At 54.5% G+C, this 68973-nt stretch overlaps 2 protein-coding genes across 4 annotated transcripts; both read left to right on the top strand.

Moving 5' to 3' along the window:
* Nucleotides 1–13934: 13934 nt before the first annotated feature.
* On the top strand, nucleotides 13935–39909 carry HIF3A (hypoxia inducible factor 3 subunit alpha). 2 transcript variants are annotated; one of them, XM_021681175.2, is made up of 15 exons: nucleotides 13935–13960; nucleotides 18854–19044; nucleotides 19879–20024; nucleotides 21643–21727; nucleotides 22010–22122; nucleotides 22262–22470; nucleotides 24097–24203; nucleotides 24416–24563; nucleotides 28158–28276; nucleotides 29517–29707; nucleotides 30653–30757; nucleotides 34660–34931; nucleotides 35756–35873; nucleotides 37449–37530; nucleotides 39812–39909. In XM_021681175.2, the coding sequence occupies exons 1-15, from the start codon at nucleotides 13935–13937 to the stop codon at nucleotides 39907–39909; spliced, it is 2010 nt and encodes a 669-aa protein (XP_021536850.1). The 2 variants fall into 2 exon arrangements, with proteins under 2 accessions (XP_021536850.1, XP_021536851.1); XM_021681176.2 differs by lacking the exons at nucleotides 13935–13960; nucleotides 19879–20024 and having other exon boundaries at nucleotides 18877–19044.
* A 5365-nt stretch (nucleotides 39910–45274) lies between these two features.
* Nucleotides 45275–67306, top strand: PPP5C (protein phosphatase 5 catalytic subunit). 2 transcript variants are annotated; one of them, XM_021681177.1, is made up of 13 exons: nucleotides 45275–45491; nucleotides 51479–51720; nucleotides 58391–58538; nucleotides 59262–59383; nucleotides 61718–61783; nucleotides 62121–62219; nucleotides 63053–63158; nucleotides 63945–64087; nucleotides 64241–64328; nucleotides 65162–65202; nucleotides 65293–65471; nucleotides 66530–66611; nucleotides 66789–67306. In XM_021681177.1, exons 1-13 carry the CDS (start codon nucleotides 45371–45373, stop codon nucleotides 66849–66851), a joined length of 1500 nt encoding a protein of 499 aa, XP_021536852.1. In that variant the 5' UTR covers nucleotides 45275–45370; the 3' UTR covers nucleotides 66852–67306. The 2 variants fall into 2 exon arrangements, with proteins under 2 accessions (XP_021536852.1, XP_044767393.1); XM_044911458.1 differs by lacking the exon at nucleotides 61718–61783.
* The last annotated feature ends 1667 nt before the right edge of the window (nucleotides 67307–68973 follow it).

The following is a 68973-nucleotide window of genomic DNA, read 5'->3' as shown; positions in this document are numbered from 1 at the left end:
GGATGGGGGTTGGGAGATACTCTTCTTTCCTCTGAGACCCTGAGCATCCTGAGGAGAGAGACAGAATCCCCAACAACTGGGTACGTGGCGTTGACCAGGGCAGCCCTAGTCCTTGTCCTCATAGAGCTCTAGGACCAGTACAGATGAATCAACTAGTCCCCAAACAGTGACAACCAGAGGGGTGAGGGCTGGGATGGGGGACAAGAGGGCAGCTGGTTGTGGAGCTTTTTATTTGAGGGTCTAGTGTCTCCTGTTGGGAGGCTGGACAACTCCTGCCCAGGAATCTTATATTGGTGTGGGACAGATGACACACAGGCGCCCATGTGTGCAAAATAAAGTTTATCGTGCACACAGACAGCAACAGGAACCCTCTGTAAGGAGCAGGGCTCATGAGAGGTCTGGAGGGAAGGCCACGTGAGATGAGGTGAAGGGTGGCTTTGGTCTTTGGGGCTGGGACTTGGGGTCAGTGAGGGTTCCTGGATGTGGGATGGGTTTATGTGGTTGGAAGTTGCTGTTGGTACCAAGGGAGGGAGCATGTTGGCTCTCCTATAGGCCTGCCCATGTGCAGCAGAAGTGGGAGAATGGGGGGCTGAAGCTGTCAGGATCTAACATCAAAAATGGAGTCCTCCCCTTTATTACGTGGAGGTGGATGGTACTACCTGCAAATGGTTGGGTGGCTGAGTCCTGACTGAACTGTTAGAGGGTGCCATAGCCTGAGGACACACCCATGTGGTCGGGTGGGTGAGGGGTGTCTTCCAGACCCATTGCTGATCCTCCAACTGGAGAAGCAGAGGGTCCCCAGGTGTGGGCCTGGGTCTCAGACCTCAGGCCACAGGCAAGCAGGAGAGAGAGAAACCTTTTCTCTCCAAGACCCTGATTTTCTGGGATACCGACTTTGAGGTGGGGAGACATCTCTGTGTGAACCACTTGGCGGAAGCCCTAAGAGGGAGCCAGCCTGGTTGGGAGCTAATACAGAACATAATATGGCAGCCAGAGTGGATTCAGCCAGAGGAGCATCCGCTGGAGCAGCACGGACATCCCGCTGAGCTTGGTGCCCTGGAGGCCGCCTTGAAATGGGCTGCGATTATAGCCAGTGGACCCTTCTTCATACCAGCCTCTTACACTGACTGCCTCCAGCAACCTGGACCCTAACTTAGGGCCAGAGGAGGACAGCCACTCAGAGAACAACAGGAAAGTTACTGTCCTTGTAGGAACCAGGGCAAACTCAGTGGACCCTCCTCCTGGGTCCACTGTCCTGTCAGTGCTGTATTCTCTAGGAGGCCCCTGCTGGAGACCAGGTATCTCTGGAGTTGGGCAGGCCAAGTCTCATGCAGGAAAGCCTTAACCAGATCAGCTCTGAGGCCTTGTGTCTCCCAGAGTTTCCTGATGCACTCGGAGGAAAGTGAGGCCACCATCGACAAGAGGGGCCCCAGGGCAAAGGTGAGGAAGTCCCGCCCCTTGTAGCCCAAGTGCTAGAAGCCTCTAGTACTGAGGCCTCCCTGGAGCCCAGAGCCCTGAATTGCCTGGTGAGAGTGAAGGCTTGGCCCACCCCAGGCAGTGACCTGTCACCTCACTGTCCCTGACCTTCTCCATCCAATGAGACTCCAGCTCAGAGGGTATGTCCTCTCTACCATCCGAGTGTGGCATACCTGGAGCAGCCTAGGGGAGCCTCACCTCTCTGTGCAATTCCAGCCTTGCTGTGCCCTCCCCTCCCCCAGCAGTAGGGTGAACAGGGCCAGAACTAGAGCTGGGACCCACGTGCCTCTGGGCCTGCCCCCACCCACCCCCCGTCTCTTCCAGCGTCTGTCTGAGCTGCCACTCCTTCTCCTTCAGGCCCTTGGTCTCCCTCCCAGGCCTCCGCTCCTGGTTCCTTAGACCCTGGCCTGTGGCTCTCACTTATCACAGTGCAAGAAGAGCTCATCAGAGTATCCCAGGCCCACCCAGAGATAGAGCCATGAGGTCCTAGTGGACAGTGAGGGTTCCCGAGGGAGGAGGGACACACAGGTGATTCTCCCTGACAGGTTCAAAGTTTCTAACAGCTGCCTCCCTCTTGAGTTCTTTAAACCAGGCTATTCTGTGCTGACCCGTTCCAAAGGCAAGAGCAAGGAGTCCAGTGGGGTGTTTTGTGGTGGACAGGCCGAGAGAAAGAAAGGCCTGGGCAAGATGAGGGTGGAAAGAGATTTGAGCGGCGAAAGAGGTGGAGGAGAAGTCACAAGTACACATAAGTAGGAGAGGTGCCCTTGTTTCCAGCAGTAACACGCCAGGGATTCAGAGGTCAGGTGATGAGGCATGACACTGGCCACTTACCCTCGAATGGCTCAGGAAACAAAAGTGAGGTAATAATATTTATTCACAGGAGATGTGAGGATCGAGTTTGGTGATGTGAAATAGCTTGTAATAGTCCCTGGCACATCATCTTTCAACAAATCGATAATTAAAATGTAAAATCAGGGGCGCCTGGCTGGCTCAGTCAATAGAGCATGCGATTCTTGACCTCAGGGTTGTGAGTTCCGCACACTGGATGTAGCGATTCCTTAAAATAAAATCTTTAAGGGCGCCTGGGTGGCTCAGTTGGTTAAGCGACTGCCTTCGGCTCAGGTCATGATCCTGGAGTCCCTGGATCGAGTCCCGTGTCAGGCTCCCTGCTCAGCGGGGAATCTGCTTCTCCCTCTCCCGCTCCCCCCTCTTGTGCTCTTTCTCTCTCTCACTCTCTCTCTCAAATAAATAAATAAAATCTTTAAAAAAAATAAATAAATAAAATCTTTAAAAAATGTAAAATCAAGCCACTAAAAATATTTAATCGATGTGGCCTTTTTTTGTTGCTATTTCTACACACACACACACACACCCTTCAGGTGTAGCAGTGTGTAGATCGTCACATCCACCCTAATTTCTACCACTAGAGGGCACCTCAGGTTAGGTTAGGGCTTGACTGGTTTTTAGTTTAGATAGACCAGAGGTTCTGAACTCCTTTATATTCTTTTTTTTTTTTAAGATTTTATTTATTTATTTGAGAGAGAGAGGGAGAGAGAGAGAGAGCGAGAGCATGAGAGGGGGAGGGTCAGAGGGAGAAGCAGACTCCCTGCCGAGCAGAGAGCCCGATGCGGGCCTCGATCCCAGGACTCCAGGATCATGACCTGAGCCGAAGGCAGTCGCTTAACCAACTGAGCCACCCAGGCACCCAGAACTCCTTTATATTCTTAAAAATTATTGAGGACCCCCAAAGTTATGCAGGTTGTATACAGGGTGGTGTACGGGTAAACCAGCTGTCTGAAGGAAAAGTAACCCCGTGATGTGGTGTTTCCCCAGTGTAAATACTCCCACCATGGCCCACTGCAAGCTACCGACATTCTAACAACTGGCTCACGTGATCCCGAAAATTTAACAGTTGGGTCTGCGGGTCAGTAGGGGCTGGCATTAGCATGCCACTGGATGGCTAGCTGTATTTACGTTACATGAATTTAAACAAGGTTTTTAAAGATCTACTTATTCATTTTGAAATAGCAATAATAAATCCATTACATTACTGTCAGAGCAATGACATCATCACATATCACATAGCCTCTGAGAAACCTCCCTGTGCTCTGGGGAAAACAATACGCAAATAACATCTTAGAATTATTATGAGAATAGTTTTGACCTTGAGGATCCCATGGATGGATCTTAGAGACCGCCAGGGGTCTGCAGACCATACTTTGGGAACCACTGGCTTAGAACTTCAGTTCTCAACTCCATTCAATCCAGTACCCTTCTTTAAAAAAAACAGATATTTTAGGAGCGCTTGGGTGATTCAGTCGGTTAAGTGTCTGCCTTTGGCTCAGGTCGTGATCCCAGGGTCCTGAGATCGAGCCCCGCATTGGGCTCCTTGCTCAGCAAGGAGCCTGCTTCTCCCTCTGCCTGCCGCTCCCCCTGCTTGTGCTCTCTCTCTGTCAAATAAATAAAATCTTAGAAAAAATAAAAATAGATATTTTATAATATCCTTTTATTATCGTGAAATGAAATCCGTACACAGCCCACCTTACCCATGCATATGATCTCTAACTAAAATTCATTGGGATATATTGTCTGTAATATAGAGAAGAAGCAAAGGAAAAATACAATCTTCTGTCCTTCACCAGACACATGTGTTTAAGGATCGAGGAGGTGGTTAGATTTTAGAAGGGCGGCGTACATACACAGTGCCTAGGCTCTAACAGCCCAGCTGGGGTCAGGGTGGCTCCTGGATTCAAGCTCTTCAGTATTTCGGCAGGGAAATGTGGCTCTTCACCTCAAAGTGGGATGTATACAGATTACCAAGAAGAGCCTGTGTCAGGTCAGGCTTTGTCATCAAATTAGACAACAGTCTTTCCTTTTTCAGAGGTATTTGGATTGTGGAATCATGAGTGGCTGATGGAGAGCCTGTAATTTATAAGGAATAGGAAGTGCTCCATTAGCTCAATGCTCACAGACGTAACAGAGCCAGCTGTCCCTGCTTTTGGTGAATTACACGTTTAGATTTCGGGTGAATAAGACAAGAGTCAGTGAGGGGCGCCTGCGTGGCTCAGCCGTTAAGCGTCTGCCTTCGGCTCAGGTCATGATCCCAGGCTCCTGGGATCAAGACCCGCATCGGGCTCCCTGCTCCACAGGAAGCCTGCTTCTCCCTCTCCCACTCCCCCTGCTTGTGTTCCCCCTCTCACTGTGTCTCTCTCTGTCAAATAAATAAATAAAATCTTTAAAAAAAAAAAAAGACAAGAGTCACTGAAATGTCTATTTTATTTATCGTTGACATGTTGGAATAAGGGCTAAGCAAGAACGTTGATCTGTCCATGTGGACTACAGGAGAAGTCAAAGCAGAGTGGCCAGCTAGATTGTCTGGGGTTCAAATACCACGATGAGGGGAGACATCGATGATCGGATTCTTTGAAATGGCGAACGCTCCCAATACCAGCTTCTGCCCCAAACAGGGTATGATCTTCCCTTGATTCACATGGACTTGCTCTTCTGGAAAATTCAGAGCAGATGAAAATAGTGCAAAATTCTTGCTGTTTAGATATATAATGGGAGCCGCTGTAGCCTCTGACAGGAACAGATTCCTCCTGCACAAGCAGACTCCAGCAGGACCCAGGAAACCCCACCTCGTCAGGGCTGCCCAAGGCATCACAAGAGGCCTAGGGTCCCTGATCCCAGCCACCAGTTGCCAGAAACCTTAGGTTTACATACACCTCCTGGGGGCGCCCTGGCTCCTGAGGCTGCTCGCTGAGCTCTGAAAGGTGTGAGCAGGTGAGGTGGGGGGATCAGGGCTCTTGGGGGGGGGAACTCCCTGGCCCCGCAGAGTCTAGTGAGAGATTCTCTTGCAGGGGGCGCCAGGGCGCTGAGGAAGTGAGCAGGAGGGGAGGGCGGGGACTTGGGCCACAGCGTCCATCCATCATCCCAGTGTCCCGGGCACTTACCTGTACCAACACAAACATACACATCAGCATCTGTACAGGGAACTGTGACATGCGTGTGACCATAGACGTGAATGTGAGCTTTCGCCTGTTTTCTGGATGACAGGTACCCTTATTTGCAGAACCCAGATATGCACTGGTGCTAACATGCATCCACGTGCCAACATCGACAGGCATGCTAGTAGTCAAGGTGTGCCAAAGGCTAAGACACAGAGCTCAATCTTGAGCTACAACACGCGTATGTGTCAGAATCCACGGCGGTTGATACGGACGTGTGTTAACGGCAGCCTGTTTTGTGACACCTACATGTGTGATGTCAACACGCACGTGACATGTTTGCATGTGGACACGTGGGTCGCGAAAGTGCCTGTCTGAGCCTTTTCCATCCACCCTTCAGGCTGGAGCCCCTTGCCCAGCAGGGGCAGTTCTGGTGAAATCCTGTGTCCTCTCCATCGGGCGGAGAATAGATGAATCATAAATGCCTGAATGAATGAGCAAGCGAATGAATGAGCAAGTGAATGGCACCTGATACTTGAGCTTACCACGTGTGGGGCACTGTGCTAAGCACACACATGCCTGCTCTCATTAAACCCACATCACAGTCTCTGAGACATAGGGACTATTATATCTTCACCCTGCAGATGAGGAAAACTGAGTCATCAAAATACTATGTAACTTTGGGGCGCCTGGGTGGCTCAGTAGGGTAAGCGGCCAGATCTTGATTTCAGCTCAGGTTATGGTCTCAGTGTTGTGAGATCGAGCCCCACGCCGGGCTCCACTGGGCATGGAGCCTGCTTGGGATTCTCTCTCCCTTTCCCTCTGCTCCTCCCCTCTCGCTCTCTCTTTCTCTTTCTCTCTCTCTCAAAAAAAAGGGAGTGCCTGGGTGGCTCAGTCGGTTAAGCGTCTGTCTTCAGCTCAGGTCATGATCTCAGGGTCCTGGGATCGAGCCCCACGTCAGGCTCTCTGCTCAGCGGGGAGTCTGCCTCTCCCTCTCTCTCTGATCCTCCTCCACTTGTGCTCTATCTCTCTCTGTCTGTCTCAAATAAATAAATAAAATCTTTAAAAAAAAATTGGCAGACCCTGGATTTGACCCAGGCCTCATAAACTCCAGACTGAGTGTGCTTAACCACTGGCCTGTTCCGATCCCCTCCCCCAATTCTTGGGATCCACTGCCATCCTTCTAAGGCAGGCACTCGGCAAGCTAGAAGAACAGAAGGCAGCCTTCTATCATCAATTCAGAGAAGAAAAGAGGTAGACACAGTTTAATCCCAATTTAATTCAGGAACTCCTGATCCTGCGTGGGGGGGGGGGGCGGTGCCTAGTGGACAATTAACTTACAAGCAGAAGAAGGGGGTCCTTCTCTCTCCCCCATCATCATGGATCCATAGCCCTTATGTTAGTGAGGATGTGGACGTATCAGAACCCTTGTTCATTGCTAGTGGGAATATAAAGTGGCACAGCCGCTGTGGAAAACAGTTTGGCAGTTCCTCCAAAAGTTAGAAATAGCAGCAATTCCACCTTCCAGGCATGTACCCCCAAAGAACCGAAAACAGGCGTTCAAGCAAATACTTGTCCGTGAACGTTCACCATGGCGTCATTCATAAGGACCACAAGATAGAAGCAAACCCAAATGTCTATCAGCTGATGAATGGATCAGCAACATGTGAAACAGCCAAACAATGGCATAACGCAGTAACACCCATGCAAAGCAATGAAGTCGTGATACCCGCGACACCGTGCATTACTGCCGGAACCTTACAAACGCTGTGCTCGGTGAAAGAAGCCAGACACAAAAGGCCACATAGTGTGCGTGCGACTCCATTTATATGAGATGCCTAAAATACGTAAATCCACAGAGACGAAGAGTAGGGTGGTGGTGGCCAGGGGCTGGAGGGGGCAGGGCTGAGAGGGACAGGTTTTCTTTTGGGCAGATGAAAGTGTTTTGGGACTGCATACAGGTGACGAGTGCACAGCATCATGAACGTACTCAATGTCGCTGAATTATACACTTTAAAATGGTTCATTTTATGGTATGTGAATTTCACCTCAATAAAAAAAGATAAAGAGCGAGCTACCTCTGGGGCGCCTGCGTGGCTCAGTCAGTTGAGTGTCCGGCTCTTGGTTTTGGCTTAGATCGTGATCTCAGGGTCGTGATCTCAGGGTCGTGGGGGGCTCTGCGCTCAGCGGGGAGTCTGCTTGAGATTCTCTCCCTCTGCCCCTCCCCCCACTCCCTCGTGCTCTCCCTCTCTCTTTCTAAAATAAATAAATAAATCATGGGGTGCCTGGGTGGCTCAGTTGTTGGGTGTCTGCCTTCGGCTCAGGTCATGATCCCGGGGTCCTGGGATCGAGCCCCACATCGGGCTCCCTGCTCAGCTGGGGGCCTGCTTCTCCCTCTCCCACTCCCCCTGCTTGTGTTCCCGCTCTAGCTGTCTCTCTCTCTCTGTGTCAAATAAATAAAATCTTTAAAAAATAAATAAATAGGGCGCCTGGGTGGCTCAGTTGGTTGGGCGACTGCCTTCGGCTCAGGTCATGATCCTGGAGTCCCAGGATCGAGTCCCGCATCGGGCTCCCTGCTTGGCAGGGAGTCTGCTTCTGCCTCTGACCCTCCCGACCCTCCCCCCTCTCATGTGCTCTCTCTCTCTCAGTCTCTCTCTCTCAAATAAATAAATAAAATCTTAAAATAAATAAATAAATAAATCTTAAAAAAAAAAAAAAAAGAAAAGAAGGAGCTACCCCAGAAACTAAAAATAAAAAATTCAGTTCCTCGGTCACACTGCGTACATTTCAAGGGCTCAGTAGTCACATGGGGCCAGTGGCTACCATACTGGATGGCACAGACAGAGAACATTTCCATCATCGTGGGAAGTTCTACTGGACAGTGCTGGTCTAGGGTTTCCCGCACTCTCCATCTGGCTGATTGTTTTTTCATAGTGTTGTTTAATGTGTTCTTCTGTCCACTGTCTTTCCTATGAATGGATAGTTATATCCGGAAGCTTGATCTGATTCAGGTTCGGTTACTTTGGCGGAAGTATTTCATGGGCGCTGCTGTGTCCTCCCAGCAGGAGGCACATCACGTTTGGTGGAGTCTTTGGTGTGTGTGTAAGGACAGCAGCATCTTTCCCATCTTGTTGGCCAAGCGATGGATGTCACATGACCACATGGGCCAGGGAATGTATGTGATTTACTCAGGAGGGCCTCCATGGGCACATAGTGAAATCATGGATGTGCGGTTCTATAACAAGGAGGAAATGGAGATCGGGAGACAATAAACCACTCTACCCCGGGTGACAGTGTGGTTTTTATCAAATGCATTTTTCGGAAATGACTCTCTGAGTCGCAGAGAAGTTAAGTAACTTGCCCAAGGTCACACAGCTGGCAAGCGAGGGATCCAAGATTTGAACCCAGGCAGGCAGGCGCCAGCGCCCTGGATGATAATGCTACACTTCAGGGGAAATACCTGATGGGGTTGTCGTGATGTTCTAGTAAGAGCAGGAATGCGAAGGGCTTAGTACGGCACTTGGCACAGGAGCGGTGCATGATACTTCTGACCCGTGCTGTTTATTTCCATCATCTAATTCCAGGTTAGTCTTGGCTTGAGGTTGGAGGGATTTTCTGCCCCTGGCAGCATTCCAGGAATGCCAGCTGGCCTTTATAAACCATATGATTAGGAGTCAGAGTCCGGGGAAGGGAGAGTGGAGAGAGAATCAGACCACAAGAGGTAGCCGTAAAGAGGTTTGGAGCAGGGGCGCCTGGGTGGCTCAGTCGGTTGAGCATCTGCCTTCGGCTCGGGTCATGATCTCGGGGTCCTGGGATCAAGCCCCGCATCGGGCTCCCTGCTTAGCGGGGAGCCTGCTTCTCCCTCTCCCTCTGCTGCTCCCCCCTACGTACGCGCTTGCTCTCTCTCTCTGTGTCAAATAAATAAAATCTTAAAAAAAAAAAAAAAAGAGGTTAGAAGCAACTCCCGCCTGTCTCCAGCAGCAGGGAGGGTGAACATAGGGAGGTGAACACCAAGGGTAAAATGTCTGAGCAGATGTACAGGAGAGAGTGGCCAGAGATCCTGACTTACCAGATTTGGGTGTGTGCACAGTTCTGGGGACCCTATCCCCCTGTTCCTTCTCCGGTATCTCAAAGCTCAAGACTCCACCTGCCCCCCCCCCAGAGCTGCTCCTAGGCAGAGCTCCAAGATGGTCTTATGAGGAGTGTGGCTGATATTCCCCCTGCCAAATGGCCACAGGAATATTTTGAGTCCCAGGCGCTCTTCCTTGTGCAAGCTTGCCCCTACCCATCAGGAAGTGGAGTCTCTTGCCTCCCCTGGAAGCTGGGCAGGACCTCGTGACTGACTTGAGAAAGGGGCATGGAGGTGACACTGCATGGCTTCCAGGTCTAGGTCATAAAGGAGACACGGCTCCTGCCTGTTCCCTCGATCGATCTTCCTCCCTCCCTCCCTCCCGGGGCCCCAGCTGCCATGATGTGGGAAAGCCCAAGCGACCACGTGGAAAGGTCACGTGTGGAGGTTCCAGCCACAGCCCACAGGTGAGGTCCCAGCTGAGAGCAGCAACAACAAGCAGGTGAGTGGGGGAGCTGCAGATCATGCCAGCCCACTGCCTTTGAGCAGCCCCTGCTGATGCCAGTTGGGTGGAGGTGAGCTGTCTGCGCAGAGCCCTGCCCAGATGGCAATTCATGAGCAAAATAAATCTCTCCATGGGATGGTTTGTTTTGTAAACGAGAGAGCTTCCAATTCTTTCCCACCTGAAGGGAACGAGGACTTCATTCAAACCTAACCCAGATGTCACGTCCCTGTTCAAAAGCCTCCCATGCTCCCATCACCCTCCGAGTGAAAGCCAAGGTCCACACGTAACCTAAAAACCCATCCTACGTGATCTTCCCATACTGCTGTCCACCTCATACCCCACACCACCTTTTCTGACCTCATCTCCCACTCTCCCCATCCATCCCTCTGCTCTAGCCACACTGGTCTCCTTGCTGATCCCTGAACTTATGAGCCAGTCCAACCTCAGGACCTTTGCACTTGCTGTTTCTTCGTTTAGCACACTCTTCTCCCAGAAATCCATGGGGTTTCCCCCGTCCTCATCTTCAAGTCTTTGCTCAGATGTCACCTTCTCATTAAGCTCTTCCACAACCAAACCATTTAAAATTATAGCTCCCACTGCCAAAAATCACTACGCCCTCCATTCTCTGGGTTACATCTTTCTATAGCACTTGTTATAATGTGCTGTATATTTCACTTACGTTTCTGTGTATAGTCATTTTGCCCAAATAGAGTGTAAGTTCCATGAAGGCAGGTCAGGGATCTTAACCTGTCTTGTTCACCACCGTATCCCCAGTGCCTACAACAGCTCCTCCTGTATATTTAGCACTCTGTCCCCTGAGTCCTTCAGCCTATCTATCAACATTTGTTTGCTCTTCAGATTTTTCTCTTTTGAGATAAAACTTACATATAACAAGATGCACAAATCTTAAGAGTACGATTTGCTGAGTTTTGACAAATGCATATACCTTTGTAACCCAAAATCTGTCAAGATAAGGAACCACTGTCCTGATTTTTTTTTCCCACCTGCGATCAGCCTGGCCCATTCTGGAACTTCATGTAATTGAAATCACATAGCATACTTCGTTTTGTGTCTGGCTTCTTTCATTCAGCGTAATGATCTTGAGATTCATCCATGTCGGATGTGTATCAATAGTTCATCCTTTTTCTTGCCGAACAGTGTTCACCATATGGGTATACCACAGTTTGTTATTCATATTGATATATTGATGTGTTGGTATGTGAACCTCAATATCTCTTTAATCCATCTCCTCTCCTTCACCCCCCATGGCTCCTGCCCTGGCCCCAGTCTTCTTTATACCCAGCCTCCTTCCTGTTCTCTGACCTCCTGTCTCACCCCACCATCCGCTCTCCACAGAGCAACCAGAGGAATCTTTATAAGGCACACATTGTGTTCCTGTCCTGCTCAAAACTCTGCCATGGCTCCCTAGTGCCCTCAGGAGATCACCCAGTCTTCTTCAATGCCTTTCAGACCTGCTTCGATCTCACCTGCATGCACCACTCCAGCATCACTTCCCACCTCTTCTCTTTACGCTCCAGGTTGCAGGCAGTCTCCTTCTCAGGTCCCTCATGGTACCAAGCTCTCTTGCCTCCGCACCATTATATTCTCTTCCCTCTGTCCAGAGTACTTTTCCCTAGCCCTCTCTTTACCTTCCTAACTGCTATTCATCCTATTCATTCAGATGTCTCCTCCTTAGGAAACCTTCTTGAGAGGCTGGGTGAGACACCTCCACAGAGCTCCCACGGTCGCTGGTGGCTCAGATCACTCTACATTTTAATAACAAAAAGGTCTCTGCTAAACTTCCGTTCCAGGAACAAACCTTGTTTCTCGAGAAAACAAGAACACATCCATTCAGCAAAAATGGGAAACCATTTCAATGAACACATTTCCCCTATTGCCTTAGCTGCCAGGAAGCACCGAGTGAAGCTTCGTGCTAACCTAGATCATAGATGCCTGGTGCATCCATACGTATTTGTAAATTCTGTTTTGATGTGTGTTTAACAAGTGCCAGTTTTCCTTGGGTCCTGTAGATCCTCACATTGGCTCTCTGCTGTGTCTTGCATAGCCCCTACTTCTTCATGTAGGATACTGCATCCCCTGCAGCCCTTTCTAATTTAGGCCTCTTGTTTTCTCATACTCCACATGCCTCCACACTGGAGCGTGGGAGATATTTTCTCTGTTTATCAAGATTCTTTCTTTTGGGGTGAAAGCAGCTAAAATCAATTCACACCAATCTAAGCACAAAGTAAATGAATAAAGTAATATTTAACAACAACAGCAACAGCCAAAAAATCCCATAATGGTTCTGAGATTAAAGTGGAGTTCATGTAAGGCTGGATCCAGGTACCCAAGTGCTGATGTCAGAACTGTCTTTCACAAATTTTCATTTCTGCTTTCTTCTGTATAAACTTTCATCTCATAAAGCCTCTTCTTTCCTGGTGACCGGCTCACCTCCCACCAGCTGGGCAACTCCAGTAGAAATAAAGAACCTTTTTCTTTAGTTGCAGCAAATGTCTCAGGGTTGGTTCTCACTGGCCAGGTTAGGTCACATGTCTTCCCTGAACCAATTACTGTGACCAAGGAAACAGAATAAACTGATTGGCTAGGTTTGGATTCTATGTCTCTGGAGCTGGTGAGGGGAGGGTTATGGCCAGCCCTATTCAAATTTAATAGAGTGAGAGCAGAAAGAAGTGGTTCCCCACAAGCAAGCTGAGTGAGGGCAAAGCTGGGGAGGGCAAATCCTACAAACTTTGGCTATAGTATCCTTTTCCCTGTCCAAAGCTTCATCCAGAATACCGGTCCCCTGTGGATTAGTAAACCGTCCCCTACACACACACACACACACACACACACGTGTACACACACTTCCCTAGCCAATCCTAATGCTTTAGCCACTCCTTGGTGACCTTGTACCTCTCTCTTCTTACTTCACTAGTAGAAAGATACCATTTCTTTTTTTTTTTTTTTTTTTTTTTAAAGATTTTATTTATTTATTTGAGAGAGAGAATGAGAGACAGCACGAGAGGGAAGAGGGTCGGAGGGAGAAGCAGACCCCCTGCTGAGCAGGGAGCCCGATGCGGGACTCGATCCTGGGACTCCAGGATCATGACCTGAGCCGAAGGCAGTCGCTTAACCGACTGAGCCACCCAGGCGCCCGAAAGATACCATTTCTCTGCTCTTTTAAAAAGTGGGTGTGTTTGGGTTTTGCATATTTACTTGACATAAACGTAATCATTCAACAGTGGGAACTTGAAAAGGGAGTGAGGGAGGCAAGGAGGTGGGGCTGGGGTACAAAGGGTGGCAGACTGGAGGAGCGGGGTGAGGTGGGGGTACTGGCTGCAGGGATGGGGGCAGAGGGGCTGCGGACAGAGAGGGAATGGTGGAGTACAAAGGGGGAGGGATTGTAGAGCTGCGGTGGGGGTGGCGAGAAGCGGGGGTTCTCAGTGGATAAGGAGGAGGAGATGGAAGAAGCAGAGCTGGGCGACTTGCAGGGGGTGGGACTGGTGGTCTGAGGGGCCCAACCGGGGGTGGGGGAAATGGAGGGGTGGGCCGGGGCCGAGGGTTAGAGAGTGCGGTGTCAGGTCAGAGTGAACTGGGTGGTTCGGGAGAGGGCTGGTGTCGGAACTTAGCGAGAGAGGCTGGGCCAGGAGGCGCGTCCCGCGGACCTTGCGGGTGACACTGCCGAGGAAGCCCGCGGCTAGGGGTGTGGCTAGGGGGCGGTGTACGCCGCGGTATCCCCCCCACTCCGGGAGTTCCAGGTCTTCGCCTCTGGTCCCGCCTCTTTCTCGGAAGTGGCACACCCGTCGTCCAACCGGAGCCGCGGGCCGGGCGCGGCGCAGCCAACGGCGCGGCGGGGGGCGGAGCTGGGGAGGGGGCTCGCTGGGCCAGGGGAGGGGGCTAGGGGCCTCGAAGGGCTCCGGAGCGGCGACGGCGAGCCATGGCGCTGGGGCTACAGCGCGCAAGGTACTGGGGTTCGGGGCAGGAATGATGGGAAGCGGGGGGCTCTCCTTCCAGCGACCCCCCCGAGCCGGGTGGGGGATGCGCGGGTGCAAGCCGAGGACGCCCCGGGACGCGCGGTTGGAGGCACATCCCCGGCGCACCCTCCACCCTACGGGATTGCAGGCGAGGGGGATTTCCCCAAGTCCCCGGCTGCCCCGCCCCGCCCCTTTAGCCTGGAGTGACTTCAGGGTGGTGATCCCCAATTTCCTGCTGCTCCGGGTTCGCTTTCCCTCCTGGTTAGGGTCCGTACGGAATTGGGGGTGCTTGTGTTTGAGTAGTTCCCGGGCTTCTGCGGAAGGCGTTCTCCTTACACGTATTGAACCTACTGGCCTCCGAATTCCCAGAATTGAGGTTGTTCCTTGCCACGGGACCCCGGGGATCCTAGGGTATATTAGATACCCCAAAACTAAGCCTTCCCAGATTCAGGGGGTCCCTTGAAATGGGAAGTCAGATTCTGAGTTCAAGAGCAGAGAGATCCCTTATAATTGGATGCTCCCTGACAGTCTCTCAAACCTTGGGTTCCTTAGAAATAAGCGGGGGGGGGGGGTCCCCTTTCAGCAACTACCTGGGACCATTCCCAGAGACCTTTTTGTATCCTTTTGGAAGGTAGAGTCACCCCTTTTAATAACAGAGAAACAGTCTGACCTACTTCCCAAAGTCTAGCCCCTTATCTCCCTCTCCACCCCCACTCAGTGCCTGTGACTGTGGACAGGGGCACACCATCCAAGCCTGATTTGGGGAGTCCCCCATGGAGGGTGCTGTGCCTGATTCAGTGCAAGCCTTGATGGGAGCACCCCCTGCCGAAGTGTTCAGCTGGGTCCTACTGGCCAGAGAGTAGGTTTCTGTGACCACCTCCATCTGCTGAGTGCTCTGGGTCCAGTGCCAGGGGGTCTACCTGGCGATGTTTTCTTGGGACCCTGGAAAATCTTGCAGGCCCTTGGTTTCCCTTGTCCAATCTGAGGCATCCAGGAAGCCTCACCCCCTTCCCTCCTCCCTGGCTTCCCAGGTTTGATTGGGTCTGTCCACACCCCCATGTTTTTTAGTCCCCCCTCCCCTGCTGTTCCCCCTTCAGTTCTATTCCAGTCTCTGGCTCTGGGCCTGACAGGGAGCTCCATCCCACCCCTTCTGGGCCAGTCTCAGCCCAGCCCCTCCCAGCGCCCCCTCCTGGCTAGGTGGGGGCCCCTCTTGGCTGAGCTGGGGCGCTCCCCCCTCCCCACCAAGGCCAGCCCTTTCCTGTGTGTTATCCCAGTGCTGTGCACCACCCACTCATAACTCGCATCCAGATCCTGGCCACGCTCCATCCCCTCCTGCACCCCTAGGATGGCCCTTGGGGGCCTGGGTGATGGTGAGTGGGCCCCCATACCTCCTCACCCCCTTCCCTTCTTCCAGCTCAGGCTTACTGCCATCCTACCCCGGGCAGGGATGTTCTTGGGAAGTCCCTGATGGGTATAAGCGCCCGGGTGCCCCCCAGATCTGAGGGTTCCCAGAGAAGATGGACTTTGGGTACAGGTACCCCACTGGATTACCATGTCCTTGGGAATGAGCAGAGGCAGAGGCAGAGAGACTCCTCCTGACTGACCCCACCCCTAGTCCTTTCTCAAACCCAAACCCTGCTTCTGGACAACCTAAGGCCCCATAGATCCTCTATACTTTCTTCAAGACCCCACTACCCTCTCAGTGTCAGAAGAGAGAGGGCCAAGAGCAGCCCTGAATGTGGCTCAGGGTCTTCCTACTTTCTCCTTGCCTTTGCTCTCTGGTGGCAGTTTCTTCAGAGGTGGGCTTCTCCCTCTCATGGTTGGGCGGGGCGGGGGTACTGGGCCCCAGCCCCCATTCCCAGGCCTCACTCTGGGGCCTCCAGACCCTGGCCCCGCCTTCTGTTCTCTGCTGGAACACAGAGGAAGGGTGGCAGGGTTCCAGCTGCACGTCCCAAGCTGGGCAGAGTGCCAGGGGGCTGGACCAGGGCTGGGCATGGGGCCAGCTGGGGAGGCTGGCCAGCTGGGGAAATCCGGAGGCAGCAGAGGTGGGACAAGGGGAAGGCACTGAGGCAACCGGGCAAAGGAGGGACAGGGCGGGGGCCCCTGGGGTGGACGTGCCCACCCAGGCATGCATTTAAGAGCAGAGGCCCTAAAGTCAGGTTCAGATCCCCGCTCATCACCTTCTTGGGTGTGTGGCCTTGGGCCAGTGACTGCCTCTCTGAGCCTCAGTGACATATCCTGGAAAATGGGGGGTCATACCTCCCCTCCCCTGCACCACATCAAAATAAGGAGCAGTGAGGGAACCGATCTTTAGGGGCAGGATACCCTACGGGTTGCAATAAACTGTGTTCAAGTCAGACAGTGTTCTGGGTAGAAGTAGATACACCGTGGGACTCACTGAGATGGGTGGAACATAGTTGCCCTGGGGAGGGGGGGGGCCCTGATTACCAGCTGGGTTACTTGGGCCAGTGATGCCGTTCCTCAGAGCCTCGGGTTCAGGCCCTGTGAAAGGGAGACCACTTTTCCTGCTGCATCGGGCTGTTGAGAGGATTTAAGGGTGTCTCTAGCTCCTTGAGCGCTCAGTACAGCAAAGCGATCATGATGATTACTCTCATGATGCTTTTGTCTACTTCCAAGGCGCCTGTGTGAAGGTCGTGTACACACACCACACCACGGGGTTACCACCAAAGCCCACGGGTCTCTCCAGTGCGCAGGAGACTCCGGAGCCTTCCATCCCTGATGTGGACAAAGAGGGAATAATAAAAAGTTTAGCCTTCTCATGGCACTTATCAATTGCCAGGCCTGTTCCAAGTCCTTGACATATATGAATTCATGTAATCTTTTAAAACAACCCTGTGGGGTCGTGTCGTTATGCTCAGGGAAGGCCTGCAATTTGTCCCAAAGTAACACAGCTCTTAAGCTGTGGAGTCGACACTGGAACCCTGCACCGGGCGAACTCATCCCTACTCAGTTTAACGAAAGAAAGGCCGGAGACCCAGGCTTCTCTGAAGCCAGGACTTCCTATCAGAAGAACATCCAGAGGTCAGACTGGGAGCTGGAAGGAGAGTCCCGTGCAGCCACCAGCTGGCTCCTTCTATGGAGGGAGGAGTCAGCCACAGAGAGGATTGCTGAGCCCAGCTGCCCAGGAGGTGGGGGCCAGCCCCACCCCATTCCCCCGCTCCCACTCCCTCTTCCCTCTGTCTGGGCCCCCGGCTCGGTGAGGCCCGCCCACCCCCACCCTCTGGGCAGGAAGACAAACAGGGCTGGAACAGAACAGGACAGGACGGAATGTCCTCTGGGCAGAGTAGGACTGGAGGGAGGCCCCTGCCTCCCACCAGCCAGGAGGGAGGGGATGGGGGTGACTGCTGGCTCCCTCCACCCCTCCAACCCAGCCTGCCCCCTTCTGTGCCTCCCACTGGTTGCATGGAGTTTTTTCCGTCTGCAGCCTGACAGGACAGTCCCCTCCCCTCTCCCCATCAGGCCTGTGGGTGGGGCTGCAGGTCTCCTGCTTGGCGGCGAGGTTGATGCCATCCCCAGGAGTGGCCTCTGGTTTTTGGAAGGGACAGCCTCCCTTCCTAGAGTTCTGCTTCCCTGGGGTGGGTCACAAGGAAGGAATCAGAGAGAAGAAGGAAGGCTTTGGAACCGCACTGCCTGAGTTCAAATTCCGGCTCTGCCAGTTACTAGCTTTGTGACTTTTTGGGGAAAGGACTTTACCTTTCAGAGCCCCGGTGTCCCCTATGTGAAGTGGAAATTTAAGGTGCGTCCTGGGAGTGAATGAGTGCACATAGGCAGAGTACTTAGAACAGTGCCAGACCCATGCATGCTCAGCAAATCGTAACTGCTTATTAACGGTTTTATCAATATTATAAATATACAGAAGATTATGCATACCGTACTATATGTAATATACTCCAGTTTTTTTTTTTCAAAACCTATGTTGTTTGGATTCAGACATTTAAGACAGTGAGAAGCACTAACCTGGAGATAAATCCAGGGCCAAAGAACAGAGAAAACTGAAGACGACTGTTCAAACCTGCCTTCACTCCTTGGGAGCAAGCACTACAACCTCTCTGTGCCTTGGTTTCCTCATCTGTTCAATGGGGATAACGTTATTACCTTCTTTCTGGGGTTGTCTGAGCTCTTAGTGGGTTAATGTAAGTTACCCACTTGGCCCAGGGCACTGACGGAAAAAAGCTGGATAAGTGGCAGGTATTTCTGACAAAACAGTCCTCATCCTTCTACCCGCCCCCCATCCCACATTTGAAGTGGATTAAAGGGTAGGGGTGAGTGGTTAGCTGTTGGCTCCAGAGAACACTAGGGTTGGTTTGCTGTATGACATCGGCAGGGCCCCTGTTGGTGGGTGGTTGGACTTTGAGATCTGTGTTCTAAGATTCTGAGGATTCAGCTCAGCTGAGGAGGGAAAGGGCAGGAGAGGGAGTTCAGGGAGGCTGGAGGGCAGGGGGCCGGGAGGCTGCTGACATCTTCATGTTCCCTCCCTTCCCTGGCTTGGGGCCAGCTCGGCCAGCCCCCTCCCAGCAGGAGGCCTCCCTGTCCCCCAGGCGTCCCAAGCCCGGGGAACAAACAGCAGATAAGTCAGGGAGGGGACAGCGGGCCCCGGGCACGCCTCAGAGAGCGAGGCGCTGGGGGCAGCCTGGGCTGGCGAAGGAACAGATAAAATCTGCGGCTAGGAGCTGCCCCGCAGTATAACCCTCGCAGGCCCAGAGAGCTCCGGGAACTCGCCCGGGCCACACAGCGAGCCCTGCACGGTCGCGGCCCTACCCTCTGTGAGCCCGGGCCCCATGTGGCAGCGCCCCACGTGCATGTCCCATCCAACTCTTTCCCTTCCGGGGGCGCCGCCAGTGAACGCTGCCGATGCCCGCAGGTCGAGCACGGAGCTGCGCAAGGAGAAGTCCCGGGATGCGGCCCGCAGCCGGCGCAGCCAGGAGACCGAGGTGCTGTACCAGCTGGCGCACACGCTGCCCTTCGCTCGCGGGGTCAGCGCCCACCTGGACAAGGCCTCCATCATGCGCCTCACCATCAGCTACCTGCGCATGCACCGCCTCTGCGCCGCAGGTGAGCCCCGCCCCCGGGAAGTCCCACCTCGACAAGGCCCCGCCCCCTAACGTATTCCCGCCCCTTGGGAAGCCCCACCTCCTTCGAGTTGGAATTCTAAGGAGTAGGGAGGCCAGCTAACACCCTTGGGTGCTTCAACCCTTAGGATTTGGTCCCCAGGGAGACCTTCTTGCAATAAATATCCCTGCGAGGCTTAGCTGCCCAATTTTTAATGACCACTTGAGAGAGTCCCCTCCCTAGCTCCCTAGGTCTGTCTCCCCTCCCCTCAGTGCCATCCTCTTGAATTCCCAGCCAGTTAGAATTCTACCCTGCAGGGGGCTTTCATACACACACACCCCTTGGGATCCCCGAGACCCTGAAAAGATTTTATTTACGAGGTCACCTGGGAGTCCCTGCTTCTTTAGAATTCTGCCCATCCCCCCCCATCTACAAGGTCCTGCCCCAAGAATTCTGAAATTCTGAACTCCTGGGAGGCTTGCCCCCCGCTTAGAATTCTGACTCCCTCTAGCTCCTGGCCCCTTAAATTTTGACCCCTGGGAATCCCATCCTTTTAGAAGTCTGTCCCCCTAGGAGGCCCACCCCCTTAGAATTTGATTCTTGTGGGAGACCCCCACCTCCTTAGAATTCTGTGCCCTTGGGAAGCTCTGCCCCCTGAGGATTATAATCATTGGTGGCCCTGCCCCCTTCCTTGGGACTCCCAAACCACTGGCATATGTTCTTGCTCACCTGGGGGCACCTGTAAGTTCTTCTGAGTGAGGGAAGGCAGAGGGAGGCTAGCCAGGGTGGCTCCGTGGCTGACTAGAGACACTCCATCAACCCTGATGCGGACACCAGGGGAGTGGAACCAGGTGGGAGCAGGGGGCGAAGCTCTGGATGCCTGCTACCTGAAGGCCCTGGAGGGCTTCGTCATGGTGCTCACTGCCGAGGGAGACATGGCTTACCTGTCGGAGAATGTCAGCAAACACCTGGGCCTCAGTCAGGTGAGAGGGGCTGTCTGCTTTGTGCCTGGCCCTGTGCAGGTGATGCCAAGATACAGAGGTGACTGAGACTGCCCTAGCCCTGCCTTTACAGGGCTCACGGCACAGAGGGGAGACAGATGTGTCACCAGCCAGACGCAGAAGGGTCAGGGCTGGGATGGGGCAGCCTAGGGGGCCCTGTGAGCCAGGGGAAGGGGGTTACCTGAGCCAGCCTCAGGGGGAGTCGAGGGCTTCCTGGAAAAGAAGACATCTGAGCCAAAACCTGAAGGACTTAGCCCATCAGAAGTTATGGGGAACGGATGGGAACAGTGAAGACTGGGAATGTTCATGGCTGAGGGAACAGAATATGCAAAGACCCAGAGGTGAGAGAAAACAGAGCATTGGCGGGGAATAAAGATGTTTATCCTGGCTAAGTGCAGAGTGCAATGGGAAAGGTGAGAGAAAAAAATCTAGAGAGGTCAACAGAGCTAGATAATTTAGGGCCAAATTAGGTTTATTGCCAGGGCACTGGGGAACCGTGGATGGATTTTCATCAGGGGAGAGGCTGTGAGAGAGGCAGAATCAGATTTACCATTTGAAAAGCTCCCTCTTGGTGCCCACAGAGGTAGAGTTGGAGGGATAGGACTAGAGGCTGAGGGTCCATCCACAGGGAGGGGTACAGGGCCCTGGGTGGGAGAAGAGGAGTATGAGCAGCGGTCTGGCAACGGGAAGGCAGGAGACACTGATTTCAGCGAATCCATACAGCATGCCCCACAGGAGAGTTATTGTTCTTTTTCCTATTTCACACAAATGGGCTCCATAGTTGGCATCTATTCCTTTCTCCTTCCTTGTTATCCCACTCCTGGTACCAGTTTCTCTGTTAGCTTGAGCTCTTCTTGGGTTCAGACAGGTGAATGTCCCAAGGCCCCAAAGCTAGGAAGTGGCAGAGCCAGGATTTGAATCCAGCTACAGGAGGTGCTGTCAGAGGAGAGAGATCCCTCTCCACTGGACTGTGAGCTGTGAGGGTCCCCTCCTGCCAGCACCATGCCCATTTCCTGAATTGAAACAACCTGCCAAATCTTTGGCTTGGCAAAGATTGGGATCTGAATGGGGTCTCACCTCAGGGCCTTTGCACTTGCTGTTCCCTCTTTCCAGAACACTCCAGAGAGCCACATGACCACCTCCCTGGCTTGGTTCAGCAATTTGTTTAAATATCACCTCAAGACACAGACTCTGGCTACGGCCTCTAAGATAGCATGCCATCATTTCATGGCCGTATGCTAGTTTTCTTCCTAATACTTACCATTTTGTTTTATATCTGTGTTGTTTTGTTTTATTTGCTTCCTTATTGACCATCTGCCCTGCTAGCCAGTAAGCTCTGAGAGGCAGGGATTTTGTCTGTGTGGTCACAGCTCTGCCTACCCATCTGGAAGGGGGCCTGGCTATAGCAGGTGCTAAAGCAATGGTTGCTCAGTGAGCGTGTGAGTGAGTGAATGAATGAATGAATGAATGAACAAATGAATGAATGGACCAATGAAGTAATCCAGGCTCGTGAATCAGGGCAAGGATGGTGAGGACGGGAAGGAGGACTCCGGTGAAAGTGCTCTTCCTCCCAGACACCCCCTGCTTCCCTCCCTGGCAGCTTGAGCTCATCGGACACAGTATCTTTGATTTCATCCATCCCTGTGACCAAGAGGAGCTCCAGGACGCCCTGACCCCCCAGCAGAGTGAGTTCCTCAGAGGCCTCTGACCCTGGTTATAGAAGCTGAGGCTCCACCCTCCCTTCAGCATATCCCCTCCTCCTCTGGACGACTGGACTGAGGAAGATGGAAGAGGGGACATGGCCCTGCCCTGGGGTATCTGAAGGAGCATTCCCTCCCCGTGGGGGCCCCTCCCTGGTTCCAGGTCTCAACCCTGGGGAATGAGGCTGGCGGGGCGCTGGAGGGAACTGGGCCCTGTCCAGAGCCTCCTGGTGACCTGCTCACCCCCCTCCCCGTGGCCCTCCCCAGGCCTGTCCAAAAAGAAGCCGGAGGCCCCCACCGAGCGGTGCTTCTCCTTGCGCATGAAGAGCACCCTCACCAGCCGCGGGCGCACCCTCAACCTCAAGGCGGCCACCTGGAAGGTGGGCAGGGCCTGGCCTGGAGGAGGGTAGAGGTTTCTCCTTCTCAGCTCCCAGTGGGGCCCCTAGAGACATACCTCCCAGCCCGATGGGAGCCCCAGGCCCACGTGCATCCCCGCCTTGCCCCCCTCACCCCAACCAGGTGCTGCACTGCTCTGGACACATGAGGGCCTACAAGCCCCCTACACAGACTTCTCCAGCAGGGAGCCCCAACTCGGAGCCCCCCCTGCAATGCCTGGTGCTCATCTGTGAAGCCATCCCCCACCCGGGCAGCCTGGAGCCCCCACTAGGCCGGGGGGCCTTCCTCAGCCGCCACAGCCTGGACATGAAGTTCACCTACTGTGATGAGAGGTGGGCAGGAGCCCCGCTGCCCCCCCACCCCTCCACTGGCCCGGCTCCTCTTCCTTTCTGCCCAGGGTCCCTCACTGGTTCTTCTCCTACCCCCCGGTTCTCCCTCTGGTCCAGCTCCGTCTCTCTCTGATGCCATCTATCTCTGTCTCTGTGGCTGTCCGTCTTGGCATTCTCTGTGGGTCTTTTTACCTTGGGTTCTCTCCCTGTCCCCTTTGAGTCTTCATTACTCCCTCCCTGTCCTTCTGTTGCTTTCCTTAAATGGGTCGGTGCGCCTCAAGCAGTTAGCGCAGTGCCCAACACGGAAGGCAGCACTCAGCACACTGTCCTTACTCATCGCCCCCCATCCTTCCCTTTTTCTCTCCTCTTCCTCCCTCTCTCCCTTCAGCCCTTCGTATTCCTGCATCTTCCCTCCTTCCCTCGGCCTGGAGTCATGCTTGGGAATGGCAAGCCTGGGCTCCGTCAGCTTGGGTTTAAAGCCTGGCTGTGTACCCTTGGCCAGACGTGGGCACCTCTCTGCACCGTGCTCTCCTGGTCTGTCCTGTGGAGTGAAACCAGAACCTCCTTAGAGCAGTTGTTCTGAGCACCCAGCGCGTTGCCTGGTGCAGAACACTACAGAGGTGTGTTTTGGAAAAAAAAATTTTTTTTTTATTCAGTGGGGCTCGAACTCATGACCCCGAGATCAAGAGTCACATGCTCCACCGACTAAGCCAGCCAGGTGCCCCCAGAAGTGTATATTTTTTCTTTTTTTTTTTAATGTTTTATTTATTTATTCATGAAAGTCAGAGAGAGAGAAAGAGAGAGGCAGAGGCAGAGGGAGAAGCAGGCTCCCTGTCTATCAGGGAGCCCGATGTGGGACTCGATCCCAGGACCCTGGGATCATGACCTGAGCTGAAGGCAGACGCTTAACCATCTGAGCCACCCAGGCGCCCTAGAAGTGTATATTTTTAATCATTATCATCATTATTACGTCTTATTTTATTCATTTCTTCCTGTCTTTCTTTTTCTGGTTTTCTTTCTTCCTTTCTCTTCCCTGCTCCTTTCCTCTCTTTCTTTTCTTTACTCTCCCCATCCCCGTCACCCCTGTCCCTTTCTTGCTGTGGCGGTAACAATCACCACAAGCCAAGGGGCTCAGCACAACACACGTTCACCATCTCACAGCTCTGGAGGCTCCTTCCCTTAAACACTTCTGGAATCTTCCTACATTCCTTGGTTTGGAGCCCCTTCCTCCATCTTCAAAGCCCATGGCCCTGCCATCTGCCTCCAACAGAACAGAACAGAACCTGTGGTGTTCTCCGAATCCCTCTGTAAGGGCCCCTGTCGCCACATGGGGCCCATCTGGCTTGTCCAGGTGAAGCTCCACATCTCAAGACCCTTCCCTTCATCAGCCCCGCAGAGTGCCCTTTGCCCTGTGAGGTCGCGGTAGTCACAGGTCCCCGGGATTAGGAGGCGGACCTCTCCGAGGGCCATTGTTCAGCCTATCACAGTCCCTTTTCTCTTTCTGACTCTCCCTTTCTCTCTGTTACAACCCTGTCCATCTCTGCCTTGCTGGCTTCATCCCCGTGTCCCCCAGCCCCACCCTCCACCTTAGCCTGTTGAACTGACCAGGCCCCACTGCACCCACCCCAGGATCGCGGAGGTCGCTGGCTACAGCCCCGATGACCTGATCGGCTGCTCCGCCTACGAGTACATTCACGCTCTGGACTCGGACGCTGTTGGCCAGAGCATCCACACCCGTACGTGAGACCTCCTGGCACTCTGAAACCAGCTCCCCAGCCCCCCATGCTCCAGGGAGCCTCCCCCCACACCCCGACACCAGCTCCCTGCTCCCCACGCCCCAAGGAACCTTCTCTTCCCTGGTCCCTCGTACCCAAGCCCCTGCCCCCAGCGCCTTCTCTCCCCATCTGCCCCTTCTATGGCCCTGACCCCTCCCCGTCCCCCTCCCCAGTGCTGAGCAAGGGCCAGGCAGTAACGGGGCAGTATCGCTTCCTGGCCCGGAGTGGTGGCTATCTGTGGACCCAGACTCAGGCCACAGTGGTGTCAGGGGGCCGGGGTCCCCAGTCTGAGAGTATCGTCTGCGTCCACTTCCTGATCAGGTAAGTGGGAGGGGGTGTGCGTGGGTCTGGTCTGCATGAGTGTGGTTAGGTGTGTGTGTGCGCACATGACTGTGAGAGGGAGTGCTCACATGTCTGTGTATGCAGACCATGTGTGATTGGATACACACGGGTGTGTCTGCATGTACACACACGTGCGTGGGTGTGTGCACACCCACGCACGTGTGCGTACTGTTCACTGAAATTGAAAAGTACTCTATATCCAAATTAAAGTAAGAAATCTAGCAGAATCATGGGGGCTTTTTTGCTTTTTAAAAATTGAAGTGTAATTTACATATAATAAATTCACTTCTTGCTCTACGGTACTATGAATTTTGACAAAGGCGTGGGATTGTGTAATCACTTCCACAATCAAGCTATAGAGAATCACCCAAAAATATTTTGTCATAGTGAATCCCACCTCCCCTAACCACCCCCACCCCCACCCCGAGTCCCTGGCAACCACCGAGCTGTTCTCTGACCCCTAGCATTTTGCCTTTTCCAGAATGTCATGTTCATAGAATCCTGCAGGATGGAGCATTTTGAGTCTGGCTTCTTTCCCTTAGCATAATATATTTAAAATGGATCTCTGCTGTGTGTATCAGTCACACCTTTTTAATGTTGAGTGGTGTTCTATGGTATGAATATGAACAGACCAGAGTTTGTTTATCCATTCGCCAGTTGGAGGACATTTGGGCTGGTTCCTATTTCGGGTGATTACGAAAAAAGCTACTGTAAACATTCTCATAGAAGATTTTGTGAGGTCATGTTTTTGTTTCCCTTGGGTAAACACCTAGGCATGGTCAGTGTATATTTAACTTCATAAGAAACTACCAGGTCATTTCCCCAAAAGGCTGCACCATTTTGCCTTCCCACCAGCAATGTGAGGGTTCCCGTTCTCCTGCATGGCTGCCAGCATTTTGTGTTGTCTGTTTTTGTCTTCTTTGCTTTTAATTTTAACCATTCTAATGGATGTGCAGTGGTAAATCACAGGCTGTCCTCCACTGCATTCAGCATATTAGAAGTTTTTCACCACGACAACATTGTGACAAGGGGCAGCAAATTAGCACAGAAAACAGAGAATTACAGCTTTTCTTTGAAAATTATCTTCCAGGACATGGTATCAATTTCTAAAGCCTTAGGTGTTTCCCTACGTCTTTTTGATCAAGGACAGGTTCTATTCGAAAAGGGAAGGGGGGAGGGGAGCCTGGGTGGCTCCAGTCAGTTAAGCATCTGGCTCTTGATCTCAGCTCAGGTCTCGAGATCTCACAGTTGTCAGCGTTGGGCTCCATGCTGGGTGTGGAACCTACTTAAAAAAAAAAAAAAAAAAAGCGGGTAGCAGGAATATCCATAGTCTTTGTATTGCACAAGAAAACAAGACTGATCATCTGTGGAATGTTCTCATTTTAACACTCTTCCAAATCAGGGTCTGAATAACTTGTCCACGTAGCAAGAGGGGCCTCGCCATTGTCACTGTGAAGGAGAGGGGACCTGCCCCTGCATCTTCTGGAAACTCCTTTTATTAATTGTGAAGATTTGCCTTTCTATGGCCAGGCCCTGTGGTTTCAGTCTTCTGTACTCTAAGCAAAGAGCAGGCCGGAGAGTTCATTTTTATTGGCAGACATGGGTGAAGAAGGAATAGCTTACTTAATTACAGTGAAATAAGGAGCATATGGTATTAATTGTCCTTGTTCTGTGTACGTTGTGTGGTGTGCAGTTGTGTGGCTATTTGTGTGTGCTCGGGTGCTTATACTTTGTAGTATAAAAACTCCTCCCCTTCCAGACCTGAGCCTCCCTCCATTGCAGTGAGCAATCGCTTTATAAGAATAAAACTCGGGGCACCTGGGTGGCTCAGTCGTTGGGCGTCTGCCTTTGCTCAGGTCATGATCCCAGGGTCCTGGGATCGAGCCCTGCGTCGGGCTCCCTGCTTCGCGGGAAGCCTGCTTCTCCCTCTCCCACTGCCCCGCTTGTGTTCCTGCTCTCGCTGTCTCTCTCTCTGTCAAATAAATAAAAAGATCTTAAAAAAAAAAAAAAGAATAAAACTCATTTACACAGGGCACTGCTGAATCTTCAGCACCTAGAACAGCGCCTGGCACCTAGTAGTTGTTCAATAAACAAGAATCGCAAATACTTACATAGAGCTCACCATTTGCCAGGCACAGTTCTATGCGTTTTATGTGTATTAGCCCACTTAGGCCTCCTAATAACCTGGGGAGGAGGTTTTTTTTTTTTTAGATTTTATTTACTTATTTATTTGAGAGAGAGAGCATGATCAGGGAGGACGATTAGAGGGGGAGTAGTAGACTCTCTGATGAGCAGGGAGCCCAATGCAGGACTCGATCCCAGGACCCTGGGATCATGACCTGAGCTGAGGGCAGACGCTTAACCAACTGAGCCACCCAGGCGCCTGGGAGGAGGTATTATTTTATTCCTCCTCTTTACAGAGGAGGAAGCTGGGGCGCAGAAAGGTTCAGCCACAGGCTCGAGGTCACACAGCTTCTAAGTGGCACGACTGGGATTTGACCCCAGGCTGCTGGCTGTAGGTCCATTGCTCTTAGCCACCAGACAGTACTAGTTGTCTAGGACATGTTTATGGAATGAACGAATGAATGAACGAATGAGTGAACTTCATGTGCCGAATATGCGTGAGTGTGGGAATAGGGATTATGAGTGCACGTCTGTCTGTGTATACACTTGGATGTATATGAGTGCTCCTGTTTGTGCTCGCGTGAACCGTGCGTATACATGTGGGCCAGGTGCGTGCTTGCGTTTTTCAAAGGGGAAGGTGTGGCTTTGGTCCAGCCTAAACTGGGAGGTGTCCAGCCCAGAAGGGGTTTGGTGAGGGTGGGGAAGGGGCATAGCTTCTCAAAGAGCCAGTGGGAGGACCACCCAGGTGCCAGCCTGGGTAGGGTTATGCAAATGAGATGCAAACGAGGGCCTGGTTTTCAGCCCCCTGGCCAATTCTGCAAAAGCCGATTGGGCTCAGAACATTTGGGTTGTCTCAGCAGCTAGAGACTGGGGAGAAGGTAGGCGCGGGGGCATAAGAAGGATATATTTATAAATCCATTCCCTTGAATATGAAAAGTGTCTATGAATAGAAACTTCATAAATAAAATCTTATTCATTAAAATATATCCCTCTGAATTCTTCATATTTGGTAATGTAAGAATGTTAAATATATATACTTCATCAATCATTTATAAGAGTATGTTTATAAGTAAATATAAAGAGAATATTTCGTTCTTACGCCTTTGACTCTCCCCTTCTCTGTCCCCCGTTCCCCCCACCCGTCTCCCCTCTCTATCCAAGCTGTGTTAAATGCCAACTTTTTTTTTTTTTCTCCCCGTCTCCTTCCACAGAGAGAGCTTGGGAAGACACACATAACTTTATTTTAAATGCTATTATAATAAAAAGCATCCAACCAAAATTAAATCCGTAAAGGAAACAAGTAAATGTGGCAAATTATTTCCTGCACAATGCCCTCCTGCCCCTGAACAAGATCACCTCCTGTGATGGGACATCATCTAGGGGGGCTGCCTGGGCCGGGGCCCGAGGACGCTCCCTGACTTCCGCTCCCCTTTTTGCCCTATACCCCAGCCGGGTGGAAGAGACCGGAGTGGTGCTGTCCCTGGAGCAAACGGAGAGACACTCTCGCAGACCCATTCAGAGGGGCACCCCCTCCCAGAAGGACGCCCCTAATTCCAGGGACAGCTTTGGTATGGGGCAGGGCTGGGACTGGGAGGGGTTGTGGCCCCAGGACGCTTGAGGGAAAGCCCAGACACCTTAAGAATGGGGCTCACCCGGGCGCCTGGGTGGCTCAGTTGGTTAAGCGACCGCCTTCGGCTCAGGTCATGGTCCTGGAGTCCCGGGATCGAGTCCCGCATCGGGCTCCCTGCTCGGCGGGGAGTCTGCTTCTCCCTCTGGCCCTCCTCCCTCTCCTGCTTTCTGTCTCTCATTCTCTCTCTCTCAAATAAATAAATAAAATCTTTAAAAAAAAAAAAAAGAATGGGGCTCACCAGGCCCTGTGTGACCTGACTTCCGCCTTCCTCCCCTTCTCACTCACTCTCTGAGCTCCCAGCTTATCCTTAGTGCTGTCGGAATGCTAGTCTCTCATGCCTCCAGGCCTATGCACTGCCAGCTTCCTCTGCCCAGAATGCTCTTCTCTCTTCTGTCCTTCCACTTATCCTCTGTCCCTGGGATGATTGCTTCAGTCTTGTTGCTCCTCTGCTCGGAATCCTGCTATGGCTCCTCATTGCCCCCACCCTTCAGCTGGTTCCCTGCTCCCACCTCACTGCTCACTGGCATCCAATAATCCTGATCCTCCTGAGTCTGGCTCCTTTCTCCCTCTTCCTTCTCTCCCACCTGACCCCCCCCCCCAATCCCGGAGGAGTTTCTCTTCCAGTTGGTTCTTCAAGGGCATCACCTTCTTCAAGCTGTTGCTGGCAGCCCATGCTCCTGGGTGTGGTGTGGGGTCACTGATATCCTTTCCTTTTCTGGCTCAAAACTCACCTCCAGGGACCTTAGAACCTCCTTGAGGGCCTGGGGCCAGTCTTTTCTCCTAATATGCAAGCCCCCCAGAGCGGAGTGGCTGATTGCTGCTCTGTGCCATTGGAGAATTGGGTCAGTCGTGCGCCTTGGTCTGGCCATGCTGATTTTAAATACTAAAACGTTTCCCCATCATTGGGCAGTTGCTACTCTCCCCAGCCTACTGTGTGCCCCCCACCCCACACTGGCCCCTCTAGGACCCTCCAGGGTCTCACCACAGTCTGGCAACTGGAGGGATAGAACCTGGTTCCACAAGGGTTGTCCAGAACTCAGCTCCCCAGCACTGTGAACAGCCTCCACCCTGACTGGTTATAGAAAATGTCAACGAGGCTCCCTGGGGTTGGTGGGGAGGGCTCTGCACCTCAGCCCTGGATGACCATCCTGTGTCCTCCCCATCTGTGTGTCCCGTAGATACCTCTGGTCCCCGGATCCTGGCCTTCCTGCACCCCCCCGCCCTGAGTGAGGCCACCCTGGCCGCTGACCCTCGCCGCTTCTGCAGCCCTGACCTGCGTCGCCTCCTGGCACCTATCCTGGATGGGACTTCAGGAGCTGCCACCCCCAATGCACCCCCAGCCACACGGCGCTCCCAAAGTCCTCTTCCAGTAAGCCGTCCCTCCCAAGTAAACCCTCAGCATCCAGGCTGCTTTGGCGTTCGGCTTGAATCTTGCTATTCTCCGGGCCTCAGTTTCTCCCTCTGTGCAGTGGGAAGGTTGGGGTGAGATGGGGTTCCTTTAAGACCTAGATCCCAGATTCTTCAACTGTTATCTGGACCAAAACCTAGGTTATTTGGGACTGGCATGGGTGACCCCTCCCTCCTCCTCACTTGTGACCCATCATCCAGGCTCTCAAAGAGTCAAGAATGTCTAATATTAGTCTTAAATGACACAGACCAGGATTCAAATCCTGAATCTGCCACTTACCAGCTGTGTTACCCTGGACACGTGGGCCCTCAGTGTCTTCATCTATAAAATTAGGATCATAGCAAGTAGCCATCTCATTGGTGTAAGTGAGGGTTCATTGTGATCATTCATGGGAAACACTTAGTAGACACCTGATACCTAGTAGGTGCTCAACATACCATAGCAGTTACTTTTTTTTTCACTTGAGTTCAGATAGTGTGACTTGACTTGGGGGCCCATATTATCTGGTATTGACTCTCTTCATCCTTCCCCAGCCCCCCACACCTCCAAGATCTTCTCTCCACCAGAGAAATAAGACTGTGGCCTTTGACCTCACCTGTACACCTGGGAGAGTGGACTCTGCATCATTTTACCCAGACTCCAGACACCAAGAGGGCCTGAATATCTTGGCCTCAGGCTTTGGTCTTTGAATCTTTGAGTTTTCCCTGTCAATCTATCCCTGGCCACTTCCACCTTCTGAACACCCAGGTCCAGAATTCACTGGCTTTTGCTGTTTGACCCCCTTGGTGTCCCAGCTATCTGACATTTAACCCTCATTTCTGCCCCTGAGCTCAGATGTCCACACTATCTTACTGTTAACATTTCCTAGACTCCAGATTTCCTTAAGTGTCTACTCTCTCCCCACAGGCCGATCTCCCAGATGAACCACTCGTGAACGTGGAGAATACACACAAACTCTTGGCCTCGGGGAAAGACCTTGAGGCTGTGGAGACGGATCTAGACATAGCTCAGGTAAGGGCTGGCCTGGAAGGAACAGTCTTTATGTCTGTGCTCTGGGGGCTGACATATCTGAGCTTTAGAGAGGGTGGTAGCATGGTTGAGGGGACGAGTGGATGGATGGATAGAAAGGCCATTGTATTCTTTAGGTGGATGACGGTGGATAGATGGATGGGTGATAGTTAGACAGATAGATGGAGGGATGGATGGATGGACAACTGTATTCATTAGGTGATGATGGGGGATAGATGGATGGGTGATGGTTAGATATATGGATGGACGGGTGGCTTGATGGACCACTATATTCATTAGGTGGAGGGTGGGGGATAGATGGATGGGTGACGGTTAGATGGATGGATGGATGGATGGATGAATAATGGATGTTTGGATGGGTAGTTAGACAGGCCACTGGTTCATTGGATAGATGATAGATGGATGGATAATGTTTGGATGATTGAGCGGCTAGATGAATGACAGTAACGTGATGTAGTAGTTATCTATTGCTCCATAACAAATCACCCCCAAACCAGGCACCTTGAAACAACTAACATTTATCATGTCACACCATTTCTGAGATTCAGGAATCTGGGAGCAGTTCAGCTGGATGGTTTTTGCTGAATCTCTTGTGAGGCTGAAGTCAAGCTCTCCATCAGGGGTACAGTCATGTGGGGCTAGAGGATCCATGTCCAAGCTCACACACATGGTTGTTGGCAGGCATCAGTCCCTCATTGGCTCTGGCTGGAGGCCTCAGTTCCTTACCACGTAGGCTCTCTGGCTTCCCTGAAGGCAAGGAACCCAAGAGATAATGAGAGTGAGCCCAAGACAGAAAATGCAGTCTTGTACAACCTAATCTCAGAAACAACATACCATCACTTCACTGTATTGTATTGGTCATAGAGACCAACCCTGGTACAATGCAGAAGGCATCTGCATACACCAGAAGGCAAGGGTCATTGGGGCCCCCAATAATTCATGTCTCTGCCTCATGCAAAACACACTCACCCCCTCCCAAGTGCCCCCAAATTCTCTTCCCATGACAGTATCAGCCTAATGTCTGGAACCTCATCACCTACATCGGGTCTGGGCGTGAAGTGCTCACTCTGTTGGCCCGTGAAACTAAAGAGACAAGTGATGTGCCACCAGCCACATGCCCCGCATACAGTGGTGGGACAGGCACAGAGTAAGGCCATGATTTCCCCTACTCAACTAGAGGGAGAGGACTGGCATGCCTACAGGTGTCACTGGTCCACAGCAGTTTTGAAATCCGGTTGGGCAACCATGGGAAGTTCCTTGATCAGAACTCATTCCTACTACTTCCTGGGGCCTCTCTCCATGGTTCTTGTCTCCACTGTCGAGACGCTGGGCTCCTCACTTGGAGTCCTCCTTGCTTTTTCATAAAGGGTAACATGTATTTGCAGCTGAGAGGGTTTTCATGACCACGTTTCTCGTTAGGGAACTTTGGTGGCCCAAAGGTCTCTTTTCATTTAGTACCATCTCTGTCCCTTCCAGTCCAAGCTGACAACATTTCTGTTTATATAATAATCTTAAAAAAAAAAAAAAAGTGTGGGTCTTATGTGAATCCCTTCGGAGGTTACTCCTTTAGACAGAAGTCATGCCCACGATCTCTTTGAGATAAGCCCTTCTCTACTTTGGGCTTTTACTGAGATGCTGAGTGACAGTCCTCAGAAATTTAACAGAAGCCCCATTGTCTGATTGAGAGGATATGTGAGGCACATCCTTAAACTCCAAAGTGCCGTTGTCTGACTGAGGGATATTCTAGGCAACATCTTTGATCTTCCTTAACAAATAATTTTATAGTCATACCCTGGGCTTCATCTTTAGACCATGCCCTCCCAAGAGTGCTCTTCTCTGCTCAGTTTTCGCATCCTTTGCCACCTGGGGAGTTCCCAGGGTCAGCCAAACCCAAGGTGAGGGCCGCAGTCCTCCTGTCTGCCAAGTCTGTCCAGGACTTCTAACATCAGCTGCAAGCTCGGGGTGAGAGGGGTGTGCCCAGGGCCACCCTCACTATAGACCAGCTGCCTACAAATTCAGAGATCCCCACTGACTCCCCCAGTCTCAATAATTTGCTAGAAGTAGCTCTAGAACTTAGGACAGCACTGGACTTAAGATGATAGTTTTATTACTTCAAAAGAATATTATAGCCAAACGAAGAGATGTATAGGATGGAATCTGGGACTGGGAGGGTCCCAAATGCAAAACTTTCATGACCCTGGGGACATGTCATGCTCCCAGCAGCATACATGGCGTATTGCCACACCAGGAAGCTCACCCAAGTTGTGGTGTCCAGAGTTTTTTTTTTTTAAGATGTATTATTTATTTGAGAGAGAGAGAGAGCGTGAGCAGGGGGAGAGGCAGAGGGAGAGAATATCCAAGCAGACTCCTGCTGAACTCAGAGCCTGAAGTGGAGCTCAATCCCTGAGATCATAACCTGAGCCGAAACCAAGAGGCAGACACAACCCACTGAGCCAACCAGATGCCCCAGGTGTCCAGAGTTTTCACTGAAGGGTCATTATGTAGGCATGGCTGAATTATTGCCCATGCAGTTGGCCTTGATCTTCATCTCTACCTCCTCAACACACATGCTTCCCCTGGAGGTCAGGCTGATCTCACATGGCCCCAATCCTCTCGTCACATGGTTGGCTCTTAGGGCACGGCCAGCCCCCAGCCTGAGTCATCTTGTTGGCATACACTGTCAGATGTGGCCCCAGAGGCTCACCATGAGGAGCAAAGACACGCCTGTCACTCAGGAAATCCCAAGGAGCCGGGGCAAAGGCCATACCTCGTTTTGGGTAAAGTTAATTCTTCATTTGAATGGCGAGGTTGAGAATCTTCCAGACCTTCAAGTCCCCAGCTCCTTCGTGTTCCACATTTCTCCTTCAGCTCCTCTCTCCACTTGCCTTTACTCCAAGTGGCAAGAAGAAATCAGGCAGCCGTTCAGCACCCGGGCTGGGAATCTCGTAGCTGGATCGCCCGGCTCACAAGTTACCTGTTCCGAGTTCCACAAAACTGCATGCGACACTAAAACTTTAGCCACCACACAACAAAAACGACCTTTCCTCAGACTTCTGGTCACGTGTTCCTCACCTCCCTTTATGCCCTCACGGGCCGGCTCCTCATGCTGCACGTTTCCACTAATAGTTTGTTCAAGGCAGTCTAGGCTCCGACAGGCTCTCCAGAGCCCTTCTGGCCCCCACCCCCTGCCCAGTGCCAAAGCCCAGTGCCAAAGAGTACAGCACCCCACCCTTGGGATCAAAATCCTACCTGTCATTTGTTTGTGGGTAACAAATTCCCGTAAAACGGAAAATAACAAGCATGTACAACCTCACATAATTTCTGGGGATCAGGGGCCTGGGAGCCACTTAGCGGGGTGGCGTTTGCTCTGGGTCTCTCTCTCAAGGTTGCAATCAAGATGTCATCACCCAGGGCTGCCATCACTTGAAGGCTTGCAAGGGGCTAGAGGATGCGCTTCTAAGATCACTCGCTCGTCCGTTGGCAGGACGTCTCAGTTTCTTGCCATTTGAGCCTCTCTGTAGGGCTTCCCCCAGAGCACGTGACCCGAGAGAGTTTGCAGCAAAAACAGAAGCCATGGTATCTTTATAACCTAATGTTGGGAGTCCCACACTATCATCCCCTCAATATCCTATTGTTCTCAGCTCAAGCCCAGTCACTGTAGTGGGGGATTACACTAGGGCTCAAACACCAAGAGATGAGGATCCTTGGGGGCCATCTTGGTGACTGGCTACCACAGGGTCCTTCCACCCATTTTACAGATGAGGAAAGTGAAGCTCAGACTCTTGACCTCGGGCACACAACTCAGAAGTGGTGGAGCTGGGAGTCCAGCTCAGGCCCACCTGAGGCTGAGGCCCTTGCTCTTAACCTCCTCCTGCCTCCCGCAGGACGTCGATGCTCTGGATCTGGAGATGCTGGCCCCCTACATCTCCATGGATGATGACTTCCAGCTCAACTCCAGTGAGCAGCTACCCAGGGCCTTCCACAGACCTCCAGGCGCTGTCCCCCGGCCCCGTGCTCGGAGCTTCCATGGCCTGTCGCCCCCAACCCCTGAGCCCTCCCTGCTGCCCCGCTGGGGGAGTGACCCCCGGCTGAGCTGCTCCAGCCCTTCCAGAGGGGACCCCTTGGCACCCTCCCCCATGGCTGGGGCTCGGAAGAGGTGAGCCACAGTAGAGGGAGGATATAAAGGGAGTGACCCCCCGTCTTGCTCTTGCCTCCTGCTCCAGCCCCATCCCTCATCATTCCTCCTGCTGACCTGCTGATCTCTGTTCCAGCCAGGCCACGTCCCCAGCCCATGCCATGTTTGTTCCAGCCTCCGGCTCTGCCTCGGCTGTGCCCCCTGGAGGGCCCTCCGCTCTTCTCCTCGTTTATCCAAATCGCACCCGTCCACTAGGGCACTCTCCTTTACGACATATTTATATCTGGCCTCGTCAGGATTTTTGTCACAGTTAAGAGAACACTGCAACAGTGTCAAAGAAACTGTCTAGAACCAAGTTTCCTAACACCTTTGAGAATCTGTTGAAAGCTATGGACTCTTTCCCAAGAACATTTACACATACATACACATGCACAATTTTGCATATAATTTCAGAGGGTCCACGTCCTCCTTCCAGAGACATTAAACTACTAATACTCCAGCTTTTGCTCTCCATGTTGCAGGCATGGGCCCATTTAGTGTCCAGAACGGTTCCTTTACTATCCGTATGAGGTTTTATAGATACATCTCATTATTTCCCAAAGCTCTCAGCTTTGTGCTGGATATACAGTGGGTGCCTAATAAAGACTTACTGAATGAGGGAGGGAGGGAATTAATGAATATAGTAGGTGGATGAATGGATGAGGGACAGAAGGATGGGTAGATGTATGAGTAAAGGAATAAATAGGCACTTGGGAGAGTGAATGAGTGCTCATCACCTGCTTACAGTGGTGCCCACACCTGCTCAGGTTTGTTGTGTTCTGAGATTCTGACCTGTTTCCCTCCAGGACCCTGGCTCAGAGCTCAGAGGACGAAGCCGAGGGGGTGGAGCTGCTGGGAGTGAGACCCCCAAAACGGTCCCCCAGCCCAGAGCCCGAAAACTTCCTGCTGCCTCCCCTCAGCCTGGTATGTTGGGGGATTTGTGGGATTCTCTGGCCCTCAGAACCTAGTGGGCTTAAACCTATTGTTTTACGGGTGGGAAAATCAGAGGGGCAGGGGCTGGCTGAAGGTCAAATGGAAGGTCAGTCATCCAGGTGAGGCTATGACTCTGATTTGCTAGCTCAGGTCATGGGTATGAAAAGGCTCTGCAAATTTATGTAAGTTGGTGGTAAGTTCTAAGAAGAAAAATTAAGCAGGGTAAAGGGGGGAAACGACAAAGGTTAGTATGTATAGGAACTTCTCCTGTGGGCCTCCCTCCCAAACCTAGAACAGTTCTTGGCCTTGGATTATTAGTGTAGCGTTAAGAGTATAGACACTGAAGTCAGACTGACCTGGGTTCAAGTCCCAGGTCTGCCACCTAGTAACTGCGAGACCTTGGGCAGGTGATGGGACCACCATGAACCTCAGTTTCCTCATCTGGGAAGTGGGATGGTTACATCTCACAGGACTCATGAGAAGCAAATGAAAATAGGCCGATCCTTAGTGGCTATCGATAAATAGTATAAAAACAACCAAGCAAAGGCAACATCCCCCGTCCCCCTCCTTCCCCCACCTCCCTGCTTCCATCTTGCCCCTGCTGTCCTTTCAGCACAATGGCAACCAGGACGCCCTTTCCAAAACCTGGCCTAGGCTGCGCCCCTGCCACCAGGCCTCCCTCCAGGACCTTCCATGGCTCTCTGGCTCCTCACTCGGAGCAGGGCTGTTTGAACGCGAGAGGTGTGTGACGGTATCCACAGCTGATGGTTACTGAGTGCCTACCTTGCGGCAGATGCTGCACAAAATGCCTTGTGTGATTAAACTATTTCATCCCCACGACCACTCTTCAGATACTGTTGCCGTGATCGTTATTCTTCGCGGTCACATTTGCACACGAGAGGACAAGCAACTGCATGGGTCAGAGTCTGGGCAGGAAACAGCACGCTCACATGGGGGCATTGAGGAGCATTTAAAGGCAGGACCACTGGGGTGCCTGGGTGGCTCGGTCGTTAAGGTCGTGATCCCAGGGTCCCGGGATTGAGCCCCGCGTCGGGCTCCCTACTCAGCGGGAAGGCTGCTTCTCCCTCTCCCACTCCCCCTGCTTGTGTTCCCTCTCTCGCTGTCTCTCTCTCTGTCAAATAAATTTAAAAAAATCTTTAAAAATAAATAAATAAAAGCAGGACTGGCAAAGGTGTGGGCAGCACACTGGGAATCAGCAAGAGGTGGCTCATCGCAGAGAAGCAGCTGGATCAAATAGCCCCGCTTCCTCCTCCCTCCTGCTGGCATCTCCTGTTTGGTGGACCCAGCAGGAGCACAGGCAGCAAGGACTCCGTGATTCTGGAGCCCACATGCACGGTCCACCTGCTGGGGCACAGACGACGGGCAGGACGAGGCTCTGGCGGGGACACACGGAGGAGATCTGGGACGCTCGTTTCACCCACAGTCAGATAGCCCGTAAGCGGCCGCTGGGCCCCGCCGGGCTCTGAACCACAACCGCATCATTGTACCTCCTGGGACACTGACAGTGATGACGGTGGTGGTGGCAGCTTTGTCTTTCTCCTGCAGAGCTTCCTTCTGACAGGAGGGCCAGCCCCAGGGAGCCAGCAGGACGCCAGCACCCACCTCCTGGAACTGAATGAGCCCCTGCGTGAGTAGCACGGCCCTGCGTCCCTCTCTCCCCGAGCAGGTGCCCCAGATGCCTGAGAGAGGGGAGGGGTGGGGCAATCCAGAAGGTGGGAGGGGGTGCTGTCAGTGGCTGGACGTGACCTTGGTAAAGACAGCCCTACCCTGCTCTCAGCGGCACTGAGAGGGGAGAGAGAGGCCCCCAGGGAGGCAGGGGCTTGCCAAAGCTGCCCCTTGGGGTGGAAGCTGAGTCCAGGCCCAGGCTAGGCCTCCGGAAGCCTGTGTCTGATTACCATTTGGGCTTGCCCTTCCTTGGTCGTTCCCAGCTGTGTGGCTTTGGGAAAGACTTAGGACCTGTTACAATAGTTCTAACCTTAAGGAGATGTTTTCAGGATCTGTGGAGGGGCAGCACAGGAAAAGCTTATTAGCACAAGACCTGATTGGTAGTAAACGCTCGAGAAACGTCTGCCCTCACGCGACGTTGGTGCTGCAGACCCTCCACGGAGCAAGACAACTGCTAGGCTTTTTTAGGTTACTGATCTCATCTTCCAGCACAATTGTCAGTCGCCAGAGCTCCACCCCAAACCTCCACGCATCAGCTAGGGGATCTTCCCAAAGCACAAATCTGACCCTGGCCTCCCTCTGCTCCCAACTCATCCATGGCTCCCTAGTGCCCTTCTGAGAAAGAGCAACCTCCTCACCTTGTGCTCCAGTCTCTGCGGGGTCTGACCGCTGCCTCATCTCAGACCACACTTGGCTTCACATCCTCTGTTCCAGCCACGGTTACGGTCTTTTGGTTCATTCTGTCCTTTATACATGTAACAAAGATTTACTGAATGCAGAGTCAATACCAGGCACTGTCCTAGGAGCTGGAGACACAACCGTGAACAAAAACAGAAATCCCTGCTGTCACAGTGCTGATGTTCTAGCGGGGGACACGGTCCAGAATAAAGACATAAATACAAGAAGGGGCGCTAGAGAGGAAGATAAGTGCTTCTGGGAAAAAATAATGCATGCAAAGGGAAAGGGAACTCGGGGGTGGGGGGATTTCAGTTTTAAGTAGTACGATTAATAAGAGTGGTCTTATTGAGAAGGTGACATTTGAGCAAAGACCTGAAGGAAGTGAGGGAGTGAGCTGTGACAATTTCTGGGGGAGGAGCATTCCAGGCAGAGGGGACAACAAATGCAAAGGTCCTGAGGTGGGAGTATATCTTAGATGAGGAAAACAAGGCCAGGATAGCTGTAGCAGAGAGAAGGGGAGAAGGGTGGGGGGGCTAATTGCGTGGGGACTCTGTAGGGCATTGTGCTGACCTTGAAGTAATCTCACTTGAGGAGACAGCCTCAGGACCTTTGCATATGCTGATCCTTCTGCCTGAATGCTGTTCCTTCTATTCTTCGCCTAATTACTGCATCCTTTAGATCTCAGATCAAATATTACACCTTCCATGAAGCCCTCCCTAACTTCCTAAGCTCATGGCTCATAACATCGTAGACCATATTTATGTGGGTGTTTATGTCATTATTTGATTTTTGGCTGTCCTTTCTCTGTGGGTGTGAGCCGTGTGAGGGCAGGGGCCAGGCTTGTCTTGTCACGGCCCTACTCTACTGTCTGTGAGGCAGGGCAGTGGCTGGACACAGAGCAGGGCCTCCGTACATATTTGTAAAGGAAGAGCTAATATTTATCTAGCACTCACTCTGTGCCAAGTTTTGTGCAAAACCTATCGTGTACATGACCGACGGACACCCCTCCCTGGCACTGAGGGCAGGGAGTTTCGTCTGTCCTGTTAACTGCTGGGTCCCGGGTGCCTGGCACACAGCAGGTGCTCAATAAATATTTTCTGACTGGGTAAATTCTCACGAGTGGGGTAGGTCTAAGTCTCCCTGTTTCCTGGGTAATAGCAGGAGCTCACTTACTGAGCGCTCACCAGTACTAATTATTGTTCAAAGCACTTTACATGGATTCACTCATTTCCTTCCCACACACAGTAGCCCTGGAAAGGAAGTATTGTTGGCTCGTTTTACATATCAGGTAGCCCAGGCACAGACAGGTGAAGTCACCTGCCTCAGGTCACACAGCAAGTAAAGAGCAGAGCCGGGGATTCAAACTCAGGCCGCATGTGGCTCCAGCCTTCTTAACTACTGCCTTACACATCCTGAGCACCTTGAGGTTCAGAGAATAGAACTTGCCCAAGATTTTACCACGATTTGAATCCAGGCATGCCTGCCTCACCACCCATGCTTTTAACTGTCAAGAGGCGAAGACGGGTTTGGGGAGTAATCCCCCACCTTCCATCTTCCCCCCACAGGCCTGGGCCCCTCGCTGCTCTCTCTCTACCCGGATGAGGACACCGCTGAGCCCAGGAGCCACTTCCAGCCAGCAGCAGGCTTGGCCCAGGCCAACTGAGCCAGCCCCTCTTCCCTTCTACTCCCCAGAAAGGACCTCAACCACACTCCACGCCGGCAGCCAACGCACAGGATGGGGGTACCAGGAGAGGGGTTCCCTCTCTCCTCTCAGCGGCGCCCCCCCGCCCACCTTGGGCCTACCTCAGCCCTCACCCCTCTGCCCCCCACGTCTGGGGGCTCTTTGGGGTGGTCTCAGCTCAGTGACCTCTGGGAGGGGGGCCCCTGGAGCCCTCTTCCTCCTCCTCTCAGGACTTCCCTTGGGGTTCTCAATACTGGTGACCTCATCCCTCTCTCCAACTCTCCTGGCTTGATTTTGGGTGACCAGGGGTGGGGAAGGTTGGGGTTCAGATCTGTGTTTCTGGGCTCTGGGGAGTATTGATAACCATAATCACATTTCTTTTCCATCCATCTTTTATTATTATTTCTTTTTGTCGTTTTCGTGATAGGTTTTGAATTGCTATGAATGGCCTGGGGTCCATAGGAATGCAGGACTCTGATCCCCCCTCCTCCCTCAGGTGTTAATGGGGGGGGTCTCGGGCAGACCTCACCCCTAGCAACTTGATTAGCCCCTTAGCCTTCCAAGTGGCCACCCCACTCTGCCTGCCCCTCCACTGGGGACTTCCACTGCCCCCAGCCTCGCCTGGACACTGGTTTCATTTCCAGGGGTAGCCTCCAGCTTCCTCTGCTCCCAGACCAGGCAACCTCCGGCTCTCTATGGTTCTAGACCACACAACTTCTGACCTGCTCTTCTAGACTGCCCCGCCCCCAACACATCCTCTAAACCCCTCTGACTCCAGACCTCGCAAAGTCCAGCTTTCTCGTTCTGGATCTCCCCGGCTCTAGCACTGTCTCTTTTCATACCTCCACAGCCTCCCAAGTTATCTGGTTCTAGGTCTCCACGGCCTCCAAGTCCCTCATGCTCCAGAGCCTACACCCACCAGAGTCCTCTTGTTCTAGAACTCGCTCTGACGTCCTCTGGTTCTAGACCTTTCCTTGTAAATAAGTCTCCCTTGTAACAGATGTCACATGCTCCGATTCCTGCTGATTCCAGCTCTTACAACCAACAGCTGCCTCCGATTCTGGACCCCATGACCCAAGCTTCGTATTGGTTCTAGTCTTCCTGATCTGGAATACACCTGGCTCCAAATCCAGACTTCCTAATTTCTGAATCATTTTGGTGGTACGCTTCATGATGCCCAGCTCCTTCCTTTTCAACTTTCTACCCTCAAGACTTACTTTTCCCATCAAAAAGAAGTAAAATGAGTTTTAAGTCGATCTTATAACCGTTATAGTACTTCCGGGGCAGACTCCATGCTCTAGGTCTCTCCTGCTCTAGACCTTGTGACCTCCACCATCCACTGGTTCAAGACCACCCAACCTTTAGAACTTGCAATTCCCAGGAGCCTTTGATTCCGTATCTGCTGATCTCACTTTTCTCTGATTCTTGAATTTGGCTTCAAAGGTCTTCGGGTTCCAGACCTCACCCTATCGATTCCCTTGGTTCTAGGCCTCACAATCTCCAGTTTGCTCTCCAGATCTTATGACCCCAAATTACTCTAGATCTAGAACTTAGCCTTCAGACTTCTGATTATAGACCTTGCCTTTACCAGTTTTTCTGGTTCTAGACCCTACAATGCCCAGCTCCTGATTTTAGATCTTATGACTCCAAAATCCCTCTGGTTCTAGAACTCAGACCTCAGAGTTTTTTGAATTCTATTCTTACTCTATAGATTCCTCTGGTTCTAGGCCTCACAGCCTCCAACTGTCTCTGATATCAGATCCAAATTCTTTTGGTTCAAGAACTCAGCCTCCAGGTGCTTCTGATTCTAGAATCTGGACGTCACCCTGTGGATTCCTCTGGTTCAGAATCTTAAGACCTCTGACTCTCTGATTCCAGACCCCACCCTCCTAATTCTATTCTGGGCTTCCTGCCCTACTCAGCTTGCCCCAATTCCTGCTCTGTCTGAAGTCTTCCCATTCCAGGTCCCTCCACTAGTGGACCTCATGCTCAAGCCTCCCATCCTTGAGCTCATATCCCTACAGTTTCCCTGTCGTGGAACCCTCAGCTCTCCAGGGATGCACTTACCTTTACTTTACCCCAGGTACCTGGGGGGCCTGGGGCTCCCTTACAATCCAGGAGACTTCCCCAGCCTTGCAGACACACGCACAGCCCTATCTGCGTATCACGGGGTGGGGAGAGAGGCCAGGACTCCTTAATACTCCTGCCACCACCTGTGTGTCGCTCTTACCCTCCAACCCTGTTTCTACGATGGTGCTACTTTTGGGTCTCCCACATGAAAAGGCCCCCCCCCCTCTCAGCCCAATTCACCCCCTTTTTGGAAGGCACTTCTCACTCTGTTTTGTCATGGGATGGCCTATCCAGATTGGTGCTATGGGGAAGAAGGGTCGGGCCCCTCCTTCCCTCAGGGGGTAACCTGGGCCCTCAATGGAGGGAACTGGGCTGGGTTGGGGAAGGGAAGGGACTGGCCCAGCCACTCTGGCTCTGAAACCCACTAATCTCTACGCCACCATAAAGACCTCGCCTTGGTAGGCACCAGAGCTCTGTGTGTTGACTCATCTTTGGGGTCGCCTCAGGGTGTGTGGGTACACTGGTTGTCCCCGTGTGGCTGTGATTCTGTGTGTATGTGTGACTCTGTGTTCCTGCATGGGTCTATGTAACATTGTGGGTCTGCTGATGTTGTAATTCTACATATGTGTCTTTGTGACGTAATTCTGTGACTCTCTGGGGGTGGGGAGTTGTAATTCCATCTACCTGTGTGTTAGTATCCGAGTGCAATGATCCTGCTTTATGTGTGTTTCTGGTGACTCCGGGTTTCTGTGTTCCTGAGTGTGGGAGGTTTTCTGGTGTTGAAATTGTGCTTACGGGCGCCTGGGTGGCTCAGATGGTTAAGCGTCTGCCTTCGGCTCAGGTCATGATCTCAGGGTCCTGGGATCGAGTCCCGCATCGGGCTCCCTGCTCCTTGGGAGCCTGCTTCTCCCTCTGCCTCTCTCTCTCTCTCTCTCATGAATAAATAAATAAAATCTTTAAAAAAAAATTGTGCTTACACATATAGGAGTGTTTGACACCATCATTCTGTATACTGATATCTATGTGACATGGTTTTCTGTACTTGAGTGTATGTGTGAGAGAGATTGTGTGTCTACAGATTCATGGGCAGATGGGTGTGCCTGTTGTGTCCCATCTCTGTATATCATTCTTGTAACCCCTCTCCTATGTTCCATGTAGGAATCTTTTTTTTGGTCATGTTTTCTTTTTTTTTTAAAGATTTTTATTTTATTTATTTATTTGACAGAAAGAGACACAGCGAGAGAGGGAACACAAGCAGGGGGAGTGGGAGAGGGAGAAGCAGGCTTCCAGTGGAGCAGGGAGCCCGATGCGGGGCTCGATCCCAGGACCCTGGGATCATGACCTGAGCTGAAGGCAGACGCTTAACGACTGAGCCACCTAGGCGCCCATGTTTTCTTATTTTTAAGTAATCTCTATGCCCAACGGGGGCTTGAACTCATGACCCCAAGGTCAAGAGCCACATGCTCTACAGGGCCAGCCATGTGCCCCATCATGTAGGAATCTTTTCAAAGAAAGACAACACTTTCAAGCCTTGACGCTTGTTGCCCCCTTGCCTTAAATGCCTTTCTCCCTTCCTCCTTCTCACTTGGTTATCTCCTACTCACACTTCAGATCTTGGTTCAGATACCCCCTCCTCCAGGAAGTCTTCCCTGCCCGCCCAGCAAGATGAGGTCCTCCTAAGACCTCCTGAGAGCCCCTCCCCTCACAGCTCTAGGTACTCAGTCCCACTCTGGATATTTATAATGGAGTAGATCCTAAAAAGTACTTACTCTGTGTTAGGCCCTCTGCCAAACACTTTATTCCTATGATCTTATCAAACTTTCCTCTAATCATCTATAATAGGGGCGCCTGGGTGGCTCAGTTGGTTAAGCGACTGCCTTCGGCTCGGGTCATGATCCTGGAGTCCCGGGATCGAGTCCCACATCGGGCTCCCTGCTCGGCGGGGAGTCTGCTTCTCCCTCTGACCCTCCTCCCTCTCATGCTCTCTGTCTCTCATTCTCTCTGTCTCAAATAAATAAATAAAATCTTTAAAAAAAAATAATAATCATCTATAATAGGTACAGTTATCGTCCCCATTTCGCAGAGGACGAAACTGAGATTCAGAGAGGATGATCACTTGCTAAGGTCACACAGCAGGGAAGGACTGAGCTGGATTCGAATCTGGGATTCAAATCCATTACAGCAGCTTTCCCATACACACTCCTAAAAATCTCAAAAATCTAACCCACAAGGTGGGCTATGGAGCATAGAGACAGTAGGGTAGGACTGAAGAGCACAGAATCAGGTGGGACAAGGTGAAGTCCTGGCTCTGCCGCTCTCATTGTATGACCTTGGGCAAGCTTGTTGACCTCTACATATCTCAGTGCCCTCAGTGGTAAAATGGAGCTGATACTAGTATCTACCTTCTAGGCTGATGGTTGGCTGTGACAGGAGGTGGTGGGATCAGGCTGCCAGGACGAGGAGACGGGGGGAATGGGATAGCTCACGCTTCCGAGAGGGGAAGCCACAGCAGGGCCTTAAAGGATTTAGTGCTATAGTTCCACGGGAGTCCCAGCTGAGGGCTTGGAAAGGACGGCCTGCAAGGGTGTACAGTGGGGGGGTTGGGGGGGGTGGCATCTGGAGCTACCGCCTGAGGCTGTACTATTCAGGGTTTCCTAGGTCATTAGAAAGAGTTTAGGGTTTTTTTTTTTTTAAGGGCACTGAGGCACCTTGGCAGGCTGGGGACTGGGGGATGAGGATGAAGAAAGGAGATGGTGTAACAAACTTCTGAGCCTTGCTCAGGACTAGGGGATCCAGGGCGCCTACAGTTAACAGCTAGAACCACTGACCTCAAGATTGGAACTTGATTCTCTCGGTTTGAGAAACCACGCATTTTTCAGAGGCGGGGGGAACTGCCCCTAATTGCTCAAGGTCACACAAATAATTGCCAGGAGGTCTAGTCTCCCGGCTCTGGTTCTGCGCTGGGCCCGGGGCTGCCCTGCAACCACACCCACCCACCCGAGAAGCCGGGGCGGGGAAATCCCACCGTGGAAGCCCTTCTCCCCCTGCACCCCCCCCAACTTCTGCGGCCTTGGCACACGGTAACTTTGGGAGCGGGGGCCAGGCCAGACCTTCCTCCCCCTCGCCCCGCGGCCCCCTTTCGCCCTCCCCATTGGCTCGTTCTAAGAAGGGCGCTGTCTAGGAGCTCTCTGGTCACCTTGTCCTCCGCGCGCTCTATGGCGAAAGGGCCCTGCGCACGCGCGCGAAGGGCGCCTTCGGGGCCCGCGCTTTACGACACTTGTGCAGCAGCGGCAGCAGCAACTCGGCACTCCTTCGCGACGATTCGGCCGGGTGCCCCTGGCGGCCGTTGCCAGGGTGGGGGTCGCTTTGCGGCATGGCGATGGCGGAGGGCGAGCGGACTGAGTGTGCTGAGCCCCCCCGGGACGAGCCCCCGGCTGATGGCGCTCTGAATCGGGCAGAGGAGCTCAAGACGCAGGCCAACGACTACTTCAAAGGTGAGCCCACCCCGGAGGGGACCAAGGGAGGGTGGAGAGCGGCCCAGGGCAAGGGGTGCCCGGCCCGCGCGGAACCATGGCAACGCGGAGCGGCAGCCTGGGCGCGGGGCAGACACTACCAAGTGACCCGGCGTGGGGAGGCCCAGGATGGCGCTACGAGGGGGCGACAGAAGGGGCTTCTGACGGAAGGGGTAATACCTAGTAGTGGCATTCGGAGCGGGTGCTACTGAGTGGGGAGACTGGAGAGGGCGCTACCAAGTGTGCGGCGGGAGGGGGACGGGAACGAGGGCATATCCATACGTGAGATCCTTGAGAGGTGCTAGTTATGGTGAGACCTGAAGAGGGCGCTGTCAAGTAGTGATGGGGCTGGGGAGTGATGGTGCTACCATATGGGGAGATCTGGGGTGGTGGCACCAGGTGGGGCGTGGGGGGCACTGTCCCAATAGAGTAGGGAATTGTAAGGGTGGGGAATAGATCATTAGGTGGGAGGGCAAGGAGATAGGAGATTTGGGGTTGCAGGAGGAAAAGGGATGCGTGGGAGGCCCTGGGAGTAAAGGTGGGAAATCCCAAGAATAGTATGACATAAGATCTTGGGAAAGAGTAAGATGATGGGGCACTCATTCATTCACTCATTCAACATGTTTATTGAGCACCTGCTTTGTGCTAAGGCCTGTGCTAGACTCTGGGGATTTAGCAGTGAATGAGGCACATGTGGCCCTGCCCTTTTATAGCATGTAATTTAGCAGGAGAATCAGACGTTGGGTAAAAACACAAGAAATAATAAAATACTTAGAAGTTGTGAGGAATGCTTTGAAAACAACCCCCACAGGGTGTGAAGTAGAGAACAAGGGCTGGAGGCTACTTTAGAAAGCATGGCCAGGGAAGGCCTTACTGAGGAGAAGGCATTTATGTTGAAAAGAATCTCAGGAGTGTTCCAGGTGGGTGCAGCCACATGTACAAAGGCCCTGAGGTAGGAAATGAAAGGCTGGCGTGGCTGAAACTTTAGCAAGTCAGCGGGGAGACTGATAAAAGATGAGTTTAGGACAGGGGCCAGACCAGATAGGGTTTTACAAGTCACTGCAAAGCTAGTTTGGATTTTACTCCAAGAGGAGACATTGAGTAGATAGATGGGCCAGTCTGGAGCTCCAGGGAGAATTTGGGCATGGTCAGCCTATGAATGGAATAGAACACCTGGGAATGGATGAGGTCATATAGGGAGAGAAGGGGCCAGAACCTTGAGGAATTTTAATGTTTAGAAAAGAAGGAGAAGAGGCTGAGGAGGAGTAGTCAGTGAAGTGGAAAGATGTCAGGAAAGATGAGAGAAGAGAGTGCTTCTAGAAGGAGAGGGCTGTGCCTTGGGTCGGGTGCTGCCAGGGTGAGCACTGAGCCTTGACTGTTGGATTTGACTCCACGAATGTTGGTGGTAGCCTTAACAAGAGCAGTTTGCAAGAGCAGTTTCTGGGGAATAATGAAGGTGGTAGTCAGCTAGGTAGTCACTCACCCAAAAGTGAACAGGAAGTGAGGAAGTAGAGACAGCAGATGTTGACAAAGTGGTTCGAGTATTTTGGTCCTAAAAGGGAGTGGAGAAACAGGGAGGGGGAGCTGCCTTTTTTTTTTTTTTTTTTTTTAAAGGGTGGATGAGTCCAAGAGTCTGGTCTGATAGCCAGAATTGATCCTGCAGGAGAGAAGGGAGACTTACAGCAGCAAAGCCAGGAGAAGGGAGCAGGGGAGGAATCTAGAGCCTTTAGCGGCCTTCAGTTGGCCTTTAGTGGGAGCACAAGGGGATTCAGAGTGGGAGCATTTGGTCGGGCTGCAGCCACAAGGAGGTAGGACCTGTGAGGGATGAGGCTGGAGGTGGAGCGTTGGAGGCCTGGTCAGGGAGTGTGGATGTCATCCTCAGGGTGGTGGGGAGGCATGGTAAGATCCCGCAGCTTCCTGGCTGGGATTGGATGCAAAGGCAGAGCTGGAGCCAGGAAGACTAGGATGGTGGACAGGTGAGGGATGGTGGCGTTGCTGACCAACTTAAGAAATGTTTCAGAGAGGAAATGAGGGCTGGAGAGAGGGAGGAGGGAATGCCAGGCAGAAAGAACAGGATGGCAAAGGCCTATCCTGGCAAAGGGGAGCAGAGCCTGGCACCGAGGAAGTGAGTGGGGCTGGAGTGTAAGAGGCAAGGGAGGAGCCTGAGCTTTCTGCTGGGGACCCTGGGGAGCCATGGATAGTTCTGAGAAAGGGAAGGACAGCGTCAGGTTTGTGCTTTAGCCAGACCCCTGCAGAGGAGCAGGACTGGAGGCTGGGAGAGCAGGGAGGAGGCTGGGGCAGGAACCTGGGCCGAACAGGATGAAGGCCAGACTGGGGCAGGACGGGGCTGTAGGGATTGAAGTGGATGCATAAATCTGAGATGTTGGGGAGGCTGACTGGACAGAACATGGCCACTGCCTGGCGTTGGGGGGTTGAAGGGTCAGGAGAAGTGTCCAGGACAAGGCACGGTCTCCAGCTGGGGGATGGCAAGGAAGGTGGGGCTGTCCCTGAAATGGGGCTAGGAAAGAGCAGCAAGCACGAGGGTTGATGCTGAGGCGAGGTAAGAATTCTGGGAAACAGTAAGCCATGGGGAGGGGCCCCCTGCTCCCCAGGACCTGGGCGCTGAGAAGCCCTGAGGCTGGGCAGGCAGCCAGAGGTGCTCGCGTCGAGCTGGCACAGAGGAGAAAGCTCCTCCTGGTCCAGGCCCCTCGCTGTCTGGCAGGCAGTGGCAGGCACAGAGCCCCAGCCTCGGGGGCTGTGGGAATAACAATAAAAAGAATAATTACAGCTCTCCTTAATTGAGCCCCTGTGGTGGCCAGGTACACCACTTTGCTCAATCTTCCCCCGCGGCACTGGGAGGTAGGTAGGAGCAGCCCTGTTTGTTTTATAGAGGAAGCTGAGGCTCAGAGAAGTGAAACCACTTGCCCAAGGTCAGAGTGTGAGCAGCAGAGCCCGGATATCCCCCTTCCTCGCCACGTGCTTGGCTCCCATGTTCAGAGTCCTTACCTGGAGCCTGCAGGGGGAAGAGGATAGCCCCCCTGCCAACACGGCTGGATCCCCTCTGTGAGCTCAGAGCACAGAGCCGATGTTGCTCTGCTCTCTTCCCCTCTCTCTGGTCCTCATCGTCCCCGCTTCTGTAAAATGGGAGGGGTTGTATGTAACCCCCAAAGAGTCCTCTGGGTCTAAGACTTTGTAGACGTGGTTAAGATCTCAGGCTGCCTGGATCCAAATCTTGTTTCTTTCTCCTACATGCTGTGTGACCTCCGGGCAAATGACTTAACCTCTCTGTGCCTTTGTGTCCTCATCTCTAAAGTGGGGACTGTCTCGAGGGTTAGATGCACCCAATTTGTAAAGCAGATAGAACAGGGCCGGGATACGGTGTCCGCTGGGTAGATGCGTGAAGTGCAGTCTGCTCGCATTTCCTCTGATTCTCCTCTTCAGTTAGTCATGTATTCACTTCTTTTGCAAGTATCTGCTGATGGTTTTCTCTGCTGTGGCCACATTCCATATGAAAGTTTATTTAGCCCTCACAGCTCGGCGAGGCAGGGCACGGCCAATCGTGATTCCTGCATTTTCAGATGAGCCAGCGGAGATGCAGGGAGGGAAGGCTGTTTGCCTGAGGCCTCGTGGTCAGCATTCGTAGAGCCAGGTGTCAGGCTCGGAGACACCTGGCTCCCCACCCCAGGCCAAACGGCCACTTGAGTAGCACCTCAGCCGTCGAGAGAGCTGGCCAGCTGGCCTCTGGAACGTGGCCAGGAGGCTGGAGGTAGTCCTCGAAGGCACTGGCATTCCAGGGAGGGTCCATCAGACTTAGGCTGTCTGATTCTGCCCTTGCTTGTTTCTGGGAAGTCCTGGGCCTGCCCGCTGGGGCTCCCAGTCCTGAAGAGACACACTCATCACCTAACGGCGACAAACCCGGAACGGGCAGGGCTGGGATAGGTGAGCCCAGAGGCTGGGGCAGCCCGAAGGAGTGCCTGACCCAGGCTGGGGGTCAAGGAGGGCTTCCTGAAAGAGGGGCATCGGAACCATTTGAAAGATTGCCAGATATTAGGCTGCAGGAGGAATTGTTCTATTGTTCCTGGCCATCTCCCCAGGACCTGACTTCTGCTTTTCCTAGTGTCAGTCTGTCTGCCTCTTCCTTCCTTCCTTTATTCATTGAAGAACTATTCATGAAGCCTGGAACCCTATTCTTCCATTTTCTTCACCTGACTCACTCTTGCTCAATCTTTCTCATCCTCCAGGTCTCCCACTGTGGCATCCTCTTGGTCTGTCCCTGTGCTGAACACTCTGGGTCAACAGTGTCTGGAGATGTGTGTGTGTGTGTGTGTGTGTGTGTGTGTGTGTGTATGTGTATGTCCGTGTGTCCTACTGGACCGTGAGCCCCAGAAGGGCAGAACAGAGGGGGTACTGTGTCTTCAGACAGGGCAGGGCTCAGAGAAGTAAGACAAACAGGGCCCCAGCCCTCACAGGGCTTAGGTTCAAATTGTGGAAATGGATTATAAGCAAACAAAACAAAGGTTTATCATGGTTTATACAATGGCACTGGAGAAAAGAGGTGGGAATTAGGGCAAGCATTCCCATTTTAGGCCAAGTGCTAGGAGAAGGACTCTCAAACTCAAGTCCAGAGTGGGTACGTAAGTTGCCGAAAGACACCTGGCAAATAAGAGATGGAGCCAGGGATTGGGCCCAGGCCACCAGCCCTCATGCTAGGCTCCCTCTCAGGGGCCACCTGGCACAGAGAGTAAGAATGGGAGTGTTTGGGTGTCAGCTTGTCCCCCAATTCCTGCCTACCACTTGCCTTGTGACCTCAAGCATGGGCTTTCCCTCGCTGAGTGTCAGGACCCTCATCTGGAAAATGGGGCTAATGCAGCTGTCCTCGGTATCGTGAGGGTTCAGGGAAGGGACTCATGTACCAAGAGCCCCACGTGGGACTTGGCACATCATGGTCCGCCAAATCAGGCAAGCCTCTGCGCCTTAGGCTCCTGCCTGTCAAATGGGCACGTGGGAAGGGTCCAAGCCTGGCTCTGCAGATGCAGACCAGGTGTCTGACCTTGAACAAGACCTCCGTGGCTCATCTGTAAAGTGAGCACCAGACGGTGCCTATGCCATGGAGATGTGAGGAGCCGTGGGTCAAGATATAAAGTGCAGGGCACAGCCATAGCTCATTTCAGATGAAATGAACCTTTCCCCCGTGGCCAGACGGCACATCCTGCCGCTCTGCACCTAGAACCTCAGTATCCGCACCCCGCTGTGGCTGTGGCCTTTGGGGTCTGTCTTGCCGGCCTCCCCGCCCTCATCCCCTTCCATCTTCCCGCTCGCTCCACCCCAGCCACACCAGCCTCTCACTGGTCCTGGAACACGGGCTTGTGCTGGCAGCACACCCCTCCCCTCCCCGCCCCAGGGCCTTTGCACCTCCTGCTCCTTCTGTTGGAAATGCTTTTCCTCTTGTCCAGTTTGTTGCTTCTTTTGGGTCTCTGCTGCTATGTTCCCTTCTCCTTGAGGCCTAAGTAGATTCCTTCTCCTTTCCCACATCCTATTCTCCTACTGGGCCCCCTCTTTGGGCTTGTTTCCTTGCCTTTGGGGGCTGGACAACCAAGGGGCTCAGGACAAACTCACATTTGCTGATTCACAACATCTCAGCTCTGGTACCCGAATATATCTTCTCCGGGCCATGGGATTGCAAGAAGACCCTCCTGAGGTTCTGGAAGAAGTATCGCCCAGGTTGGGGCCTTAAGGGGTGATGGCTGGGTGGGTGTGTGGAAGTGACTTTGAGTCCTGGAGATTTGAACCTGAGGGGACAGTTGGGACAGGGAAGAGGGGACAGGCTGAGTAGACATTTCTGAGCTCAGCTGCGGACCTCGGTTTCCCCATCAGTGCATGGGGACACTGGGCCAGTACCCAGCCTAGGGCCCGTTCTTACTGGGTGGCCGCAGCCCTGTCTCATGCCGCCTCCTCCTCTGTCTCCACAGCCAAGGACTACGAGAACGCGATCAAGTTCTACAGCCAGGCCATCGAGCTGAACTCCAGCAATGCCATCTACTATGGCAACCGCAGCCTGGCCTACCTGCGCACCGAGTGCTACGGCTACGCGCTGGCCGACGCCACACGGGCCATCGAGATCGACAAGAAGTACATTAAGGGCTACTACCGCCGGGCCGCCAGCAACATGGCCCTGGGCAAGTTCCGGGCCGCCCTGCGTGACTACGAGACGGTGAGCCGGGCCTCGGGGAGTGGGCCGCCTCCGGCACCTGAGCCCGGTGGACGCCACCTCTGGCCAGATGGGGCGGTGGGGGCGGGGGCACAGCCTCAGGGTGCGTGGCTGGCGGGGGAGGGAGGGTGTGAAGAGGCGTCTGCCTGTTCATCCACCCCTCACCCATCCGACAGATGAATGCCCGAGAGGCCCTTGGCCTGGAGCACACTTTGTGGGTTCACATCCCAGCTCTGCCCTCACTTGCTTGGTGAGCCGGGATGAGTGCCCTGGCCTCTCTTTGCTGCCTGTTCCACGGCATGAAATGGGGAGAACGCCAAGACCTGCCTCTAAGGGTTGCCATGAAGAATTAATGAGTTTCTGTTTTTCAAGCGTTCAGACCAGTGCCTGGCCCGTAACCCGTGCCCTGTTACAACGCACCGTTGGGGTTTTTGTCGCTGTGGGTGACCAAGAGCCACGCAACCCGTCTTCCAGCGGAGCCATAATTTGGGGGAAGGCAAAACCCAAACCCGTGACCTAGAGTAGGCAAACAGAGTCATGGCGGACGAGGAAATGTGCCTGGAAGAAGGCAGAACAGGGCCATATGCTGTAGAGGGCAGCACATGGGGCACGTGTCGTGATGAGACGAGGGAGGGGACCTAGAGCGTGGCAGGTCACCAGTTCACCCGCTCATCGGCCACTCCCATCCCTATGATTTCCTCTCATGGTCATGATAGGCGTGAGGATGTCAGGGCGCGTGCGTTCCTGCCTCGCATGTCCCGTGCCCTCCGTGCGGACTGGCGGAACGAATCGTTGTGGCAGCCCTGTGGGAGGGGGACTGGTGATTAACCCCACTGTGCAGACGGGGAGGCTGAGGCCCAGGGAATCGGGTCACCTGTCTGCCAACACGCGACTGGCAGGTGGCAGACCCGGGGTTTGAAGCCCCGGCGCCTGTGTCTCCTGCTTCGGAGAGCCTGACAGGAGGGGTTTTGCTTGTTCTGTTCATTGGGTCGTTGCTTGGCACCAACGGGCTCAGTCAGAATGTGTTGCGTTATTCTGCACCCCCCCTCATACACACCCCCATACTCCCTCCTTTTGTCTCATTCACCACCGGGCGCTGGGCAGCTTCTGTTGTGTGGGGAGGGGCGCCTAGGGGCTTGAGAGCCACAGGCTGCAGTTGGAGGGAGCGGGGCTGGCTGCTGGCCTGGGGTGGAGGGTGGATTTCAGGCAAGTGAAGGCTTGAGCCAAGCCCTGGGCCAGGGGACACCTGTATCAGTGTGGGGGCAGGGCATGGAGGAGGCGGTAATGTAGAGCCTGGGGGACAAAATGGAGGAGGGAGTGGGGTGACACCCAGGAGGACGGGGGAAGGAACAGTGGGACAGAGTCCTTAGGAGCTTCAGGTCCCAGGCCATTCCCCAGCCTAACCTGCACCTTGTTGTCCCCTGGTGTCCTCATCTAGAGAATAGCAACAAGATGAGTGGCCACCTTCTGGGTGGCCGTGGCATGAATAGAGGTTATTGGGGCGAAGGGTCCATTAATGAGTAACCCAGGAGGGCCCTCGGGGTTGGACAGGGGCAGGGTTTTTCTGCAGGGCTCCCAGTGCGGGGAAAGGCCTGGAGGAGACAGGGCAGGCCAGAGGACCGACGAGCCCAAGCACAGGTCTGTGGCAGGGTCTTCACCATGCGTGGAGTTGTCGGAAAGTCTTTCCTGGGGTATAATCCCCTTCTCCTCATGGCTCTGGCCCCTGGTCAAGCAAGGGCCTAATCCCACATACTCCATGAGACTGAGATGGTTGGTTCCAGCCATCGTGTGCACATAATCACATCTGAACATCTTCCCAGGCCTTTTGGATGCCACGGAAGGCTGGTGGCGGGGGTCCACAGCTTTTTGGGAACCAACCTGAGGTGGGGCCACGCTCAGCATTTAAATTGTCTCAGCCTATTTCCCTGTGGAGGCTTCGCCAGGCGCAGTGGCGAGTCCCCACACGAGCCCGGGATCCTTGCCCGCGTGGGTCCTCCCCAAGCCTTCAGGCTGTCCGCTTCTCCACTCTGACACATTTCATCAGGCTCTGTGAGCGCCAGGCAGCTCCCCGTCCAGAGGTCTCTGCCTCCTGCCCCCCTGCCTTCCAGAGGTGCCTTGCGACATGCTAGAGCTTCAGGCCCCCGCTTAGATCGCGGCTTCCGTGGAGGCAGAGCCAAGATGTGGCCTTGGATGAGCACAGGCCTGAGACTTTCTTTCTCTTTCCTTTCTCAGCCTCAGTGTCCTCATCTGCACGCTCACCATGGGCCTTGCTCTGTTGTGAGCTCTTTACGTGCCTGGGCTCAGTCCATTGTGCGGGCAGGAGGCAGAGGTCTGGAGGGGAAGCCCCTCCTCCAAGGCCTTGGGGAAGAGTTGGGACTGGAACCCGGAGTCCCGTCTTGTGACTGTTAGTGGGCCATGAAGTCAGTCCAGTGGTTTGGACACCAGCACCTGTGTCTTCCTCAAATAGAACAGAGTAGAAAAAACAGTTCCTTTGGAGGAAGTGTGTATATATATTCGTGAAAAAATGTTTCTCGCATATGTGAATATGGGTGTGTGGTATAAAATGTATCTTTCCTTACCGTGAGTCATGATCCAAAGCCTCAAGGCCACTAATGGAGGAGCTGACGCTGGCAGCAGCCCGGCGCCCGGCCACGGGCTGGCTCTGAGTGCTTTGGCTCTCTGCCCTCGGTGTCCTCATCTGTAGAAGGGGGAGAACACTAGGGCCTGCCTCAGAGGGTTCCTGTGAGGAATAAACGAGATTAGTACGTGGAGAGTGGGGCCTACCCCCACTTAGTGCTCACTGCCCTTCCTTCTGGGGTCGTGTGGGGGGAGAGCCCCTGGCCCGTAGGAAGGCTGTGTGCCCCTCCAGGGGCCTCAGCAGGAACGGGTCTCCCTTTTCCGTGGGTCCATGCTGAACCCCACCCCCCATCCCTCGCACCTCCAAGTTAATCCTTTCAGAGGGACCCTTGCTCCAGGATTCCTTGTCCCTTTTCTGGGTTCTCTTCTCGGAAGACCGCTCCGCCCCTGCCGTGTTCTTTCCTGTTTGTGGTTGGAATGCAGCTGGTCATCTGGGCTCAAGCCGGATCCAGGGGACTCCTTCTACGCTCCCCACCTCGGATTTTGGGGTTTGGTTTATAATAGGGTTTGCATTTGGGTTTCTTCTTCCAGCATCGTCCAGCCTTGCAAGCCCGTATGGCGTGCGTACACCTAAGGGATGGCGACCCCGTAGTTCCAGGAGTCGCCGTAGCTGATGTCTCGTACAGCCCGCACCGTGGGCCGGGCCACAGTGACCTTCATGCCCTAGGAACGGGCAGTCTTCACACCAACCCTCGCCGTGGGGTCTGTCCTGCTCCCTGATTTATAGATGAGGAAACGGAAGCCCAGAGTGTGGGCCTCTCCCTCGAGGTCCCACAGCCAGGAAGTGACAGGCTGGTACCCGAGTCAGGCGCGTGACCACCGGCCGTACGCAGCGGGCAGAGCGCCTCGGCACAGCGCTCTCCCATCGCTCAGCCCGACTCCGACCATCTCTCCTCTTCTGTTGCGTTTTATGAAAGGAACGTTGAGTATGACTCGCTAAATCAAGTCACTAGAGGGTCTTGCCCTGGAGGATGACAACCTTGGTGTCATGCTTGAGACTGTCCCTGTGCATTGCCTGCCCGAGACCCGGCCCCGCTTCCGCTGCCTGTGTGCCTCGGACGGGCCCCTCCGGGCCGCATCTCAGCACATTTAGAGTCAAGTTCGGGCAAACTGTTTGGTGGCCAGATCTGACCCGAACTTACGAGCGGGATACTGCTACCAGTGCCGCTCGGACTGCACTCGGGCGTTACGGTCCCCATGGCATTGCCCGGCTGCCGCCCATAGGCGGCCCCCACGGTGTCATGTAGGGATCGCGAACCCGGCTTACCGTGCGGTCAGGTCGAACACCGTGGTTCTTGCCTGTGAGCGCTCCCGGCTGAATGGCACTTGTCAAAACAGCTTCTCGAGGGCATCGTGGCTTCACACGCGGTTGTGAGAAGTGAAGTGAGACCGTGCTCCTGGTTTCCCCCGTAACCACGTAGACACCACGGTCAGAATCTGGACCGTGATACAACCCACATACCACTTTCTAAAGACAAGTCCAGCGTTGAGTTCTGACTCGCCAGTCCCCTCCAGTCTGGAGGGAATGACCTTCCCTGGGAGCAGGGGCGCCCGGCAGGGCCACTTTCCCTTTCCCAGCCCGTAGTGAGTCGAGGCGGCAGCCACTGAGCCTGGAGTGAGTACTCACTGGCTGTCGGCCCCTGTGATGGGCCCTCCGCAGGGGTGCTGGCACCCTGCCCTCTTCCTAGGAGCTGAGGGGGGCTCAGGCCGGGGACAGGTGGCCGTGGGCAGGGAGGGGGTGCAGCCCAGCGTGCACGGTGGAAGGCAGGATCCTAGGCAGGGACAAAACAGAATCCTGGCTTCTTGGGCCTCGGTTTCTCTGCCTCATGTCTCTGGGCCTCAGTTTTTTCATCCATCAAATGGGGATTGTGTTAACACCCGATAGAGCTGCTTGGAGGATAAAGTGAGCCAGTTCAGTGCGGACGACAACATCAGGTATATAGTAAGGGCTCCGAAATTTAGCCGTGTATTGTTACTGCTACTGATTCTCTTTTCCCGGCCTTGTTAGTATTCGTCCCCATTCTCCACCTACCCTGCGAGTTCTCTGAGACCTGGGACCGGCCGGAGGAAATGCTTAGTGGTTCATCCTTCCCCTAGGACGCGTCCATTCCCTCCTGGGGCGCAGCCGCAGCCTCACCCTTGTGGGGCCACCTTCCAGTGGGGAGACACCCACCTCCAGCCGTGTTTAGGGCTGGGCCTGGTGAGCCCCAGGGCTTGTGGGAGCACAGAGGGGTGCTTGACCCCGCCCTGGGGGTGGGGGTGCTCCTGGAGGAGGAGGAGCTAGGGAGGAGCTGGAGGTGGAAGGGAGGTGTCCTGGGCCGGGGGCAGCCTCTGCAAGGTGACGGGAACTAGCACATGGCACTCGTGGGTTTGCTCTGGCTGGGTTGTGCTGGTCGGACAGAAAGTAGAGGGGTGGGCAGGCCCGCGTGGGCCTGGCCGAGTGGCGGTTTGGACTTGATCCCAGGGTGTGGACTCATACCCTCTCCCTGTTGGGAAGGACTCCAGGGGATGTCTGATGCCGCCTCCCGAGCCTCGCACCACACCCACAGCCCAGGTGGAGCCGCCTGGCAGGCTGCCCTAGCCTGAGCCTGCCGAGACAGGGAAGAAGCCATCGCCTGCCACCACCCAGCTCCTTGCCATCCGCTGGGTCTGCGCACCCATCCCCAGGGTGGATGAGCCCCCGTGATCCTCGGGGGTTAGCAAGTGCCTCCGCACAGGCTCCTGACTCCCCCGGGGGGTGGGGGTGGCATCCCCGCACTTGAGGGCCAGCTCTGACATCTCTCTCCGGGCCCCTGGCACAGGAGCCGTGGACCTACTCCTCGGGCCACCGCGACGTGGGCACGTCCGGCAGGGTCCACTCATAGCAATTACAGTTACAGATAAGGAAACTGAGGGGGGTGGCGGGTGACGTCCTTGCTGAAGGTGACACAATAAGGAAATGGCAGAGCCCTGTCTGCTTCCGAATTGGGAGGATCAGAGTTTGTAGAAAGCGGGATAGAAGGTGGGGGTGGTGGGACGGGCTCCTTTTATAGAGAACTTACTGTACCTCCAAGCCCCGGGCCTGGTGCTTGTTTGCGTGTGACCCCATCTCAAGCACAATGGCCCATGAAAGGGGCCATGAGGTGCGGCCACCGCTTGTGTGGACTTTACTCTTGCCAGCCCGGCGGCGCACGCACGCTGTGTGCAAGTTCGCGCCTGTGATCCTCACGGCCGCCCTCGGAGGCGGAGACCGTTACCTCTTCCCTCCCGCGGAGAGGCTGCCCCGCTGCTCCGCGTGACTCGGCTGAGGATCGGTGGAGCTGGGCTTTGAACCCCGGGCGGCCTGCCTCTGCCCACAGTCTCTGCTGCCCTTCAGAAGCGGAGACTGAGGGGACAGCACTCGGTGCCGGGGCTAGCTGCAGCGGGGGGGGCCCTGGATTCCTTACCTGTGCTTCCCCACGGCCCTGCCAGGTGGAGCCTGCCGTTGTGTCCCCCCGCCCGTTTTATAGACGAGAAAATGGAGGCCCAGGGGGTCCAGGTTATCCAGCAGGTCGTTGGTTCTGTTGCGTCTGGGCTGCTCCTTATGACTGTGGACCCGGCCCACCCTCTCCTCTTCCTCCCACTCCCCTCGGTGTTGACGGTCATGTCAGTAAAGTGAGCCTCAGCCTGCTGGGGTCCCCACGAGGAGCTCCAAGCTGAGCACATGCTCCAAAGCTGGGACACTTATTTTAACGACACAGCTAAGATTTTTGTAAGAAATCCCAGCTGCTTGGGTTAACAGTGTTTACCAAACCTCAGGACAGCCCTGGGTGGGCAGCTGTCCTTGCCCAGTTGCAGGAGGCACAGGCTGCGGCCTGGAGGTTGATCACGGTCAGGGTCGCACCGCTAGCGCATGGAGGCCGGTGGTCTGGCTCCAGGTTCGTGGCTCCCAGGGCCAGGCCGAGCGAGCACAGCCACGGCGTCCCCTCTTCTGCCTGCTCCTCTGCCCCAGACCGGCTATGCCGGCGCATTGATGCCTCTTTTCTTCCTTTCTCTGCCCGCCCGCCTGCCTGCCCAGGTGGTGAAGGTGAAGCCCCATGACAAGGATGCCAAAATGAAGTACCAGGAGTGCAACAAGATCGTGAAGCAGAAAGCCTTTGAGCGGGCCATTGCAGGAGATGAGCACAAGCGCTCCGTGGTGGACTCGCTGGACATCGAGAGCATGAGTGAGTCGGGCCTGGGTGCCCTGCCACGCCCAGCCCCGAACATTCCACATCCTTGCACGGGCCCTCTCCATTCCCCACGCACACTGGGGAGTGGTGGCGCGGGTGGCCTCTGGCCCCGGGCTGCTGTCTTTTGCTCCTCTTCCTGCGTTCCTGGGAACTCCACAGTCCCACGCTGGGGCTTGCGTTCCCCAGGTCAGGCCAGGTGGGTGAGCCCCTCCTACCCTCCGCCGGGGTCTAACTCCCTGCCCGCCTCTGTACCGCCCAGCCCACCCTTCCCGGGCCTCCCTGCGGGACTTGTCTAGGTCCTGCAGGCCCTCAGACGATTCAGTTATTCGTTCCACAGCTAATTACCGAGCACCTACTACGTGCCAAACCCTGTTCTAGGCACTGGGGATACAGCTGTGAATAAAACAATCCCTGCCCTCACCAAGCTGATGCCCTGGTAGGCAAAGAGATGATTAACAAGTCAACAAATGAGTTAACTGTGTTAAGTGCTGTAAAACCAAGTAGGCAGTGGGGGGAGAGGGTACTGGAAGAGGGGGGCCCACTGGACGGAGAGGAAAGCAGAGCCGGCCCGAACAGAAGGAGCCGGCAGGGAAAGGACCTGGCTGGGGAGTGGGACCTTCTCCCTCCATCTTCCTCTCGCCCGGTGCCCGGGAGCTCCCCCCCCCACCATGGTGGCTGTGGTCACTGATTCGCTCCTGCTCCCCGTTCACACACCAGCCATTGAGGATGAGTACAGCGGTCCCAAGCTCGAGGATGGCAAAGTGACAATCACCTTCATGAAGGAGCTCATGCAGTGGTACAAGGACCAGAAGAAACTGCACCGGAAATGCGCCTACCAGGTAACGCCCCTGCCAGGTGCTGCACACACCTGGGACCTCCGCCACAAAGGGCAGGTTGAGGGGCAGGGCGGCCACGGCGGCCAACACTGCGGAGCCGGGAGCATGCTGAGCGCGGTGCAGAGGAAGCCTTTATTTCTGATACTGCATTTTCGTTTCTGGCGTTTCCATCGAGTTATTTTTATTAATAGTTTTCATCTCCTTGCCCCATATGTTCATGCATGTTGTCTTTTCCACTAGATCTTTTGCACATTTATCATAGATATTTTTAAAGTCTCTGGTAATTCCACCATCTGGGTCATCTCTGGGTCTGCTTCTGTTGTCTATTCTTCGTGTGTCTCATCGTTTTTTATTGTCTGCCAGACATTTTGGGTAAAAGAACAGTAGGGACTGAGCTAAGTAAGAATTGTGCACAGACGATGGCAGCCCTGTCTTCCGTCAGGCCGCTGGTGTGAGGGGCCCTATCCGAGCGATCTGCAGTTGTATGCAGCTCTTGCTGGAGTTCACTCCTGGCTCGCACTGTTTTCAGACAGGAATCAGGACTCTCCCGTCAGCCCTGGCAGGATCCCAGGGATGTCTTTATGTTGCAAAGTCTCCAGCTTCTGGAAGTGTGGGAGCACTCTCTGATTTTCAGCCCCACGGCCAGATTTTTGGGCTGCTGGGGGAGCTCTGTGCTCTCCAGCGTTGCCCCCACTCTTGTGCCTCAGGAGGCTCCCCCCTCACACGCACACCATGCTGCCTCACACCTCACTTTCTGTGACGGCGGCGTGAGCAGGTTGGCAGGTGAGAGCAGAAGCGTTCGGTGGCGGGGGCTGCTCCGGGCTCTCCGCGTCACCAGCCCGCACACGGCCCGAGCGCTCTGCTGGCTGCCCTCACTCTGGGCCTCGCGGAGCCTCTCGGCCTCCTGCCCTCCTGCCACGCTGCTGGGAGGTGCCAAGGAAGGGCTTGTTGCTGTTACAGTTGATGCATTTAGGTTTCTTTGTGAACACCCTTGGCTCTCAGATGGTTTTCATGAGATTGGTTGGATTTTGTGGGTTTGGGGTTTGTTGTCATTAGGGCAAGAGTGACAGTCTTTTGTAACCTTCTCCATTCTGACCAGAGGTGGACATCTATGTTTTTTTGATACTTTGGGTCCCCCCCCCCAACTTTTTATTTTGAAAATTGTCAAACAGAGACATGGAAAGAACAGTACTGTTCTGATATCCAAGGGCTGATATCCATGCCCCCTTCACCCAGATGCGCCCGTTGTTAACATTTTGACACATTTACCTTAGCTTTCTACACACGTGTGTGCATGCACACTCACTGCGGTCTTTCTTTCCTCGTTTCTTGTCCTGAACCGGAAAGAAGTTGCATCATAACCTGTATCTCCTAAAAGCAGGACGTTGTCCTGCGACCACAGTTCAGGTGTCTCCCCTTAGAAATTAATACTGCCTGGGGCGCCTGGGTGGCTCAGTAGTTAAGCGTCTGCCTTCGGCTCAGGTCGTGGTCCCGGGGTCCTGGGATCGAGCCCCACGTCGGCTCAGGTCATGATCCCGGGGTCCTGGGATCGAGCCCCGCATCGGGCTCCCTGCTCAGCAGGGAACCTGCTTCTCCCTCTCTGACTCCTGCTGCTTGTGTTCCCTCTCTCGCTGTGTCTCTCTCTGTCAAATAAATGAAATCTTTAAAAAAAAAAAAAATTAATACTGCCTAATGCAAACAGTCCGCAGTCCATCCACAAAATCTGGAAACACTGTCAAATATACATGACAACGTCAAAGTCATTTTTAGTCTTTCCTTAGCAAAAACTAGTATTGTCTGCATTTCCAGACAAATACTTTAATTTCCCTCGGTTCTCCCAAAAATGTCCTTTTTAGCTATTTCGTTGGTTTTGTTTTTTATGGGTGTGTGTTTGTTTTTAATCCAGAATCCATTGAAAGAGCAAATGTTGCATTTTTATCTTCTTTCATCTAGAACAGTCTCGTGCCCTTTTGGGGAGACGCTTTCATGACACATGTAGACATGTCCTGGCCAGTTGGTTAGAAAATGTTCCACATCTGGATTCGTCCATGTTTCTTCATGTTGCTGATTATATTAAGGGGAACCCAGAATCTCCGTTTTCATGTGAAATATCCTGATGTTGAAATGCCAGAGGCCGCTGGGGCTACAGCTTGAGGGCTGCCTGTGGCTCCTGCCAGCGCTCACTTGTCCAGCCTCCCCTGCCCATTCCTCTCCCCTCCTGGCCTCTCCCTCGCCCTCCACGCAGCAGTATCTCCCGGTTAGCCCAGGCTCCCCAGGGCCCGGGATGGGCGGCGGGCCCTCCTTCCGGCCACACTCACAGCCTGCCCTGCCTTCCAGATCCTGGTACAGGTCAAAGAGGCCCTCTCCAAGCTGAGCACGCTCGTGGAGACCACGCTCAAAGAGGTGCGCGCCGTGGGGCAGTGTGAGGTCGGGCCAGGGGTGGGGGGCTCCCTGGCTGGGGAGGGGCTGTGGAGCTCAGAAACTCACAGACCCCCCTGGCTTGGTCTGCCTTTCCCCCCCCCCCCCCGCCCCCCGCCACTCCGAACCCCTCCCCCGATGTCCCTCCCCTCTCCTGGCCTCCTGATCTCTGTCCCACCCTCTTCATTTCTGTGTCCCCTGCCTGTGTCTTTTGCATGCTTCTTCTCGGTCTGCCGTGACCTCTTGCCCCTCCCCTCACCTCTGCCCCCTCCCCACGTCTCTCTCTGGGCCCCTCCCTCTCCGGTGGCCTCTTTTCTTCCAGACAGAGAAGATTACAGTGTGTGGGGACACCCATGGCCAGTTCTATGACCTTCTCAACATATTTGAGCTCAATGGTTTACCCTCAGAGACCAACCCCTATGTATCCTTCCGCAGAAGAGCACACCCTACCTGTTCCGGTACCCTACCGGGCTTTGAGAGATGAGCCTCCGCCGGCCGGCAGGGCATGCGCCCGCAAAGGGAGAAGCTGGAGTGGTGGCTCGGGCACGGGGGTGTGGGTGCAGTGGCCGGCCGGCACCAGGTGGGCCAGGGCCCGTCCCCCCATGCCGTGTGACCTGGGCAGGTGGCCTGGTCCCTCTGGGCCCCAGCCCCTCTTCATCTTCAGAGGAAGCTGCTACAAGAGCGCACGTGTAACAGCACCAGGCACGGCCACTTCGAGCTGTGGGACCGTGGCACGACCTCTTCTCTCGGGCCTCAGGTTCCTCGTTTGCAAAATGGGTGTTGTAGGGTCTGCTTCATGGGATTGTTGAGAGGGTTGTGAAGAGCCGAGCGGCCCACAGTCAGAGCTGTATAAGTATTTGCTGAGGTTACGACCGTTGCTTGGTAAATGGCCACCGTGCGGGGCCACCAGGCCTGTGCAGTATTGGGGGGGGGAGGGTCTGTGTTCTGTTTCCCCTGTGGCTTTAGGGCTTGTATTTGGCGGGGGGGGGCAAAGCAAGCTGACCACCCCGCGTCCCCCTCCACCACCCGTTTCCCTGAGAAACAGGTGAGGTTGAGGACGTCAGTACCGTCCTGCTGAGCCTCGGAGAGGCCCAGCTGCCTGGCCAGAGCCAAACAGCAAGGAGAGACAGCAGCACAGACCTCCAGTCCTGCTGGCACCCCCACTCCTAGGGATGGAATGGCAGGAGCTGTGGGTCATGGAGAGGCTGAGGAAGAAGGCAGTGCCCGCCCCCCTCGTTTTCCTTAGCAGAGCAGATATTTAATGGCGACTTCGTGGACCGTGGCTCCTTCTCAGTAGAAGTGATCCTCACCCTGTTTGGCTTTAAGCTCCTGTACCCAGATCATTTTCACCTACTTCGAGGTAAGCTGGGCAGCAGCAGCAGGGTCTGGGGTCAGTGTGGCCTTGTGCAGGATGAGCTCGCCAGGGAACGAGGGCCCCCTCCAGGGGGGGAGGAGACCTGTCCATGGAGAGATGAGCAGGAGGGAGTGAGGGCAGTGGGCTGGCTTGGGGGTTCCGGGGGGCCTGAGTGCCAGGTTCGTGGCCAGGTTCAGGGGGTTCATGCAGCAGCGCTGGGCACATGGTAGGTGTTTGGGAACCACCTGTTGTGGGCTTCCCTGTAGGAGGTGGTGAAGAGCTGGCTGCAGCAGACATGGGGGCCTAGACAGCTTCCTTGTACCCCCCCCCAAGCCCCAGGAGCCCTGGGAGGGAAGAATGAGGTTGCGTGGGGGACGCTGGAGGCACAGCCCGGGGCCGGCCCACGTTAGGTGTTCTGTAGTAGGCCTGTTGTTTTGTTAAGACTTGCCCCCTCCTTGGCCCTTCTAGCCTGGAATGCATGTACCTTCTCCAAACAGGAGCCCAAGGCCCACAGGGGCAAAGGACACAGCCGTGGTCACTCGGGGCTGGACCAGGCCTGCGCCTTGTGGCCTCACACCCAACGTGTGCCCCTCAGACTGTTTTTCCCTCCAGAAAAGGGACTGAGAACAGTGTCTGCACCTCCTTGGGTTTCGCTGAGGGGCCAACCAGCTGATGTGTGAATGTTGTTCGCTTGGGGCCGCCGGGCAGTCCTCCCCAGGCCCCTGGACATGGGCCCCAGGGGGCGCCCAGGCAGGGGGTGCTGAGGCTTCTCTTCATCCTGCTGCTGGCCAGGCAACCACGAGACGGACAACATGAACCAGATCTATGGCTTCGAAGGCGAGGTGAAGGCCAAATACACGGCCCAGATGTACGAGCTCTTCAGCGAGGTGTTCGAGTGGCTCCCGCTGGCCCAGTGTATCAACGGCAAAGTGCTGGTGAGGGCGGCGGCAGGACCGCGGGCCCCTCCGCACCCCCGGGGGGCCGCATGCGGGCACACGTGCTGGGGAAGCAAGTCGGAGGGTTGGGGTGTGGCCGGCGCCTCCACCCACACCGCTGTTTCCCCTCTCCCCCCACCCCCCGCACCCCAGATCATGCACGGGGGCTTGTTCAGTGAGGACGGCGTCACCCTGGACGATATCAGGAAGATCGAACGGAACCGGCAGCCCCCAGATTCAGGTGACCAGGGCAGGCCGGGTGGCAGCCCCTTCCCTCGCGGGGCTGCAGCATCTCCAGCGGAGAGGGGTGGCCCTGCGCCGGGTGGGCTTTGCGCCCTTGGCAAGGACGGCAAGGCTGAGCCTCCGTGTCCTCACCTGTAACTCGGGTTGGCGCACCCCCCTCCCGGGGCCGTGCTGGCGAGGGAGCGTTCGTGTTCACCACGGGGAGCACGCGTCGATCACTTATTTGTGAGTTTGGCCGCTGAGCCCGGAGAGTGACATATCAGGGCTCCTCGAGCCGTGAGCACAGACGGAGAGCGCGGACACGTGTGCACATGCACGCACAGCTGTGGGAAGTGTGGCATGGGGCCCGGATCTGGTGGGTGGGTACCCTCTCTGGGGACACCGCATTAGAACTGATGGGGAAGCAGGCACCTGCCACCCAGAAGAACGTCCTTGGCCAGCAAGCACAAGGGGGTCCCACGTCGGGTGAGCTTCACCGGTGGGAGGAACAGCTAGCAGGCCAGTGGTTTGGGGGTGAGCAGGGAAGGGGTGGGTGGGGCCAGACCCTGCAGAGCCTCACACACCTGGGTGAAGAGCATGGGCTTGGTTCCTAGGGCAGTGGGAGCCACAGCAGGCTTTGAGCAGCAGAGGGGTGTGATCTGAACTGCACTGTTAAAAGTTCCTCCCATTGTGGGGCCAGAATATATTGAACGGGTCTAGGGGGGAGGTCACGGAGCTCAGAACCCCACTTCACGGGCCCCTGCTCAGGGATGCCCTGCCCAGCCCCCACCCCAGCTGTGCTCTGGGGTGGGCCAGTCCCTGACGTCCCCTCTCCTCCCCCCCCCTCCCCAGGTCCCATGTGCGACCTGCTCTGGTCAGACCCACAGCCGCAGGTCAGTGTGCCCAGGGCTGTGGCCGGCAGGTGTGGGCTGCGGGTAGAGAGGGGTGGGGCGGTCAGCACCCTGAGCTCCCTGTCTCCCCAGAACGGACGCTCGGTCAGCAAGCGGGGCGTGAGCTGCCAGTTTGGCCCTGATGTCACCAAGGCCTTCCTGGAGGAGAACCACCTGGACTACATCATCCGCAGCCACGAAGTCAAGGCTGAGGGCTACGAGGTGGCACACGGCGGCCGCTGTGTCACCGTTTTCTCCGCCCCCAACTACTGGTGGGTGCCGCCTCCCCCACTGGTCTGGGCTTCTTTTTCCCACCCACTGTACTTTGTGCTGTGGATTTTTTTTTTTTTTAACTTTATGATCAGAAAATGTCAAAGACAGGCAGGCGTAGGTAAAATAGTATAAGGAACGCCCACGTGGCCATCACTCAGGTTCAGCAGTTCCCAACTCCCCAGGCTCTTTTAAAGCAAACCCCAGTCCTCCCCTCTTTCATGCGCTGACATCCCCGTACGTGTCTGGAAGAAAGAACTCTGCTTTTCTCTACGCAAGCAGAACACCACCGTCACGCTGTCAGGTGTCAGAAGAGGTCACCTGAACCCAGCGCTCTCTTTCCTCATGTCTCTCACAAATGTCTTTTCAGTTCGATGTCTTCCAAGTAGGACCCGAACAAGGGCCACACTCTCAGTCTCCCTGTCTTCCATTTCCCTATCCCTCCTCCCCTGCCGCTTACCGGGGTTTGGTTGAAGAAACCAGGCCGCTCGTCCTGCAGTTGTCTGTGCTCTGGATCAGACCGCCCATATCCTCCAGGTGCTGGGCGCCATGTTCCTCTGTCCCCCATGTTTCCGGGTGCTGAGGGGCAGGGTGTGCTCAGGTCAGAGTTCAGGTTTTGGCAAGAGCCCTGCCTCCATGGGGCTGTGTATGCCCCCGGCCCGTTGGGTCAGGAAGGCCCTCTGCTGGCCCCGCCTGCATGACCCCTGCCCCCGTCCCACCTTCACCCTCCTCCCCCACCCTCCCACCCGAGCCTCCCCGGGGGGGGCCCCCTCCTTCCCTCTGGAGTCCTGCCTTTCCCAGTCGGCCTCTTTCTCACTTCTGTGTCTCTCTGTCCACCTGTGTCTGTGACTTTCCCCCTCTTCCAGCTGTCAGCTGCTCCGTCCCTCTGTTTCTGTCAGAGTCTCTGATGGGTTCTGTCCGTCTGTCTCTCCCTCTTCTCTCGGACTTTCTGCCATCCAGCCTCCTTGGACCTTCCTCTCTACACCGCCCCCCCCCCAGCCCCTCCTTGTGTTTCCCCCTGCCCCACCCGTGACCGGCTCCTCTGCCCCTGTCCCCACAGTGACCAGATGGGGAATAAAGCCTCCTACATCCACCTCCGGGGCTCCGACCTGCGGCCCCAGTTCCGCCAGTTCACAGCAGTGGTGAGTCACCTGTGCAGCCCCCTGCTCTCCCTGGCCTGGGCCTGGGGAGGACCAGGCTGAGCGGCCTAGTCAAGGGCAGGGCACAGTGCCCAACAGTTCTTGCGGGGAGGGCTGCTCTCTGCATCTGGTGCTGTGAAGCTGCCCCATTTCTGTCTCCCCTGTGCTCTCGTTCCCCAGCCTCATCCCGACGTCAAGCCCATGGCCTACGCCAGCACGCTGCTGCAGTTAGGGATGATGTGAGGCCCGCGCGTCCCAGGGCCTGCTCCCCATGTGACCCCAGGCCCGGCCCAGGGCAACGTTGGACCCCCTTTTACTTTGTAAAGTTTGTATTTATTCCCCTTTAGGTTTGCAGAGGGGGTGGGGAGCCGACCAGAGGGTCCGCTCCCTGGAGAAAGAGAAAGGAGGAGGTAGAGAGGCTGGGGTTGGGGCACACCTGGGCATTGTGGAGGGAGGCCGCAGGGGGTGGGGTGGGCGGGGCCCAGAGGCATCCCTGCCTCCCTCATTTGCATGGCCCCATCCCCCTGAAGCAATAGGGCCCCGCCATAGGAAGACCCCGGAAGGAGGGTCATCAGGGAGGCCTCACCTGCATCCCCCCCCTCCTTGTGGCCCCGAGACGGGGCGAGGCTGGGGCTCACCCCCTTCCCCAGCTATTTTATGTCTGTAATTAAATATGTTAAAATAAAGTCGTTATTGTAAGTCAGCTGGTCTCAGGTGACGAGCTGCTGGGATTGGGATGACTACAGCGTCCGGAGGGTAGGGGGGGTCCACAAAGCCCCACACCCCTCCTCTTCCATCTCACGGGGGCTGGACTGGCTTTACCGCCGGGCTCGGAGCTCTGGAGGGAGAAGCCCCAGCAGCCCCAGGGCGCACACCGGGAAACAAGGTGCAGGCTGGGCCGGGGCGGCCGGGCCAGAGCCGAAGCTGGAAAGACTCGTCCTTCCCTCTCACGCAGTGAGTGGCGGTAGGCACTCACCGAGGCTGCCGCGTACCCTCAGTTGCTCACAGTGTCCGCCGGACCGACCCCACACTGGCTCTCGCGGCGCCCGACGAAGCAGACATTTCCCTCGCCAAGGAAAACCAGAGGCATTTTCTACCGCTCGTCTTTCATTCTCCATCAGAGATTAATACCGAATCCCGTCTAGGCTGCTCTGCCTGCCCGTGGCCCTGCGGAGACATCCCTGTTTTCAGGTTTGAGCTTCTCCAGACCTAACTTTTTCCGGGGAGATGTTGTCTACGGGCAGGTGACAGCAGTAGGACCGGGGGGCGTCCTGTGGGCACTTGGAGCCCGTGGGTGCCTCCCCGGCACAGAAATGAGATGGCAGCCCTCGGTCTGCTGTGGCATCCCGAGAGGCTCCGCGGTAGGCTCCTTCCTCAGGCCGGTGAGCAGCGTGGTGTGTGAACCTCCGTCCTGGGGGACGTGGCCTGGGGGTTAGAGTATCCTGAGGAGGACAGGCACGGATCCCAGTGTGCCGAGTCCATTTCCTCCCCGTGGGAAGGACGTGTCCTGAGGAGGCCTTCAGCCCTGCACGTGCACCCGGCCTGGTGAGAGGCCGCCATCTCCGTAGGCACACTGGGGATCGTGGCTCTGAGAGCTGCGCTCAGAGGAGTTCCCAGGCCACCCCTCCTGTTCAGTCACTTGCTAGAAGGACTCACAGGACTCAGCAAAGCTGTGATGGTTCCAGCTTATTACAGCAGAAAGAGATGAAAGTAAGCAGAGACAAGGGGCACGTAGCAAGGAGTTCAGGGCAGGCTGGAGCTCCCGGTGTCCCCTACACGGTGGAGTCACACGCACTGATTTCTCCCAGCACACACCGAAGAAGCGCACTCAAGCCTTGGTGTCCAGGGTCTTTACTGGGCTTGGTCACTTTGCCTTGACCACACACTGACCTTGGTCTCCAGAGACACAAGCTGATGTCATATGACCCAGGGTCCCCAGCATAAACCACCTTGAGTGACACAGGGCGCTAGGTAAACAAAGACCCTCATCAGGGAGGACATTCCCAAGGCTTCGAGGTCCCCTCCCAGGGGCTGGGCAAGGGCCAGAGTCCTTTACTTAACTGCACGGCTGCACAGCAAACTGCTTACTGGCTTCAGGTGCCTACGTATCTGTCTCAGTTCTGTGTGTTGACTGGGCTTGGCCGTGCGGTTCCCATTTGAGGTCTTTGGCATTTGCGGTCAGGTGACATCTGGGGCCGGAGTCATCTGGACACTAGAAGACGAGCCTAGCTGGACATCCACGTGGCTCATTCCGACGCCTGGCAGTTGGTGCAGGCCCCTGGCTGGGAATGGTGCCTGGAGCATCCACACAGGGCCTCCTGTGGCTTGGGCTTCTTCCTGGCGGGGTAGCCGGGTTCCCCGGGGC

Source organism: Neomonachus schauinslandi, chromosome 16, assembly GCF_002201575.2.
Source record: "Neomonachus schauinslandi chromosome 16, ASM220157v2, whole genome shotgun sequence".
NCBI classification, from domain to species: domain Eukaryota; kingdom Metazoa; phylum Chordata; class Mammalia; order Carnivora; family Phocidae; genus Neomonachus; species Neomonachus schauinslandi.
Note: the sequence above shows the minus strand (reverse complement) of the source record. Positions and strands in the feature narration are given on the sequence as shown.

Bases quoted from the DNA above. Each gene is read 5' to 3' on its own strand.
- HIF3A (XM_021681175.2), top strand. From the start codon at position 13,935: ATGGCGCTGGGGCTACAGCGCGCAAG. The intron at 30,758-34,659 runs GTAAGGGCTGGC...TGCCTCCCGCAG, and splicing joins CGGATCTAGACATAGCTCAG to GACGTCGATGCTCTGGATCT. The intron at 34,932-35,755 runs GTGAGCCACAGT...GTTTCCCTCCAG, and splicing joins ATGGCTGGGGCTCGGAAGAG to GACCCTGGCTCAGAGCTCAG.
- PPP5C (XM_021681177.1), top strand. From the start codon at position 45,371: ATGGCGATGGCGGAGGGCGAGCGGACTGAGTGTGCTGAGCCCCCCCGG. The intron at 62,220-63,052 runs GTATCCTTCCGC...TTAGCAGAGCAG, and splicing joins CCTCAGAGACCAACCCCTAT to ATATTTAATGGCGACTTCGT. The intron at 65,203-65,292 runs GTCAGTGTGCCC...CTGTCTCCCCAG, and splicing joins GGTCAGACCCACAGCCGCAG to AACGGACGCTCGGTCAGCAA.